At 34.5% G+C, this 72,089-nt stretch overlaps 2 protein-coding genes across 2 annotated transcripts; one reads left to right on the plus strand and one right to left on the minus strand.

Moving 5' to 3' along the window:
* Window positions 1–24,128: 24,128 nt before the first annotated feature.
* LOC115713536 (calcium-transporting ATPase 1) lies at window positions 24,129–37,119 on the minus strand. The gene is made up of 7 exons (XM_030642019.2): window positions 36,630–37,119; window positions 28,255–28,309; window positions 26,195–28,146; window positions 25,935–26,093; window positions 25,529–25,700; window positions 25,131–25,429; window positions 24,129–24,738 (listed from the first exon to the last, which is right to left on the minus strand). Exons 1-7 carry the CDS (start codon window positions 36,804–36,806, stop codon window positions 24,490–24,492), a joined length of 3,063 nt encoding a protein of 1,020 aa, XP_030497879.1. The 5' UTR covers window positions 36,807–37,119; the 3' UTR covers window positions 24,129–24,489.
* Window positions 37,120–54,489: 17,370 nt separating this feature from the next.
* On the plus strand, window positions 54,490–55,299 carry LOC133032316 (uncharacterized mitochondrial protein AtMg00310-like). Its single transcript, XM_061106221.1, has one exon. The coding sequence runs from the start codon at window positions 54,490–54,492 to the stop codon at window positions 55,297–55,299; it is 810 nt and encodes a 269-aa protein (XP_060962204.1).
* The last annotated feature ends 16,790 nt before the right edge of the window (window positions 55,300–72,089 follow it).

Genomic DNA, 72,089 nt, shown 5'->3' on the forward strand with positions numbered 1-72,089 from the left:
GGATATGCAGCAGAAATATCCGGAGTTGTTCAGGTAAATTTCGGGACGAAATTTCTATAAGGAGGGGGTAATTGTAATACCCAGAATTAAGAAAAGGATTAGCAAAACCCTAATTAGATAATTGTGAGTTAATTGAGGAATTATATTATTATATAGTTCAATATATGTGAAATTATATGAAATTTAACATGTTAAAGACCCCGTTGGTGAGCCAGGGGCATTTTGGTAATTATGACCCGAGAAGGGTAAATTGTTGAGATTAATTTAATTACGTGCTTAATAGAACTATATTATTATATAGTATGCCTGTGTTGTCTTTTCAGGTGTGTTCTGACAAGTTGGCGCGATATAGTCACACCCGGGAATTTCGGGCCGAACCGGGTTCGGGCCCGAAATGTAAATTAAATTGATTAGTTGGCATTTTATTTGGCATGTGATAATCTGAAATTTATTTGGCAATATTTGAATGTGAAATGGCATTTATGCCCTTGAAAGTGAATAGGTATGTTTTATAGCCCTAGGGGCAAAATAGTCATTTGACCATATTTGGATTATATTTGATTAAAAGTGATTTTTGGAAGAAAAAGGATTGATTTTCTGGTTTGTTCATCCTCTCACCCGAACCCTCTCACCCTCTCTTACCCTTTTGATGTTTTCAACTTGATTTGTCAAGTTAAAGCTTAAATTGTTGAGGGAAAAAGCTTGCTTTTGGCTTGAGTTTGGAGGAAAGACCATTGCTCTTGCTTTATTGTGGATCAAGGTAGCTTTTTATGATTTTTAATCTTGTTTAGTTGCTGAAACTTATGTTGGAAAAAGCTTAGAAAAGGATGATTTGGGCTTTTAATTGCATGTTGTGTTCTTGAGATTAATTTGAGTATGTTCTTGAATAAACCTTTGTATGTTTGATGCTTAATATTGTAATTGAACTTTGGCTGAGATTTTATGGTATGTTTTTAGTTTGGATTCATGTGTTTCTAGGGTGTTTAATTGCTGGAAAATAATTTGAGTAGTTGAAGATGATGCTCTTGTTCAAAGAGCTTGATGTGCCGTGTTTATGCATGATTTTGAGATGGCCTTTGCAATCTGAATTCTGGGATTGTAATGCATGTAATATGTTAAATTGAGTATCTATTATGTGTTAATAATTCTATAGGTTAATTTGTGAATTGGTTGAGAATTTGGAGTGAAAAGATTGGGTTTTGGGCTGAAAATTCGAAGGTTTGCTGCTGGTTTTCTGGGTTCTGCACTCAGATGCCGCGGCATGCTCTGGAGCATGCTGCGGCCCGCTCCTACGAGTGGACTCCGGGAATTGGTCCTGTGTGCCGCAGATGGTCCAGGGCATGCCACGGCCCGCCCTCGTGTTTTTGGGCAGTTTGTGTTGAATTTTCAAAAATGCATAACTTTGTGATCCGAACTCCGATTCGGGAGTTCTTTATATCGTTGGAAAGCTCATTCCGAGCTCTGTATGATTATCTGAGTTATAAATGCCATGTTTGAATTTTATGAGTTGAAAATTAGGGGTTAACCCTAAGTGTGAATTATCCCGGATTTGTGTGACTAGGATTACCGGCACCTGATCAGGAGCACCCGGGGATTCGGAATCTCCTTTTATAGCTGGACAACAGGTAAGACAGTAGTTTGCACGTAGAGTATGCGCAGTGGCGCTTATGTGAATATGATATGCATGAATGTTTAGTAACCGGGATTAGGGTTATTACCCTAATAGGAACGGTCTGTTAGCCTAGGGTTATTACTCTAGTGGAATATGTGTATAATGCCATGCCATGTTAAATGAAATGAAATGTAAGGATTATGCGCTCAAGGCATAATCAGGTTGGACTCGGTACTCATAACCGAGATGAACCACTTCTAAGGCCTTAATGTAATTAGACGTGTGAGAGCAACACGTGGGTCTACGTCACGTAAATTTAATTAGATGTGTGAGCGCAACACATAGGTCTACGCCACGTAGACATAAATGGGCATGTTGATATAGTGATCAGGTCTGTGCCATACAGACATATATGTGAATAACCATAATATATGTGTTATGATTTATACTGTCTTGCTGGGCTTGGCTCACGGGTGCTCTACTGTGCAGGAAAGGGTAAGGCAATAGCTGATCAACCATGAGTTTCTGGAGCAGACGAAGAATGTACATGTTCACGCCACTTCAGACCAAGCGGGTTATGGGTCTAGCAGTGTTGACTTTTGTATTCTGTTTTGCCGCTTAGGTCGGCTAGTAAGAAAGAGCTTGGAATAATTTTGTAAATATTTTTGGGATCCCAACTATGTTTGAAAAGTTTAAATATATTACAAGTTTATTTTCAGTCTGTTTAATATAAAAGTTTAAATTCTGCGCTATTTTTAATTACTAATCCCGGTTAGGGGATTAGGGTTTCATAATCATTTTGGGTAGCGTGCCTAATTATTTAGGGCGTTACAGGTTGGAGCGGAGTGTGAGGGAGCTTGGCCATTTATCCCTGAGGGATTTCCAAAATGGGATGATGCGGGTGCCAAGGCCTGGCCCTAACTATATCCGGGAGTAGCAGAGAACTGTATGCCGCTCATTGGTGGAGCCGCGGTCAAGACAGTACCCGAGGGCGGTGCTCCGGGCATGTACCCTGCTATCCCGGTGGGATAGTATCCTCCATAGGCCACTATTTGGGCCTCTTCAAGGTTGATATACTTTTGGACTCTCTTCTGGAAGTCCTGAAGGCTTGCAGCTCCTTCCTGTTGCAGTTCGTTCCAGAAGGGAGTCCCTGTACGGATGCCTGCCTGGAGAAGGGCAAGTTGTTGTCTGTCATCAACTTTCTTGGTCTTCGAGGCTTCCTCTCGGAACCTCTTTATGTAGTTTTTCAAGGTCTCGGTGGGCAGTTGCTTGATGTTAGTCAAGGCACTGACCTCCAGGTTGACCTTTCGTGCGGCGACAAACTGTCTCCGGAAGTTGGTCTGCAACTTGTTCCAACAGCCCACGGATCCTGGTTCCAGCTTCTTGAACCATTCCTCCGCGGACCCGCTTAGAGTAAGTGGGAAGCACAGACATTTTGCGTCATTGCTGACTCTCATGACTGTCATGACACGGTTAAACCGCAACAAGTGGTCGCTTGGATCGGAGTTCCCGGTATACGCTGCCATTTCGGGCATCTTAAAGTTCTTGGGGAGCTCTAATTCCAGGATGTGCTTAGCACATGGCTTCCGGTCCTCACATCTGAGTCAGAGTCGTCCCCTTTTTGTCTCCGGGAGACTCGGGCGATATCTTTTCGGAGTATGGCGAGTTCCGCCATGATTCCTTAATTTAACGTTCCCGTGGAGACCGCGGGCCCGTATTTCTTTTGGTCAAGGTGATCCCGAAGGTCACCTTGATTCCCATTGATTTGATTTCTCAAATCAACGGGAGGACATCTCTGTCCTCTTCTTCCTCTACCTCCGGGCTCCTGGTGCACGGAAATGCTTTTTCGGTCCTCTCGATCCTGAGGGCCAAGACTCCCTTTTTGGAGCTTGCCCCTCTGCGGACCTTTCCCTTTCGGGAAATCTGAGCGGACCTTTCGCAGATCCTACACCTTTTTCTTTCGCCCAGGGATAGAGGTAGGGTTTTTCTTTTGGTTCCCTTCAGTGGGATACCTTATAGGGCTAGGTTCCCTAGACTTTTGCTGTTGGATGCTAGGCGAGGATTCCTCTGGTTCCTTGCCAAGTCCAGCAATCATTGCCTTGGGATGCACGTGGATGCCAGCCGCCTCCATGGCTTTTTGCATGGCTAGCATCACCTCTTGCATTTTTTGGTTTTGTGCTTTTTGGGCTTCGATCTCAGCTTCGTGATCGATAGCTTTTTGCCTTAGAAGCACCAACTCTGAGTAGCTACCTTCATTGTAGGCATACTCATCGAGGTTTCCCTCGTAGTCATCATCAGGAATTCCTTCTTCTTCCTCAGAGCCATCAGCTGCTCTTGAGGCTACGTCTTCCTCATTTGGATCTTGAGCATCCTCTAGAGGGTGAGGTTGACGAGTGCTTCTAGTCTCCACCATTTTTGTAACGTGAAGTGTATTTTGCAGAAGCTTTCTTCAGCTCTCAATGAAAGCACCAAAATGTTGACTGAGGTTTTCGGCAACCAATAAAATATTATAAGATTAGAGAACTGTAAGAAAATTAGAGAAGGATTTTTACGTGGTTGGGGCGTTGATGAGCCTTAGTCCACGAGTCTGTGTATTTATGAATGTATTAAATACAGAGAATGTTCTTGGTGAGTATTTACTCTTCGTGAACTTATGCAACACTAGATTTTTCGACCCCATTTAATGAGCTTTGATGGGGTATTTATAGTGTTTTTGGTGGGGTAATCCCCAGGATTATTGTACATGTGTATCTGTAAAATCCATAAAGATGGGTATTCCCAATGAATATACCATGAGTAATGCATGGTCAAATCCCTAGGTGCAGCTGTCAATAGACTTAAATGATCATTACTTCGCAGCTGCAGATTGGGGGTTGTGCCGTCAGACTTTATTGCGTGTAGCAGTCCCAACACGTTTCCTCCCATGCGGCATTAAATGCGAATTGACTGCTCAGGGGAAGCCTGACACCTCGCGGAGATGCTTTAATATTACTTGGGCTTTTAGGAGCATATGGGGCTCCGCATGCCTTCTCCGGGAAGCATGTCCTGGATGCTGCCTTATATCACAAAGACTTAACAAATAATTCAAGCATTAAGATGTTTTGATCCACGTGTCCCTGTCCGGTTGGTCCACGTATATTGGGCAAAATCAGGGGCAACATTAATTAAATAGGAAAATTATATTTTTTGTTCAACATAAATTAGAATAATTTTTCCAGGATTTATTTTTATTTTTATTTTAAAGAGCAATTTCGAAAATTGTATTCTTATATACTTTAATTTTTCGAAATGCAATATATATTTATAGAAAATTAAATTTGAGTTTTAAATTACTTTAAATTAATTTTTATACAACTTAAATTGAATAATTTTCTAAATATTTATTGGAAATTATTACTAAGATGGAAATAATTCATTTTATTTTCATATCCATCTAAGTATAATTTATAAATATTAAATTAAAATTTATATTTAGAATTTTTCATTCTAAATTAGAAATTTTAATTAAATAAATATATATATTTAAAATAAATATTAGAAGAAAATACATTTTTTTAAATAATGAGCTTTATTATTATTACGATATTCGATCTCCATTGTTGGTTTTACATATCTATTGTTTTAGTGAGTAATCCTCCCTAATGGAAGAACGTTCATTAGCAAGTTAGCGCCGTAGAATCTCGAAAGATAAGTACTCTTTGTAAGCGTTTTATTTTAGTATGGATCACCCTAATGGTGGCGACTTTAATACCACTTACAAAAGTATGAAACAATGGTGTAAGCTCATAAGATAGAATAGCCTTGACTCTCGCCTAAACGGGACAATGCTGGATTCACATCTTGATCGAATTAAAGGTTGCTAGAATGTTTATCATTTTAGATGAGCTGACAACTCTATTCAATGGATGGTATCTTTGACTCTCGCCTAAACGGGACACTGATATCAGTTTGTTGGAGACCTTGGAAATTATTTAGGATTGTATGTTTTAGTATTTTCGCTTGTCATTCCTATTTGCTATATGTTTAATAATTTCTAAATTGTGTGTGAATTTATATTGAACCATGTTATTTTCTGTTATTAATTGTAGTTTAATTTCGAATCTTCATTGTTGGTCTAACTTGGCTTGTTGTTTTAATGGGACAAATCCCTAATGGATTGTCATCCATTAAACAAACATAATAATGTTAGATCTCGATAGATAAATATTGTAAATGCAACATCTAGTTGTTCATCAATTGATGACACCTTAGGCTAGTATTTACAACATGAAACAAGAAGATTATATAAAGTAAGAATAAATTTGCGCTCGCTAATTGGGACATCGTTGGATTCTTATTTTAAATTCGAAATTATCTTTATTCCTCTTAGCTTATTATATTTCGAATTAGCTTAAATCCTCAATCTTAGAAATCTCCTACTTGTATATTCTTGCTTTAGGCAAACTTAGAGTTAAATTAGTAGTGGTGGTCCAAGAAAGCAGAATTACTCATTATATTTGGTATAAATTTAAGTCTTTGACTTTAAATTTTAGATTCCTAATAGAGCTTTTATATTTCTATTTCCAGAATACAATACAGTTACACTTCCACAAGTGTTTAATAACCATTTTTCTATCAATGGATTGAAACTGTATGTTAGTATGGAATATGAGTTTAGTATTCTGTGACTAGGATCCATTTGCACTATTCTAAAGAACTCTTTGATGTAACTAAACTTAAGTCATCAAAAGACACAACCACATATTTTATAAATCTATGGCATTTGAATCTTGTTCATAGTGTTTTGACAAGATCAATCTCCGCAAAGAGTCATTATGCCTATATCCACTGAAAGTATAATCATCTCATTCGCAGATGGATGTACATTCAGGGGTGGATATGAGTTTTTCATTATATTCTTTAGACGATCACTCTAGATTTTACCTTAAGCACAAAAATTTGAAATGTTTGAAAAATTTCATGAATTTCTAGCAATGGTGAAAACCATTAAGGTAAGTGGTTAAAGATCTTGCGAACTGATAGGGGTGGAAAAATATTTGGTACATATGCAGTTCAAAGATCATTAAGTTGATTTTTGAATTATATCCAAACTTACTTTCCCAGAAATTCGATTTGCATACTGATGATTAGTTACTAGTCATTGCCTAAATCCTTCTAGGGATATACCCTTGTGATAGGAAAATTTCAGAATGATGGAATGGTTGTCTACTTAGTATTAACCATTACTAGATTCATGGATGACCTAATCGAAATCTTAAGAAAAGTTAGAACTGCTAACCATGGTTTGCATGTTTGTTAGCTATTCTAAGTGATTAGGGGTGGACCATCCCATAGTCATTAAATAAGAAAGTGTTTGTTTAAACAAATACTACTTTTCTAAGAAAATGACTAAGTCTTAAAATAAAGTAGCAAATAAAGGAGATATTTTTCTTGATTCCAAAAGTGTTCTATCATCTTATTCTACATATGATGATCCCACTGCCTCTATTGTCTTAACACAACCGAAGAGGCCAATACCATTTAGTTTTCTTAGACATAATTCACGGTACCTTGTCGTAGTGGGAGAGTTTCAAGGAACTCACCCTATTATGACTTGGAAGACACTAGTCATTAAAATCCATTGTGAGTTTAAACAAGTAATGGATTGTCAAAATAAGAAACTAAGAAGTAAAGGCAAGAGAACTATGGTTAAAACCATTCATGTGGATTAACCAAAAGTCTTCTATTACAAGGACAAGAAAGGAAATTTTCGTTTGTAGGTATATTCAATGGACTTAACAAAACTTCCTGTTCCTAGTATTATAGGTTTAAGTTTATCTAAACCTATGGCTTGTGGTTCACCTGGTAATTTACTTACTCTAGTGCAAGCAACTTACTTTAGTAAGATGCTGAAGTATTTTTTTTCTAATGGCAATCTATAGAAGCTTCTCGACTTCTAGACATAGATTTTATTTATCTAAGGAAAAGTCTCAACTATTCCAGAAAAGATAAAGCCATGAAAGAATTCCTTAAATCAACAGTGAGAGGTCTCAAATATGCTTTAGTATGCCTTAGACCAAACACCTGTTGTTGAGTGGGAGTAATGAGTAGGTATCAGATTAATCCAGGAAATGAACATTGGAAGATAATCAAGTAAATCTTAAGATTAAGAATAGGAACTATATGTTAGTCGATAAGGGTCTATTTAATACTCTTAGACTATACCACATTAAATTTCTAGACTTGCCTTAGTGCTAGAACGTCTGCTGATGAGATGGTGATTACTCTGGGGGGTGGAGTAGTGATTTTGGAGAAGTGTAAAAACCTATCTGAAGTCTCTAAGTCTACCAGAGAGAGACTGAATGTTAAAGTTGCAGGAAAGGTACTTATTCAGTCTAAGAAAAGTTCTATACATTTTTTGGCACTGTTCCAACATGTCTTAATTACTAGTGTTATTGCCTGACTAACACAAAAGTAGTTGCCAATAGTAAAGAATCTAGTATCCCAAGAGAGTAGACATATACAGAGGAATTTCACAATATCAAATATTTTGTGATTAAGGAAATGTAATGGTGGAGAAAAGGTTGTATTGAATACAACCTGTCAGATCCCATTACGGACAGTATACTACATACTACACTTGATTTGCATATCAAGGTGTTGAGATTATTTGAAATGCACTTTTTGTTTTATATTAGTGCATGTGGGAGTTTGTTGGGTTTTGTGCCCTAAATAAAACTCATTTCAATATAATCAGTTACTAATAAAGAACAGAAATAACATTTTATGTTGCATGATTCACATGATTTATTTCATGATTATTTAATGTATAAATTCTATGAAGTCCAGAACATATGTATTTGTTAATGATTATAGTGTTGTCAGCACAGTGGAATATAATCTTGATTATATGTTTGAAAGTTTAATTCCCTGATTTGTCAGTTCACTGGATTTAGACTGGCATGATAATCAGCGATAGGTATGCTTACACCTTGGATAAGTGTTATGTCCTTTCCAGGGCATTGGCAAAATTTACCAGTATCGGATGTATGGAGTATACATTGGAAGGGACAGGTATTGAACTTTGATATGTTAAATTTACCGTAATATTTATTCAATTCAATATCACCTAGTTGATCCTAGATCAAATGATCTTAATCCTGATATGATTAGGTTTGATCTCGAGAGTGTTATTCGTGTTCTTTGATTTGTTAGTTAAGCCTACTTTTGGGTCAGGGTGATACGTACATTTTAGGAACACGGTAGTAACAATTGAGTGGGAGCGCTAAACATAGATATGGAATCTATAACTTCTATAGGTATTTAGAAGTGAAACGATGATTTCTTTCGAGCTTCGCTAAACAGAGATAAATGGTTGAGTACTCATTTCACTTCGCTGAAATATCATTTATACGGAGCTAAGTGTTTTAAGGATAAAATACATGAAGGGTGTAACGGTAATTTAGTCCGTATACAATGTAGATCATCTATTAGAGGATCATTGATCAAATTAGGACTATAACAATAGATAATTAATAACATATCTATATTGTGGAACATATAGAGCGTTCTATATGACTGAGAGTGCAATTCGAAGTTCTATGCGTGGATTCAATAAGGAATTAATAAGTTAGTGGATTTACTTGGTAAATTCTTGATCTGCTTATTGGAAGCTCGGTTGTATAGGCCCATGGTCCCCATACTAGTTGAGACCATACTGCTTGTAAGACTCAGTTAATTGATTTTAATTAATCAATTATAATTCTAAAGTTAGACTATGTCTAGTTTATGAATTTTCACTAAGCAAGGGCAAAATTGTGAAGAAAAGAGATTCTAGGTTTTATTTGTTAATTAAGAGACTTTATATGTCTAATTAATAAATATATTAAATGAAAATATTATTTAATAATTAATTTTTAGTTATTAAATAATTAGAATTGGCATTTAAGTGGTTAAAATTGGAAAATTAGCGTTTTTGAGAAAATGGGATGGAAAAATGACAAAATTGCAAAATTGCAAAGTGGGCCCAATCCACAATCCATGGCCGGCCACACTTAGTGGATTTTACCATTTATTTTTCTATTATTTTAATGCCAAATAATTCCAACCTAAACTTAGGTGGTTACCTATAAATAGGTAGTGATGGCTTCAGGAAAAAGATGATGCATCCCATTCCTTCAGAGAAAAATTCTAAGCCTTCTACCTATACCCTAGCCGCCACTCTCTACCACTCTTTTCTTCATCAATTTTCGAACCTTGAGTGAATGAGTGAGTGGCCACACACATCAAGTGGTATCTCAAACATAATGTGGAAGATTATGAAGAATCCAATCAACAAGAAGGAGAATCAGCATCAAGGAAGGAGAGAAAGAGATCCAGGTTCAGATCTTGATAATGCTCTGCTACAGAAAGGAATCAAGGGCTAGAGATCTGAACGGAAGGAGTCATTATATTCCGCTGCACCCAATGTAAGGTTTCCTAAACTTTATATGTATTTATTTCATTGTTTTAGAATTCATATTAGGATGTTAATGAAACATACTTGTTAGTAAATCTAGATCCTGGTAAAATATTTCCAACAGAGAATTGCATAATGATGCTTCTATGGCATCCGTTATTTGGAAATAACCAACGTCACACTTAGTGTTTTATGTCGTCATTTATTTGCAAATAACTAACGTTGTCAGGACATTCTAGATTTATAAATATTTTCATTTTATTTAAATTAAATATTTTTATTGTATTTTTAAAATATTTTGTTTATTTTTATTAATTAATTTATTTATATTAAATATTAATTTCATATAATTAAAAATTAAATTAATCATATAACGAAATGTATATGCATATACATGTACATTATTATAAATAATCTATTACATAAATATTTTAAAACTAGTCCAAGTGTTTACAAGTTATGTAACACCCTAACTAACTTAGGCGTATTACGTGATTTTTAACATACTGTGCAGCTCGTTGCTAATCAACGAGGTTTATGGAAAAAACGTGATTAATTAAAATTTTGCTTTTTAATTAAACTTATAAAAACAATATTACAAAAGACTCGGGATCCCGATTATAAAATTATTTACAAAAAGTTTTAATTGTTTAACTGTTACATAAAATAAAGGTCGTCTAACGACCAGTTACAAAAATCGACCTTGCGTCAGGATCGTACGCTCGTGCCTAACCGCCCCGACATGTACAATCTCATAAGCTCGCTCACGGTCCATCAGCTATAGCCTTGCCTTTACCTACACATAAACATAAACTGTGAGTCGACAGACTCAGTAAGAAAAGCATAATAATACTCATACATAATTCTAACTGTCGTGTCCAACACGATACTGAGTCCGCCATCGCCATGTCCAACATGGTACCGAGCCACTTCTTGCCATGTCCAACATGGTACTGAGTTTTGAACGTTCACAGGGACGGTACTATTGACAAGTATCCTCCTGATCGGTCGAACCGGTCATACTCCGCCGCTGGTCATACTCCAAATTTCGTACCGACGGGATAGGTCAATAGCACGGAACTACCAACCAAATGTCGGCTGATCGGTCGAACTTCATACTCCGGCCTGCTGGTCATACTCCAGCACTGCACCGACGTGACGGGGTTGGATGGTTCGAAGCCTATATACATAACTAATGTAATCTAACAGGCTTCCTACATGCACGCTAAACATGTAATCTACATATGCATACCGTTATACTAATCTTACTCCGGATTCCGAATTCGGGTGTGCCGGTCAACCCGACCGGAATCGAGCCGAGCTACGGATTACTGGCTCCTAAACCATAAAAATCACAACACTATAAGTGACACGCTAAATCACTTCCCGGGGACTTAAACTAGGAACTAAAAGTTTCCCTATCGATAAAAAGCATGGCAATACCCCTAAAAACATAAAAACGAGGAAAAACACGGGTTCTGAAAAATCCCCAACCGGTAGACCGGTTGCCCAACCGGAATTCCGGTTCCTCGCAGGCAGCAACATCAAATTTTCATAACTTGCACAATTCAACCCCAAATCACCTCAAACTTTCCAGACCTGTTCTATACCTTCCCTAGAACATATCCAAGGCATCAAAACAACCAAGAAACCTCAAACACGAAAAATGCCATTGGAGCTCAAGCTTTGAGTTCTAAACTCAAACTTGAGCAAAACCACCTAATCATGCATTCCACTAGCTTAATTCTACTTAAACTAGCATAAAATCACCTCTGAAAACTATTAAAAACAACAGCAACTTCACAGAAACAGATTACACAATTTTCATGTTGAAAATCAAACTTTTGCATAATAAAATTCTAGCATGCTCAACCTAGGAATCATACTTCACAAGTAGCTTAATTACCAACTAAAAATCATGCTTTAATCCTTAGAAATCAACAACAAAACACAGCAGCAACAACCTCAATTTATCATGCATGCATCACCATTTTCATCATTTTTTTCCAACAAATTAAAGAGAAAAAGTTAGAGATCACATACCACAAACAAGAGTTCACAAGTATAGGTTGAATCAAGCTTGAAAAACCCAGCCTTTGAATCCCAAATACCCAGCCGAAATGGAGAGGAAAAGAGAGAGTTTTTTGGAAAATTCTATTTTTCTAACTTAGTAATTTTTTGTGAAAAATGAATAAATTAAAACAAGTCACATATATTACTTCATTTCAGCCATAAATAATCCATAAAATAAATATTTATTTTCCATTTCATAAAATCACAAAAGACAAAATACTAATGGGGCAAAAAGACCATTTTGCCCCTCCACCATGAAACCACATAATTCATACTAAAGGGGTATTTTTGGGACATTCTAAATTCCCGGCCATTCCCGACATTCCCAATGTCTAAAACCCGTCCCCAAACTGCTAACATACTAAGTTGTGATTTCTACTGAGCCAAACGCCGAGTTCCAACATACCGGGCACCGGAAATGCAAAATATGCAAGCTACTGAATAACATAAATAACAGTATAATAAATTATTTAAATAGCTATAAATAATTTCATAATTAATCATAAACAACTGCTAATTTCCAAATTAACTAAGCGGGCTTTACAAGTTATTATCTAACTAAACATAGAAAAATAAAAGAAAAAACAAATTACAAGTTATCTAATTAAACTGTAAAGTCCTTTTTTGGCAAGTTAGATGCCAAAATATTTTTTATTTATGGTGAGATTGCTTTGTGTTCTGATCCGATTTTCTCACCTTGATTTTTCGGTTTTTATTGCTCTTTTCAATGTTAGGAAAGATTGTATTTTCAGCTGGACTTTTCTTGTATGGAAACTTCTTGTAAGAGAAGCAATTCTCTTATGGAAAGTTGATTTTTAAAAGAAACTTTGACTATTTCCTTTTTCCTTATTAAATTCGATTGTGTCATGATAGAATCAGATTATACACACTGTTTATGGCAGGTATCAAGACCCAATACAAGATCGGACTTGTTTATGGCAAGTTTCCTTTTCTGGTCTAATTTGCTGCATCAGAATCTGTTTCTGATGCAGCAGATCAAGTTTTTCTTAGAAAAGTTTTGTATAGCTGTAGATTCGACTTTGTGACTGTCTCTAGGATTTCTATGTTCTATAAATAGAACCTAGAGAGCAGCCATTCGAATCAACTCTTCTAGTTTTCATTTTTTGCATTTTTTCTCATTTGTGAGAAGAGCGTTCTTTTAGGAGAACCTAGTTGTTCATCTAGGTTCTAGTGTTTTTTATATCTGTTCTTACTCTGTCTTAGAGTTAGTTAGAATGACTTGACTGAACAAGAGAGTGGTCTTCGAGAGAAGACTTGTTCAAGCCTTAATTCGGGAGGAAGTAAGCACGCACACTTCAAAGAGGAAGGAAGTTCGCTGTTTAGAGGTGTTTCAGAAGTCAGATTCATAAAGTGCATTACAAAGGATTGCGACAATAATTTAGATGGAGTCTAAACTTGTTTAAGTCAATTGTCTTTAACATTGTTGATACTTTATTAATTGATTTCATTCGCTAGGCGTGGCCCCGTGGACTAGGAGTGTTCGAAAGAACACTGATACCATGTACAAATCTCTTGTGTCAAGTGATTTAATTTTTTGTAATTATTTTTTATATTACGTCTGTTCTGTTTTGTCGCTGCAAAATTGGTCTCTACAGTAATAGAATTACATTTTGCTTCTGCAGACGTACACAGTTTTATATTTTCGTATATATTATTGACATTTGCAAAAATTCAGTTTTTCAATTGGTATCAGAACGGGACACTAAACTCTTAGTGTGGTCCTTTTAATGATTTTGTGTGATTTTGTGTAAAATGTCATTTTTTGCAGAAGGAAGTTTGATTTCTAGACCACCTTTGCTTAATGATTCTAATTATCCTTATTGAAAAGTTAGAATGAGGGCCTTCATCAAATCTCAAGATGAGAAAGCTTAGAGGATGGCTCTATCAGGTTGGTCTTCTCTAGTTGAGACAGATTTCAAAGGTAATTCTAAAATAAAATCTAAACTGGAATGGTCTATTGAAGATGATAAACTTTCTGCCTACAATAGTAAAGCATTGCATGCTATTTTTAATGGTCTAGGTGAAGGTTATATTAAACTTATATCATCTTGTGAATATGCTAAAGAAGCTTGGCAGATCCTTCAAACTCAGTTTGAAGGAACATCTGATGTTAAGCACTCTATATTTATTATGCTTCAAACTAATTTTGATGAGCTTAGGATGTCTGATAATGAAACCCTAACTGAATTCTATGAAAGGCTATCTGATATAGCTAATGAATATTTTTCTCTTGGTGAAAAGCTTGATGATTCTATTCTTGTGAGAAAAATTGTTAGAGTTCTTCCAGAGAGGTTCGATACTAAACTTTTGGCAATGGAGGAAGCTAAAGACTTTAGCACAATGAAGGTGGAAGAATTAATGGGTTCCTTGCGTACTTTTGAATTGAATCAACAAATTAAACAAAAGGACGAACCCAAATCCATTGCTGATAAAGGTAAAAGTATCGCTTTAAAAGTTGCTTACAATGAAAATTCTGATAGTGAATGTGATGATGACATTGCTTTATTAACCAAGAATTTTCAAAAATATATGAAAAAGATGGGTAATAAAAAGAGTAACTCGAAATTTTCAAAAGGAAATGCTTCTTTTAAACCTTCTGTGTCTAACAAAAAGGGAATTCAGTGCAGGGAGTGTGAAGGATTTGGGCATCTTCAATCCGAGTGTGCAAACACTTTGAAAAAGAATAAGAAAAGTTTCAATGTCACGTGGAGTGATGATGAAACCGAGAGTGATGAAGAAAATTCTGAGAATGTTGCCCTAACTTCTGTTTTGACTAATGTCTTGTGTGATTCACAGGTGAAAGCCAGATTGGTATGTTTGAATAATACCACTAAACAAGAAGAATCAAATTCTCATAATGCTGAAATCTGTGAAGAGTCTCTTGCTGAATCATACAAAGTCATGTATAAAAAGTGGATTCAGGTTACTTCTGAAAATAGAGTGTTGATTAAAATGAATAAAAAATTGTCTCATCAAATTAAAATTTTTGAGTTAAAAATAAAAGAATATGAGACAGATTTTTGTGTTAAAGATGAAAAAATCACTCTTTTAAAGAAGGAACTTGAAAATTTTAAGAAAAATGTTCAAATGCTTAATCCCAGATCTTCTATTTTTGAAAAAGCTCAGAATGCAGGCAAAAGAGGTTTAGCTGGCATCAGATCAAATGGGATGGAAATTTCTGGAATCACAAAATTTGTAAAATCAAGTGTTTCAAAGAATCTTCCTGACGCTGCAAATTTGAAGTCTGTTGTAATAGATTCAAAACCTATCGTTACAGAAGTTGTTTCTGCTGACACAAAATCTCACGGATTTGCAAAAAGAGTAAGATCTAAGGTAAAAAGATTTGTTCCTACTTGTCATTTTTGTGGTAGAAAAGGACATATCAGACCTAAATGTTTCACTTTGCAAAATATATTTAAAACAAATTATTTTGGTAATTTGGAAAAATCTCAAAAGAAACATAAAGGTTTGAAACAAAAATGGATTAAGAAAAAGTGTCTAGCTTGTTTTTCTGATAAAAGCACTGCATCTCAAATGTGGTATTTTGATAGTGGTTGCTTTAGACATATGACAGGTGACAAGGAATTTTTGATTAAAATTCAGCCTATGTAGTGCGGGGAAGTCACTTTTGACAATGGCTTAGATGGAAAAGTCGTTGGTATAGGAACTCTCAATTTTGAAGGGTTACCTAGATTGAAAAATGTAATGTTAGTTGAAGGGCTAAGGGCTAATTTACTTAGCATTAGTCAAATTTATGACCAAGGGTATACTGTCTCATTTGACAGTGATCATTGTTATGTACTTAATGATGATAATCAATGTATTTTGCAAGGATTTCGATCCAATGATAATTGTAATACCCTAACCCCCGTATTCACTTGTCATTCAGCCATCAACAACGCCACGGATTTGTGGCATGCCAAACTCAAACATATTAATTATAAAAATCTAAAAAAAATTGTCAAATACAAGTATTGTTCGAGGTCTACCCAAGCTTGGTAAAGAAAGTGTTGGTAAGTGTGAACCATGTCAACTTGGTAAACAATTAAAAATCACTCACAAACATGTGTCTGATATCAATACCTCAAAAGTATTGGAATTGCTTCACATGGATCTTATGGGTCCAATTCAAGTTGAAAGTCTAAATGGTAAGCGATATATTTTTGTGTGTGTTGATGATTTCTCTCGTTTTACTTGGGTAAATTTTTTAAGAGAAAAGTCTGACACTTTTGATGCTTTTAAAACTCTTTGTTTGAGATTAAGAGTTGAAAAATGATGTAATATTGGGAAAATTGTTCGAATTCGGAGTAATCATGGTAAGGAGTTTGAGAACTCAGTTTATGATGACTTTTGTAAGTCTACAGGTATAACTCATGAATTCTCTGCTCCCAAAACTCCTCAACAAAATGGAGTTGTTGAGAGGAAGAATCAAACATTGCAGGAGATGGCAAGAGTGATGTTAAATAGCAGGAAGCTGACAAAGCGATTATGGGCAGAAGCTATTAACACGACTTGTTATATAATAAACAAAGTGTTTATTCGTTCAGGTACCTCAAAAACATCCTATAAAATTTGGAAAGGTAGGAGGTTGTTTGGCTTTACAATTTAAAAACTGTTTTCTGCTTTTTAAAACTGAAAATAGTTTTTGAAAACTAATAGGGGTCGTTTGGCAAAATTTTTTAGAAACAGTTTTTTAAAACAGAAAAACATCAAAATGTTGTTTTCAATTTTCAAAAATAATTTTTTTTGTCTAGCATATTATATTTTATATTTTGCTCACAGACTCGGATCCTAGACCCGAAACCATTGGACCCAGATGAGTTAATGTCATGGTATGGTGTTAAAATATTTATTTTTTTTCCTAAGAAAAAATCTAAAAATAGTTTTTAAAAATTTGTGCCAAACACCATTAAATTTTTAAAATGACAAAAAACTGTTTTCTATTCTCACTTTTAAAAACACAATTTTAAAAACTGAAAACTGAAAACACAACCAAACAAGCTCTAAGCGTCCCAATGTAAGTCATTTTCATGTTTTTGGATGTGTTTGTTATGTTTCTAGAGATTGTGAGCATATTGGTAAATTTGATGCTAAAAGTGATGTTGGTGTTTTCATTGGATATTCCTTAAACAGTAGAGTTTATCGTGTTTACAACATGAGAACTCAAACTGTTTTGGAATCAGCTAATGTGGTTGTTGATGATTTTAAAGATTTTTTAGAATTTTCCACAGAAAGTCGAGATAGATAGCTTTATGGATACTCCACCAGAAGCAGCAAAAGTAGATTCTGATGCAGTAGAACTCAATTCTAACGAAGAAAATGATGAATCTGTCGCTGCAACTGATACAGAAGAACCAGAACAGCCTATCTCGACTCATCCAAACATCACTGATTCAATCCAGAAGGAACCAAGCATCAGAGTTAAACTGAACCATCCCAAAAATCTTATTCTTGGAAATCTTGAAGAAATCATAGTAACCCAAAGAAGGTATGTTAATTTGATTAGCTTTCTTTATTTTGTCTCACAATTTGAACCGAAAAATGTGAAGGAAGCCATAACTTTTGAAGAATGGCTCAATGCAATGCAAGAAGAACTCAATCAATTTGTTCGCAACAAGGTTTGGATTTTGGTTCGAAGACCAAAAGGTATCAATGTGATTGGAACAAAATAGACTTTTAAAAATAAAAGTGATGAATTCGGTACAATTGTGAGGAACAAGGCTCGATTGGTGGCACAAGGGTACACACAAGTAGAAGGTATTGATTTTGATGAAACTTTTGCTCCTGTAGCAAGATTAGAATCTATTCGTTTACTCTTGTGCATTGCTTGTATTCTTGATATTAAACTATTCCAAATAAAGGGTCGGTCCACTGTATTTTAGTAATATAATTGCTTTTTTAGACCTTAAAAAACCATGTAACTAATTGGAGATAACTAAAATTATTTTATTAACATAAACATTAATTTTTTTAAAAAAAAAAATTCAAGGACTAAAATGAGAATAATAGAGAAATTTTAAATAAAATAATTTTTAACAATTTTAGAAATATTAGTTATAATTATAATATTAACCATTGGATATTTACTTATTAATAACTTGCTATATTAAGTAATTAAAAAATTGCCACATCATTAGAAAAATTTCAGTTTTTATGCTTAAGTTTTCTATCTAATTAAGAAAATATTTTATTTTTACGTTATATGGGTTGAGGCTGTACTATCAGCAAAAAAAAATTCAACAAAAAAAAAAAAAAATTTAAGTTTGACTTAAATATTTTTCATACAAATATATATTTTTTTGAATGAATATATATATATATATATATATTGATATAGTGTAAATAAGATATTTTTTTATATATTTATTTTAATTAAGTATAAAAATTCAAATTTCTCTTTTATTATTCGCAATTGGATCAAAATCTAATATTTTAATATTTTTAAAATTAATATTCACAGTAAAAATTTTAGTAACTATTAATGTGTAATCCATATATATTCAATGGTTATATTTTTATTGTAACCATAATGGTTATATCTTTTTTACTTGCAATAGTAGGTTATTAATAGATAAAAATTTCTTTTTTCAAAATTAAATGAATTATAATTAACTATTGGCTTAAAATAATTAATTTTTAATTTAAATATCAAATAAGACCCTTTTTAGCAATTCATATTTATAAATAATTTTATTTTTATATTTAAGTTCCTATAATAATTTTTTTAACAGTTAAATCATTTAACTATAATATTTATAATAAATTTTTTTACAACATTTAGACTTCCACCCATTTCAAAATAAATTTTTGAATACTTAATTATTTTATAAAAATGACATCTAATTATTTTTTTTTGCAACAACCGCTTGACCCATCTTCCTCCTTTATAAAAAAAAGTTCTTAATTTCAAAAATTCAGATTTCAGTTTGTCCCAACCTAACATCATGAGAATTTATCACTTCAATGTAATCTTCTACATCTCTGCCACAAACTCATTCCTCCAATCCACCGGCTACAGTTAGATTTCTCTTTAATTTTTAGTGATTTGCTTGCTATTGTCCTAGTGATATGCTTATTTGTGAAAAAGAAGCAACAATCTCAGTTAATTGATAATCTACTTTGGTGATTTCTTTTTACAATCTCTAGATTGATGAAGATGATTTCAACGAGGAGCACTAAAAAGTTAACTAATCTTAAATTTTATAATTGTTATTACCTTTTAAATTATTTTCTTATTTAATTTTTAATTTTTTTTGAAAAAAAAAACCTAAATGCCTTGAACCAATCTAGGAATGACACACTGATTTGGCATTTAATGGTATTGAAAAACAACGATTTAGTATAAAATTACCTCTAATTAGAAGTCATTTTTACTATTTTTTATTAGTTAACTAGTGAACAAAGCCGCACTTCGTGCGGCATGTATAATAATTTTAATTTTTTTTTTTTGAAAGAATAATAATTTTAAAATTTTTATTCACACTAAAAATATATTTTTTTGTTAGGACAGCAAAATATAACTTTTTTTTATTACACATAAAAATAATAGAATTACAACTTAATACTAAAAATATTTTGAATATTAAAAGTACATAAATATAACAAAAAAATCACTAACTTTTCATATATATTATTTCCTTATTAAAGGAGCACCACAATTAAATGAATCTCTATGTGTATTTTTATAGCAGACCTTCAAATAAAATGAAAATCTATTTAAAAAATATATAAGAGAGAATTGTTTATATATATAAATTATATATATATAACAAATAAAAAATAGTGATCAAGAATATTTACTTTGATTTGTGTTGTTCTTTATTTATATACATACTACTTTGCATGATTAAAAGTTGAAAAGTATTTATTAGAAAATAAATAATTGAAAAAAAGAAAAAATTGTAGGAATTTAATGGACAAAGAAATATAAATAGTAGTTAATAAATTTCTCATTGATTTCAGTGGAAGTGCAATATGCAAGGGTGATATTGATTTATTTAATTGTATAAATGAAGAAGTAGTAAGATCTGAGTATATATTTAATCGGGTTGTTATATACTTTTTTATAATATTATTAAATGAAAAAAATTATAAAAAAAACCGCAAATTAAGTAAAGTAGAAAATTAGAAGGAGATGAAGTCACCACACTTATTTTTCTTTCAGATTTATATGTAGATATAAAAAATATATAGATAAATAGATCGATTAGAAGATAACTTAAAATTAAATATTAATAATTCAAAATTAAGTTTATCAATAACAAAAAAAAATTTCTTAAATTAATAATTTTTTAGAAAGTTAAATAATTAAAAAATATATAGTACATATATCATTTTCAATATATTAATTATATGGTGTAAATTATAAAAAAATTAATATAAATGTATTGTGATGTTTTTTTTTATAAAGTTAAATGATTCAAATTAATAAAAAAATACTAAAATATTATCTTCAATACACTAATTATATAGTGTAAATTATTAAAAAAATCAAAAGACATCACTAAAATTAATATAAATGTATGTAATTTATTACAAAATAGTTAACATAATAAAAATTTAAAGCTCATGATTGAAGGAGAGAAATACAATAAAATTTTAATTATTCATTATGAAAATTTATAAAAAATAAAATTAAAAAAAAAATCATATTAGCTCTTATATAATCTTTTTTTAGGGTTTCTTAGAGATACGTATATATATATATGTCTATTATAATACATATAAATTTTATGGAGAGAGATAAAAATTTATCATTTTAATATACTTTGTAATTAAAACTTAAATCAAAATAAAATTAATATAGAATTTTAAAGTAGAAAAAGTTATTAATAACTTTGTTGCAAAAGAATTTATTAGAGAAGAACTTGATACTTATATATATATATATATATATATATATATCAAAGTAATATAATTTTTCAAAGAAAGAGAAAAAATTGTCTAATAGTTTTATTACAAAATATTTATTGGGGAATAATATATGAATGAATAGTCTTTTTCAAGTAATCTGAAAATATAAAACATCAAAAAATAAGAAAAAACATAATAAAAACTTAAAAAATGAACATACATTACTAAGTAGAGAAAATAATCAACATCAAGAATTAAAAAGAAATAAAATTAATATAACAAAAACTTCAAAACTATGAGTGGACTTTGTTACCAAAAAATCTATTAGAGAAAAACTTAATACTTAATTTGTAATTAAATACTTTGACAAAAAATTTTGTAATTAAAAACCAAATAAAAATAAAAGTAATATAATCTTTCATAGCAAGAGAAAAAATTACCTAATAATTTTGCTGCAAAGTATCCATTGGAGAAGAATTTTTCGATGATTGATCTTTTTCGAAATCTGAAAATATAGAACATCAAGAATTAAAAAAAAACATAACAAAAACTTCAAAAAATAAATATATATTGCTAAGTAATAAAAATAGATCAACATAAAAAATTAGAAGAAAAAATAATTAACATAACAAAAATTCTATAAAGTTTAACTTGATCTTGGACATTATATAGGTTTTTTGTAGTGGAAGAATACAATAGTTTTTTTTTCAATTAAAGAATACAAATAGTTTTAATATGATAATAGAATATTAATATACACATAAATAATAAGAGTTACATAAGAATACAAATAGACTTTTTTTAATTAAAGAATACAAATAGTTTTATCATAACAATAGGACATTAATATAAATATAAATGATAAGAGCCATACATAAATATAAATATTTTTTTTAGTTTAAAGAATACAAATAGTTTTTATATAATAATAGAAATAAAAAAAAAATTGAGAAAATAAAAAAAGTAAAAGAAAACTATGTGTGATGACACATGGCCAATTTTTTTTCTTTTTGTAATTATTTTGTATATTATTATGTATGTTTATAATAATAAAATAGGTAGTAATTATAATTTTAGAATACTATAAGTTCTTAGTTTGATTTTTTTAATGATTTCTTTTAATTTAGTATACATGCTAATATTTATATATATATATTTTTTATTGATATATAGATATAGATATATTTCTTGAAATATGCTATCTATTAGTTTTGATATTTTACACTAATTTATTGTTATTTATAAAGAAAAAAAATGTTATGATAAAGGCTCTTGGTTGCTTGTAGGTTAATGATAATTATTAGAGATTGCCACTTAATTATTTTTAAGGACTCAATCTTGATAAAAGATGAAAGGTTTATATATAAATATATATATATATATATATATATATATATTGATATATAGATATAGATATATTTTTTGAAATATGCTATCTATTAGTTTTGATATTTTACACTAATTTATTGTTATTTATAAAGAAAAAAAATGTTATGATGAAGGCTCTTGGTTGCTTGACTTACTCATCTTTCTTGTAGGTTAATGATAATTATTAGAGATTGCCACTTAATTATTTTTAAGGACTCAATCTTGATAAAAGATGAAAGGTTGGTTAATCTTAGATTTATTAATCTAATTTAATCTAAAAATTAGAATAAAACACTAATTAAATCTAATTAAGTCTAAAAATTGAGAGATGAGAATTAAAGAAAGAAGATAATAAAACTTGCCATGTGGCAATTTTTGTGCTTTCCTTTAATGTTTAATTTAGTATACATATTAATTTTGTTAGAATACTATAAGTCTTTGGTTTAATTTTTTTAATTAGTATGTATTAATTTAGTGTTAGTTATTAGTTATATACTAATTTTTTTAAAATAAATTAGAAAAATAGAAAAATAGGCATTAGACAAAATAAGAAGATTAAGAGTGCCACATCAACTCTTTCAAACCTTCCTTTATATATATATCTTTATATATATATATTGAATATTGATGATTGATGATTGATATTATATAAGTAATTAAGTAGAGTTGAATATAATAATAAAAATCAGAAAAATTACAAAACAAAAAAATACATACAATGCTGAAAAGATCTTAATTTAGAATTGCTAGAGTTGAGTTACATGATTTTATTTTTCTTTCTTTTCTTTTTTTAATTATTTTTTTTTAAAATGGGAGTTAAATAGAATAAAAAAAGTATAATACATTACCCAATTTTTTTTTTGCTTGTTCTTTTTTTCACTTTGCATATATAAGAGTACATTTTGTAGATTTAGTCAAAACACGATCAAAAAGTATTTAGTTTTAAAAATGTAGTATACTACATACCCGATTTATAATAATACTTTTCAATTTAGATAATACTCTGCATATATAATGTACATTTTTTAGATAATGTAAATAATATTTTCCAATTTATAATAATTACTTTCATATATATCATAAAGTAATAAATTATTTTTATATTAACATATCATAGATTAGTAATTAAATGTAGTTATAAGTTACACTATTATTAATTAATAATAATAGATGTGAATGTGAGTTACTATTGATAATAATAATAGATATTTAGCTAAAATTATTATTGAAAAAATAAATAAATGATAAAAATTAAGAAAACAAAGAATAGGATAGAAAACACATTTAGATTGCCACCTCAACTCCTCAATGCTTTCCTTTATATATATATATTGATGTTATGTGCATAATAATTTTAAATTATAAGAAGTTTTATTACAAATATTTCATATATTTCAATCCAAAAAAAATTAATTGCTAAAAAAGTTTTTACTTAATAGCAAATTGCATAAAATTAATAAATATTTATTTGTAATTTAATTTTAAAAATAATTACTTTTGATTGAGTTTTTATAAAAAATAAAAAATAATAAAGTACCAAGTTACAAATTATTTGTTATTATTTTTTTAAATTTTTTAAATTAATCACAATCATTCAATAGTAGCCTAAAGACTAAAAATAATAATTACATATTTAATGTAACTATAAAAACTTTCTCTATATATAAGATGTGCTTCGGGAGAGTTTTTATCATATAGAGCTATTTCTGCTAGAAAAAGAAAATATTTATATGCTTTTTTGGAAATATTTGTAAAAGACAGATGGAATCTGAAAAATCATTTGAAGGTCTTTTAAAATTGCTCATCTCATCAACGCTTCTGGACTAGCATCTCCAAAAAGCTGTTAAGTAGATTTGTATTTTTGTTAATACTGCCAAGTGCCTCAAAAGTCTGTACACAGTTTCTATTTCAAGTTGCCTAACGCAAACTTTTGCAGGAGGGCTCAAATCTAAGTTAGTCAAAGTTTGAAAATACCCTCAAATGATCGTCTAAACCAACAAACAGCTTTGTATTACCTGCAGCTTTTTCTTTTCTTTTTTGTGAGGGTGTGGCAGCTGAAAGTTATCAAGTAGTCCTCCTTCAACAGCTATGCCAGATGAACCTTTGTACTTGGTTTGCCACAGATTCATTTAGATCCTACAGGAATCATCTTTAATGCTGCTGCAACTGGCATTCCAAGGAATCCAAGGATAACGCTAACGACCCATTGTTGTAAACTGAGAGGAGATGTGCTGGCAAATGTACCTAGAAACTCAACGATTATGATTTGGAAGATGATGGTGCAACTGAGCACAGACACAAACACATAATTTTGCATTATGCCTTTGAACACATTTATCTTCTCCATCTCCCTAGAGCTGATCTCATTGAAAGCCTGTATATACAAAGAATAAATCAGCATAAATTGCAAGTTCATAATCTTAGCAAATACAGAATTGAACTAATTGCAAAGAACTGATGGACTGAGATCAGAGAATTAAAGTTTTAAAATTCCTCAGCAAGTTCACGTAGTCATGCTTCCAGCAGGGATTCTAATCCATACTACAATATGAAGCTTTTTCACATTGATTTAAAGCTCAAAAGACCATTTGAGCCATGGATTACTTAGTCTCACACAGCTCTTATATAGACTCCCTCAGTTTAAAGAGTCAACCCTTCAGTTTATTGGGCTTTTAGTTTAGTTTAGGGTGGGGACAGAGTAGACTTGTCACTTTAGGACTAATACATTAGCAGGTAGTCAAATCCGATGACAGAATAAATAGTTACCTGACAAAATACGAAAGAGTTGAAAATAATCGTGTTTAATATCAAATCACAATCTGGACCATTGAGCTGAAAAGTTACTTTTCCACTTGTTTGCAGATACCATATTATTAAGAACTGATACAAAGACTGCCCAAGGATATTTCTCCACATCACATTACTGATGAAGTTTCCTTTCCTGCCAACGGGCATTCTCTTCATCAAGTCATCGGTAGGAGGTTCTGTGGCCAATGCAAGTGCTCCAAGCGTGTCCATGATCATATTGACCCAGAGAAGTTGGACAGCAGTAAGGGGAGCACTTCCTGAGTATAAGTGTCAAAGTAAATGCATAAGCGAACCATAGGTGGTTCGGTTACAGTTACATAATAAAAGGTCAGAAAGCAAAGAGAATGGAATCTCACCTGTCAAACAGGCTGAAGAAAAGTTAACAATAAGGGCAACCACGTTTACTGTTAGTTGGAACTGAACAAACTTTTGAATGTTTATGTAAACTGAACGGCCCCACTTCCCCACAGTCACTATTGTGGAGAAGTTATCGTCCAGAATTATTACATCTGCACTTTCTTTGGCCACCTGAAAAGTGAACGTGCTTTATCAAATTATAGAGTCATGAATTGAGACCTGACTTCTAGAGAGAGAAGAAAATACGAGGACACGATTAATTTGAGTATAAGCTGACAATAGTAACGGGATAAAATTATTTCAAAGTGGAATTTCTGTAGTGTAAGCTCTAGAAAAGTTTTCCTTGGAAAGCCCAAAGACGTTTAAATTTTAAAATAAAATAAGGATCACAACACAAGTGCTCACCTCAGTTCCAGCAATTCCCATTGCAAGTCCAATGTCAGCTTCATGTAGTGCTGGAGCATCATTTGTACCATCGCCAGTTACAGCAACAACTTCTTGAAAAGTAGTCCGCAGGTGTTTCACCAGAGTATGTTTATCTAATGGTGAAGAACGGGCCATAACCTGCATATAAAATAATCTCTCATATTGTTGTATTCAAAATACTCATATCTATCCCAATTGACCATAAACCTCCATTTTTGTATCTTATCCATAAATCATACCTGAATTTTTGGAATTATTTCAAATAATTTCTCTTCACTAAGCTCACGAAATTCTGGCCCTTCGATAGCGAAACCATTCTCAGTTAAAATCCCACATTCTCTTGCTATTGCTTTTGCAGTGTTTATATTATCTCCGGTAACCATTCTAACAGTTATACCAGCTGCCCTACAGATAGCAACGGATTCCTTGACCCCAGGACGGACCGGATCTTTGATACCTACAATTCCTATGCATGTGTATCCACTGGAGGGTATAGGAGTATCAGCAGAGAATTCACTTCCAACTTCCATGTAACAAAGACATAAAGTTCGAAGAGCTTCATTAGCAAATTGTTCAATTGTGTTGGTCAGAATATTTTGGTATGCTTCGTCAAGGGGAACAACGTCGCCTTTTAAATCTACAACTTTGTCACATGCAGCTAAAACTATCTCAGAAGCACCTTTACAGTGAGCTCGGAAACCACCATCAGGAAGTTCTAGCACTACCCCCATTCTCTTCTTTGTAGAATTAAACGGCTCAACTTTCACGATAGTTGAAGCTTGCCTTTCTGCTTGGAAATCACCACCCAGCGTCAAACCAAATTCCAAAAGGGCAGTCTCAGTGGGTGATCCCAGAAGTTCAGTCTTACCATCTTTGTTTGTTACCACTTCTCCTCCAGTGTTGTTAAATATTGATTGTATAAAGATTTTCAAAGCAGAATCTGGAATTTCAGAGCCCAAATCAGAAGCTTCTTTAGAGCTACCAACATCCCTGATCCTTCCACAAATGCAAGCTTTAACAACGGTCATGTGGTTAGTAGTTAGTGTACCGGTCTTGTCACTACAGATAGTAGTGGCGGATCCCATAGTCTCACAAGCTGCCAAATGTCGCACAAGTGCCTTATCATTCATCATCTTTTTCATGGCAAAAGCAAGACTCAATGTCACAGCCAAAGGAAGCCCTTCAGGGACAGCAACCACAACAATTGTGACAGCGATAGCAAAGAATTCCAAAATCTCCATAGCATCATCTCCAGACCAGCTCCAGTGGGACCCTTCTTGCAGCTTCCGACTAAACAGTCCTTGCACCAAAACAGCAAAAGTTACAAGAGCAAAAAATAGACCTATTTTCCCAATAATGGTTGCCACACCATTAAGTTTCACCTGCAGCGGTGTTTCATCATCTCCTCCTTCACTGAGAGTGGCCATTAATTTTCCCCACTGGGTTCTCATCCCAACAGTAGTCACAAGCATTTTGCATGACCCATCCTGTACTTTAGTTCCAGACAGAAGAAAAGGATTTTGAGAATTAGCATTAACTGGCTCACTCTCACCTGTTAAACTAGATTCATTGATAACCACAGAAAACCCTGATAAAAATAGCCCATCAGCTGGGACTTGATCTCCAATACTTAGATGAACGATATCACCAGGAAGTAGATCATAAATTGATATTTTCTGCCTACACCCATCTCTAGTAACCTGAACCACAATTTTTTTCTTCTCTCTGTCCAAATCCTTGAACTGCAAAGATTGTCTATAATCACTTGTAGCTGTAACAAACACAACAAGCAAAATACTGGCAACAATTCCAAGTCCATCATGGGCACCCTTTGGCCATCCTTCCATTACTATGCCCACAATTAGAGAGACAAAGGCACATACACCAAGTATCATGAGGGTCATATCTTGTAATGCTTCCCACACGAAAGTCAAAAAACCCTTGACAGGGCTTTCTGTGAATTTATTAATACCATAAATCTCTTTCCTTTTACACAGCAGTTGTTCAGAAGTAGGGATCCCACTACTTGGTGATGTTGAAAGCTTGCCTGCAATTCCTTCAACTCCACCATGAATTGTCAGCTTTTTCACGTCACGGCCTTCAACTATTGTTCCTAACTCATCAGCACAGATTTCAAAACCTGCATCTTTGACTTCCTCAGGTACAGAGTATTCACTAATCAAATTCAGACCTGTAAACATTGAAGATGGAACGAAATTAAATGGAGGTTTTTTTTCTTTATCCTATTTGCATTTCTTTCTTAGCAGAGTCTGAGTGCGTTATATCAATATGTTCTTACCATGGATAAATTGTAGTGCTGCTTGTGAAACCAAAACCGCAACTCTAAACTTCTCCTATATTTTCAAGACAGGAACAAAGAAGAAATAAGTCACAACCAACACCAAATGTACATTGTTGTTAGCTTCTTCAGATAATTAACATACAAACGCCGCATTGGGTCCAGCAAGGAATAGCATTTTTCATCGTTTGAGTAGTCCTCGTACCAAATCAAATACGAAAAGCCACTTAAGTTCTATTCTACAAAATGACCAAAACAACATCTTACAAATTCTACTTGAAGGGAAAGTTTTACTGGTTCACTATGGATCCAACAAAGGGTTTGGATCAGAACCTTGATGAGTTTAATTCTTGATCTAGTTAACGTAGGTGGAAAAAGTAAAGGAAGAGGACCAAGTTATCATACTTCTTCATGGCTTAATAGAATTGTGTCTAAAAAACCTTAAGGGGTGGTTCTGATCCAAAACAACATCTTACAAAATCTACTTGAAGGGAATGTTTTACTGGTTCACTATGGATCCAACAAAGGGTTTGGATCAGAACCTTGATGGGAACCAAGTTAACGTAGGTGGAAAAAGTAAAGGTCTAGTGGTAAAAGGAGGTGTTGAAAGTGTTGGTAGGCATATGTTCCAAGGTTCATATCCCCCAGAGACTCAAAAACCTTGGCGCCACTGGCAGGTCTGCCAGTCGAACTGCCAGGGCTAAAAATTAAAAGAAAAAAAAAACCAATTGTGTCTAAAACATGTTCTTTCCATCTTGAAGACTAAAGAGTGAACTATATGTTGAGGAAACCAAGACAAACGAATCTTTTCTAACGAGAGAAAGACCAATAAGAAGATTCAGTAAGGGGAGAGAATACTGAAATTGAAAGTCACCTACTTGACCAAATTGTGAGGTAAAGAGACTAGAAAATGCCCTAATAAAGGATGCTATGGTATGACAGTCTTTTGTGGCATTTTTTTTCATTCCAATGGTAAGCATCAATTAAAAAATGGTAAAAATATATCCATGTCATCAAGCATCCTTCATAAAATCTTCATTTTTTGTTGGGATCTGAAGAAGAAAATGAAACAAGAAGATCAAACTAGTGACCATAAAGGACGGTAGAACTGTAGAGTATCCATTGGAAGTGGTAGATGATTATAAATCGAGTTGTTTTGTTGAATATGTTACACTCGGATTCATGGACCAAATAGTGTTGCTACTCCAAGTGGAAATGAGGACTTCCTATCTGCCCATACATGATTAAGTATGGATCTATCTCCTTAACATAAAAGTGACTGCTTTGAAAATTTTAAAGAATGGAAAAATATGATAAGAAAAAGTAGTCAATAAGAGTCCAAACCATGTTCTTGGACTCAAGACTCCTGAAGAAAGATGGTTTGATCACCCATACATGTGTGTATTTTATGCACTCATTCTTGACCCTTATACTTTGATTGGGTGTGTTTTTATCTCAAGTTTTGAACTGGACTCAATGTGTTTATCTTTTTTCTTTCTTTCTTTCTTTCTTTTTTTCTTTCTGTTTTTTCATCTCAAGTTTTGAACTGGATTCAATGTGTTTATCTTTTTTCTTTCTTTCTCTGTTTCTTTTATTGGAGAGTTACTGAAAAAGGTTAAGACATAGGTGTGCAAGAATGAGCTTAATTGTTGATTTTGTGATGAATTTGGAGAATTAAAGATAAAAGAGAAGCGATATGTCGCAATTATGTAGGCAACATGTCAAAAAATTTGTTAAAATTGTGAAAATGATATCAGGTGACATATCACTTGTTAAGTGGCAACATGTCACAGTTCGTAGCTTCATATGACATATTGAAGCATGTCAACGACATGACGTCTGTTGCAGCGTTATTGTGCGACATGTCTAACTTGCAACATGTTGTCATAAGCGATATGTTGCAATTATGTAGGCAACATGTCAAAAATTTATTAAAATTGTGAAAATGATATAGGTGACATATCACTTGTTAAGTGGCAACATGTCACAATTCGTAGCTCCAAGTGACATATTGAAGCATGTTCAACGACATGAAGTCTGTTGCAGCGTTATTGTGCGACATGTCTAACTTGCAACATGTCGTCGTAAGCCTTTTTGATGCAATATAAACACGATTAGGAGAAAGAATTTTTATTAATTTTGTTTGTCTATTTACAGCCTAGAATTGATATTAAAATCAGGAAACTAAATTAATATAATCTGATTTCCTCTCTATCAACACTCCCCCTCAAGCTAAACTATAGATATTGATGAGTCCAAACTTATTTATAAAAAATCAAATACTCGTTTGGATAATCTCTTTGTGAGAATATCAGCTAGTTGTTGATCTGTATGTACATATCAATCTTTTCTTATCTACTTCTACATGCTTAGTTCGATCATGATGTATAACATTATGTACAATATTGATGGTAGACTAGATATCACAGTAAAGCTAAATAGGGGCCACATAGTTAATCTTCAACTCTTTAAGTAGGCGTTTGATCCATATTTCTTAACACACTTCATGGGTCATGGCTCTATATCCTGCTTGTTCGCTTTTTTATTTCTCCATGTTACTACATTACCCCATACAAGAGTACAATACCCAGACATACGCTTTCTATCATCAACAGACCCAACTCAATCTGCATCTATGAATACTTCAACCTACCTCTCGGTTGTCTTTTTGAAGAAAAAACATTTTCTTGGTATTTGCTTGAGATACCTTGGAATTTTATATACAACATTAAGATGTCCTTAACATGGATCATGCATATATATTGACTTACTAGACTTACCGCAAAGGCAATATCGGGTTTTGTATGTGAGAGGTAGATAAGCTTCCTTACTAGATGGTGGTACCTCTTTTTGTCAACTGAATTCCCCAAAACATTTTTCTCCTGTCTCCGAGCTTAATTGGAGTCTTGTTGGGTTTGCTACCGAACACTCTTGTCTCATTTAAGAGGTCAAGAGTGTATTTTCTCTGGGACACATCCCCTTTTTTCTTCTAGCAAATTCCATTCCCAAAAAATACATGAGTGCACCAAGACCCTTGATTTAAACTCTTTAGCCAAACATTCTTTGATCAAACTAATCTCTTCAGCATGGTTTCCACTAACAATTATGTCATTGACATACACGATTAGTACTGACATTTTTCCTTTCTTGAGTGTAACATAAAGAGAGTATGGTTCGTTTGACCTTGCATGCATCCAAGCCCCTTGACTACTTTTAGAAAATGATTGAACCATGCCTGAGGAGATTGTTTTAGACCGTAGAGATATTTGTTTACCTTGCAGACTTTACTTGTATTAGGAGATTCTTCAAAACCCAGAGGTTGGCTCATGTACACTTCTTCTAGCTCACCATTCAAGAATATATTTTTTACATCAAGTTGATACAACTCCCAATCCTAGTTGACTGCTAACGAGAGCAATACTCCGATAGTATTGAGTTTGTCAATCAAAGAAAATATTTCAGTGTAGTCAATTCCATAAGTTTGAGTAAGACCCTTGGCAACTAACCGAGCTTTGTACCTCTCAATAGATACATTTGTATTATATTTGAATGTAAACACCCATTTGCACCCTATTACCATCTTGTCTGATGGTAATTCCACTAATCTCCAAGTTCCATTTGTTCTAGTGCTTTTATATCTTTGAGAACATCTGTCTTCCCATGAGAAATACCAAGTGCTTTGTTAATGCTCTTGGGTATCACAACACCTGATAAACTAAAGGTAAAAGCTTTAAATGGAGGTGATAATTTTGAATAAGAAATTAATTTTGAAATAGGGTGTTGAATACAAGATCTAATTCCCTTTCTTAATGCAACAGGAATGTCTAGATCTGACTGACTGTTTGAGGGAACAACACCTAGATTAGGTTCTTGACTGTGTCTTGAGAACCTAGAATCAATATCATATAGGGTATATACAAAATCACACCCCTTAATTACAAAATAAAGAAAAGCCCTATAGGAAACTAAATTAATAGAATCTGATTTCCTCTCTGTCAACACGCAATTTGATATTTTGAACATGTTTTCAAGTCAAATTTGAAAAGGAAGTCATATTGTCCAAAACTAGAGCAACGAATAGAAAAAAGAAACTACAATATGGAGAAGAACATATTGGAGGCAACTAACGATAGAAGATTCAAGAGTTTGTTAGGAACCCATATTGAGTAGGCGTTGGATTGGCTGGTAGTTTATAACTACTTCCGCAACCTCCTCTCTTAGGCTAGTCTTTTAGAAGTGAAATCCACTTAAGGGGTTATAACAAATGGCATCAAAGCCATGCAACCTCAAGTAGGACTAGCATTGCAGAAGGGACGACAGATACAAGAGGCGACTTGTGGAAAAGCCCAAAGTGGGCCACAGTAGAGTAGATCATCGTGGACATCGTCTAAGGGGAGGGGGTATTGTTAGGATCCCATCGACTAAGTATGGGATTAGTTGGTGATTTACATCTTTTGGAAGTGAGTTCTACCTAAGTGGTTATAGGAGTAAATGGATCTATATTTATGATACTTAATTTTAGGATTAAATGGGAAGTTTATTTTGATTAATATTGCTCTTGTGTTCTACTTTGGTTTAATGTTGCTAATTGTGATTTATATTTGTGATGTATTATATTATTATACCGAGGGCTTTATTTAGATTGTGAGAATTATTACTCAAAGGGAAAGATTAAATAATCCGACACCAAGTAAAACAATGTGAGGTCTTTTGGTCAAGAGATAAGCATTTATCTAGGTAGTGAAATGGTCCTAGATTGTGAAATCAAGAGGTGGAATATAAAATTTAACTTAATGAAGGTATGAAAAAAAAACCTAATGAAGGTAAGGTTTAATAGTCACATAGAAATATAGGAGTGTGATCATTTACACGTTCGCTATGCAACACAAGATAGAAGGTATACCAATAAAATATTGTTTATGATTCTTAAGAATATTGGATTTACTTAGTCACATAAACGGATGAGACTAGAATTATTTAAGAGTGAAGTTGAAACCATAACGATTGTCAATATCTTGAGTTTTTCTATTTAATTCGTATATTGTTTTGCAATTAATATTTTGTCGTTAATCATTCGAAACCAGCTGCTTATTTAAAATTAAGATTGATTATTCACCCTACTTAATTATTTATTTATTCTTAATCTATGTGGGTCGATATTGGTTTTCTGAGCACTTTATGACTTGTTTAACTTGTACACTTGCATGCATACCTATAATTTTTTACAACATTTAGCATCTTTGAGCCATTTGAAAATATTAGGTTGTACGCACACACCATGTTAATGATAAACTTGGTTCAAAATCTGTCAAATGCATAAACTTGGTGCAAAAAGATATAGACTTTGTTCAGTAGAGAAACCTGGTTATAACATTATCAATACAATTTAATGAGAAAGAATTTCCTCACTTGATCGAGACGGTAGTGTTTCTTGTGATATAAGTAAAACAGGTGAAAGTTCATCAACAGTAGAGCTTGAAATTGAGCCAGTTTTACAACATCAAGGAGAAAGGATAGTAGATGAAACATAGCAAAAATTGAACACCAGTCAGTAATGGAATAACCATCATTGTCAACATATCAGCTAGATCTAGATCGAACTACAATGGCTATTCAACCTCCTAGGAGAAGCAGATGTGATTTCCTATGCCTTGACAGTAGCAAACCAGCTTGAAAAAATGAGCCACTCAATCACAAAGAGGCAATTCAAAGCAAGAAGTTGATTTGTTGATAAAAGATAAGGATGAATAAATTGACTACTTAAAGAAAAACAGTACCTAAAAGTTAGTCCCAAGAGGAAGGATCACTCTCAGGGAAACCAAAGAGGCAGAAGGCTAGATCAGTAACAAAGGGATTCACACAAGGGGTCGAATACGCTGAAATTTTCTTATTTGTGGTCAAGTTTAAAACTGTGGGGATCACTTTTGTATTGGCTGTTCAGCTGGTGTTTGAAATAGAACAAACGGATGTTAAGAAAAATTGTTCTGTTACTATATGTATACGTTATGCTACTTATGGGGAAAGAAAAATTGAAGAATGATCGGCTCAAGAAGCAACTTAGCCAAGAGTTTGAAATGAAGGATCTTGGGCAGAGCAAAGAAGATTCTTGTAATGGATATTTCAAGAGATGAGAAATGTGGAGCATCGGTCATTTCTCAAACCAAGTAATCCATTGAAATGTTGGATAGATTTAACATGGTTGTATCAGAAGTTGCAAGTGTTCTCTTAGCTGCTCGCTTCATTTTCCCTGCAGAGCAGTGCCCTTAAACTGAAGATGAAAAACTAATGGAAAAGGTTCCATACTCAACTACCGTTGGTTGCTTAATGTCCTCAATGGTGAGTACAAGACTTAACACACTTCTAAGTAGGTATATGGCCAATCCAGGAAGTCAACAATGAGAAGGTAAAATTGGTTTAAGGTAAATCAAAGGTTCACTTTTAATATGGCTTGCATTTGAAGAATAATAAAGGAGGGCCAAGGATATTGGAAGTTATGTGGATGCAAAATATGCATCCTACAAGGATAATCATAAGTCTCTAACCTCACTTGTGTTTTACTAAATGACTGTTGCATCTACCGGAAAACTCAGTTGCAACCTATACTAGCTTTGTCTACCACCGCCGACGCAGAGTTTATGGTTGTTACTGAAGCAATATTGGTACAAGGGTTGCTGAAGGAAATTGAGATGTTGGAAAAGAAAGTTACTGTCTATTAAGACAGTCAATCGTCATACACCTCAATAAGAATCACTATATATCACGAAAGATCCAAACATACTGATATAAGAATGTTTTGGATAGGGGAAAGATATGAGAAAGATCTTGATAAGGTGCCTACTGAAGAGAATGCTGCTGATCTTGGCAGCAAAGTTCTACCTTTAAGCTTAAGCTTTAATTGATCTGGTTGACAAGTAAAGACCAAAATTCGAGTTATATTTTCTCTTTGAGTTCCTTGGTTTTCTATAAGGATTAAAAGGTGGACATTGTTGAGGTAATCCTCAAACCGGACCACATATGACAAATCACTTAAGTTCTACTCTAGAAAACGACATTAGCTACACTTATTCCTTAAAAGACATGTGCATGCCTCTCTAAACAGTTTTAACTGTATTTTTAAAATACATTGGCACCAAGACATCTCTACACACGCATATATAAATAACTGGAAGAGTTGTCATTTGGGTATCACAAATCAATAAAGAAGTTTTTAAAGCAAGATTCAGAGAGATATTTGAAGAGCGTTGTAATCTGGAATTTGTCGTTCCTACAGTAGAGATGGCCAGGACTAGATGTAGGCTCACATTGAGCTGAACCAGTGTAAAATCTCTGGTCCATTCTTGACTTTATTTTTATCTGTTTTCAGATCTGTTTGAAGATGTGCAAAGATTGAGTGCTTGCTCTTGTGTGTATTCCGTATTTCAGGACTGTGATCAAGCCTTGGTGTTTTGACGACAACATGCATAAATCGAAAGACATTCATCATAGACTTAATGCAATTTGGACGACAACTGTCAGCACTGTACGTTTTTTTCTAAAAAGAAAATATATCTCAATCAAGAAGGGAGCAAAAAGAGTAGGTGGGTCTAATTTTAAGTCTTTTTCTCTCAGGTGAATCAGGTTTTGATACGTTGACTTAAATTAGAAACAGTCGACAAAAAAAAAATCTCCTTTTTTACAAATCATCATGCATCTTAATTCTTACAAAATTGTAAATGACTTCGAATTTTCTAAATCTTTTGACAACATAAATAGTTTGTCTTGGCCAAAAATAAAAAATACTTCAAGCTGTATTGGTTTTATGTTTCTAACTAACTGCAATTAACATATTTTTAACATTTATCTGCTAAACAATAATCTCCTACACAAGTGAGTCCACCTTCCCTCAAATAAAAATGGACTAGCCAACAATCAAGGATTCACTCCAAAATACACATTTTTACTTCACCAGAATAACCAGAGTGTTATCAATCATCGGATCACCCAAATTTAGATTCGGCTAATACAAAATAGACAAAAAATGAAAAAGGTTTCTTTTAGGACAATTACAAATTTAATCAGATCTGCCAAAATCTTAATTCTAGATTGCGTTATTTAATTATGTACATCCGCAATATTTTTACAAGCACCAATTGAATTTGGAAAGGATGAACCAAATAATTATACGTTTTAATTCAAACAGAGCAAGTTTTAAAGATCAGTCTCAGTTTGTCAATGGGGCATATATGATTTATTTATTTTAAATTAATACCATTATTTATTGCATCGGATATTAGAAAGAAGAAAAAAAAAACAATTAGAAATTATCTTCTTCACCAAGGTCCACGCCAACTAACAGCTATCGTTTATAATAATATAGAAGAAGAAGAAATGAAAACCTGATTAGATCTTCGAATAGCGTCAGCTTCATTCCGCTTGGAGAGATTCGCAGTAAATCGGAATCTCCTTTTGGGATTCTTAACAACCCAACAAAGCTTCCTCCATCGCTGAAGTGCTTCCTCCGATGAGTTCTTGGGCTTTACATCCCCAAAATCCTCAAGGAAATAACTCTCCATCTTCACCAAAGCCAAGCTACTCTGATACTAATACCAAAAACCTCGATTCAGGTCTGGAATTCAAAAGATAAGAGTTCAGGTGAATTAAATTCCACTGATCTGATTGATTTCAATTAGAAATGAAGAAAAAACACACACTTAAATCTTTACACCGTGGTACTATCAACTTAAAACTTAAAAATTTGGGTTCACTGTTCTCTGTATTCAAACACTACTAGTTGGGTGTTGAAAGAGAGAGAGAAAGAGTTGACTAATAAGTTCATAAATCTGACCTATGAGTTTTTTTGGTGGTAGAGATTAATTAATTAAACATATAATAACAAAACAATAATAATATTTAAAATAAATATCTTCTTAGGTTTCAACGGGATTGGTTGGAAAAACGTGCTGTGCCTTTCTTGACCATGTGACTCACTAATAGATGACTGACACAGTCCATAGTTAGGGTCATTACCATTAACGTGCTCCATTATTTGGTTCTCTTCTCTTCTTATTTTAAAACAATTTCTAACATCATTTTTATTTATTTTAATTCACTCAAAAATATATATAAATATTTAATTTAAAATGAATATGCTTCACATACAAATAAAAAATAAAACACTACTAGTGTTTGTTTGTTAGCTTTCCTTTCTCCGAAATGACAGATTTTTTTTTTTAAAACCAATTAATTTTAGAAGGAAAAGTCATAGCATCGTTAATGGTAATAGTTTTTAAAGATACTAAAAATTTACACATTATTTAAAAATATAATATTTTATTTTATCTTTCTTTTATATTATTTTTGTCATTCTTACTTTTGAAAATACTCTAATATATAACACTCTTTAAAAATGCTATAATTATGATCTCAGACATTATTATTCAATATATCTTAATTTTTAGTTACAATAACTTTTTATCTTCAATTTTTTATTATAAAAATGAATAGCATCAATGCTACAACATAGTATCTATGCAAATTTCTAAAATGACATCTTTTTCTCTTTAATGGTATAACATCTTAATATTTTGCCACATAATATGTCAACTTCACCAAGCATCTTCTAAAATTTTACCATTATAGAGCATCTCTAATCGTAGCATCCTTTAAGGATGTTATGCTATTGGGCACTAGTGGTGCCTAGCACCTTCTAGACGTGTCACCTTGCAATTAGTTATCGATACTCTATAAAAATTATTATATTAAACTATATGGGACCCGATACTTAATTGCACCAATAGCGATATTAAAACATAGGAGGATTTTTTTGGCTCCGATATCAAATAGTGGGGATGAGGAGATTGACCAAAGCAAGAAGGCGAGACTAATCACTCAAACCATGCGTTCAGTTGAGAGTTCCTTTGGCTCCGATAATGATTCGGAGGCCTTAGACCGAGGGGTGATGGAGGTAGAAGGCCATGTTTCTGGGGCCGCTGGTGGAGAGGGTCAGATTGTCATGACGGAATCGGCACCTGCACGCCTTGGGGGATTGGCGAGAGTGGAGTCTTCGGCGATGTCAGATGCTAGAACTCTGATATTTTTGGGTAAATTGGAAGCTATCGAAAGGAGGCAGGTGCGGGATTTTTCTATGGCCGTGGAGGCGGGCCGAACCATGCCCCCCAAAGCCCCATGAAGATCCTTTCTTGGAATTGTCGCGGGCTTGGCAGTCCGTCGGCAAAGAAAGCTCTTCGAGCTTTGGTACACAGAGAAGATCCGGATGTTCTGTATCTTATGGAAACAAAAGTTAATAGTTCGCGTATGAATGGAATTTGGCGTGGTTTGGGTTTTGGGGGAGCCTCCGTCTCGGATTCCCTAGGTACGACTGGGGGTGTGTGTCTTTGTTGGAAGGTTGGTGTGGATATTCAGGTTATTTCGGTTAAACCTGGGGTTACTATGGTCTTGTTTTCCAACGTCCTTCACGGCCCGAACTGGTATGGCCTCTTTGTTTACGGCCCACCTATTCGTTATGCGAGAAATGAGTTTTGGGAAGAAAGAACGCTTGAGATCCTTGCCCTGAGTCACCCTTAGCTTCTGGTGGGGGATCTCAACTCGATTCTTTGTCAGGAAGAGAAGTTCGGAGGTCGGGTTGTGGAGGAAAATGACGGTCAGGACCTGAATGATTTTGTTGGTTGTTACGGGTGGAGTGGACTTGGGTTGTGCTGTGAATTTCTTCACTTGGTCAAACGGGCGTCGTTTTAATGAGCTGATTAGAGAAAGGTTGGACCGGGCATTGTGTGACCCACAGTGGCTGGTGAGTTTCCCGAAGGTGGGGGTTCGTTCTCTTGCTATCAAAGATTCTAACCATGCACCGTTGGTTCTGGACTTGTTATTGGATCGGGAAAGATATCGTACGCTGTTCCAGTATCTTGATGCGTGGTCTAGAGACAAAACATGTAAAGAAGTAATCAAACAAGCCTGGGCCATCGAAGTCTGTGGATCCAGAAGTTGGCAATTAGTTGCCCGCTTGGACAATACCCGAAGATGCTTGTCGAAGTGGTATAAAACTCATTTTGGCATGTGTGAAGAGAAGTTGAGGATTCTCAATAATCTTCTGATTGAGATTCAAGGTCGTATTCCGTCTAAAGCGAATCTGAAGTTGGAAGCAGATATCATTCTTGAAATAGATGAGGTTAAGGGAAGGCAAGCAGATATTTGGAAGCAAAAATCTCGTGAGCTTGTGTACCGCCATGGAGACCGAAACTCGAAGTTCTTCCATGGTACCACAGTGATCAAGAGGAAGCGCAATTTCATTGCTGTAGTGTGTGTGGATGGTAACTCCTGGCTCGAAGGAAGGCAACATATTAGGGATTATTTTCGTTCTAATTTCATGTCTGTGCTTTCTTCGACATCCCCAGCTGCCCCTAATCTTACTGGCCTAATATTTTCGGGTGTTTCGGCGAAGGCTAATCAGGCGTTGATCAGGAAACCTATGGAGAAAGAGATCAAGGAGGTGGTCTGGGCAATGCCTCCCCTTAAAGCCCCGGGTCCTGATGGGATGCCTGGCAAGTTTTTTAAAGATCACTGGGATATAGTGGGAAAAGGTGTTGTGGCCGCGGTGACTCTTTTCTTCGAGACTGGAGAGTTTGCCAAAGAGATTAATCATACTTTTTTCGTCTTGATCTCGAAGAAAACAAGTGCCAATTGTTTTGATGATTTCTGACCCATAAGTTTGTGCAATTTTACTTATAAGATCATCTCTAAGTTGTTGGCGAATCGATTGCGCACCCTCCTTAAGGATTTAATCTCTCCGTTCCAATCCGCTTTTGTGCCGGGAAGATGGATTGCTGAGAATAGTATTATGGCGCATGAAGTTTTGGACTCCTTCAAAAAACTCAAGGGTCGCGAGGGGTATGTTGGATTGAAGTTGGATATTTCAAAAGCTTATGATCATGTAGAATGGAGTTTTTTGGAGCGTACTTTGGAGACCTATGGCTTCGATGCCAGATTCATTAGAATGGTTATGCACTGTGTTAGATCGGTCTCTCTCTCGATTTTGCTGAATGGAGGCCCTTTGAAATAATTTCAGCCGTACTGTGGCCTCCGACAAGGAGACCCCATCTCGCCTTACTTGTTCATTTTATGCAGCAAGGTGTTCTCTCGGATGCTCCTTGAGAAGGAAGTCGAGGGTCTGATTACTGGCTTTAAGGTGAGCCATTGGAGCCCTTCAATCACTCATCTTATGTATGCTGACGATACTTTTATTTTTTGCAAGGCTAATATTAAGGAAGCGGAAGCCGTTCTCGAGTGTATCAATGAATATGGGTCGTGGTCGGGGCAACAGTTGAATGTGTAGAAATTAGCCTATACTTTCTTTGGAAACACTGCCCGTGACACTCAATTGGAGATTGTGGATCGACTTGAATTTCACAAGTTGGGGATTGAGGATAAATTTTTGGGTAACCCGATTATTTGGTCAAAGAGTACGGTGAAGGATTTTAAGTTTTTAAAGGCGAAGATCTTATCTAAGATTGAAGGGTGGCGATGCAAACTTTTGTCTCAAGCGGGGAGAGCCACCCTTATTAGAACTGTGGCCCAGAGCGTTCCTATTTACTCGATGTCTTCTTTTCTTCTCCCTAAGGTTCTTTGTAGAGAACTTGATCAAGTGATTCGTAAATTCTGGTGGATAGGAGGAGGAGATAAAGATCGTTATCTGGCCCTTGTGGAGTGGGATGCATTGTGTCTTCCGGTGGACCGAGGGGGTCTTAATTTCAAGAAATTTGAAGACATCAATTTGGCTCTCCTGACGAAACTCGGGTGGAAACTCGCGTCGGGAGAGTCCTCTCTTTGGTGTAAGATTTTCAAGGAGAAATATTGGGGCAGGAGTTTCCATTCTTTTTGGTCCTCTATGCTGCCTAGAAACGCCTCTTTCGGAGCTCGGGGTATCTTGGCAACAAGAGATCTGATCAGGAAGGAGACTTGTTTCATTATTGCTGATGGAAATTCGGTGGATTTGTGGAATTCCCCATGGATTCCTTAGTTAGATTGGAACTCTTTCAGAACTGCCTTTAATCCAATGATAGGGCCAACCTCATTGAAAGTGTCTTCTCTGTTGAATGCGGAGGGGGAATGGGATTCTCAGGGCCCCTATAGGTGGTTGGTTCCTAGTGTGGCAAGCTCTTTACATTTAGTTAAGAGGCTCCCAAGTTCACAGCAAGATCTTCTTGTGTGGAAGGATGCGACTGATGGGGTTTTTTCTCCTAAGGTGCCATACCAGTCCATTATTAAACTTCGGGGTAATAACTCTGATGAGATTTGAAATCGCATTTGGAAGCTTAAAATTACTGAGCGGCTGAAGTTGTTTTTATGGAAATTGGGCAGGGATGTTCTTCCATTTGGTAATCGGCTTCAAAGGATCTTTGGTAATCCTGTAAATTGTGTGTTGTATGGTGACAATGTGGATTCTTGGCTGCATTTGTTCTGTCATTGCCCGTTGGCCAAGGCCACCTGGTTTGGTAGTCAATGGGCGATTCGTGGTGAGAATTTGAACTTTTCCTGTCCTAGAGATTTTGTTTTGTGGCTGCTTGATCCAGGTTTCTTAGGGGGAGCAAGCAAGGAGGATAGAGAGGCATTTTCCAGGTTTGGTATCTGCTTGTGTGATGAACTTTGGAATGCTAGGAACCGTGCCTTCCATGATCAGGTGTTTTCGACGTGTATGGGAGTTATAGCAAGGGTAAATTCTGCTTGTTCGACAATGGTGGGGGCCTGGGAAGCTCCGGCTCTGCCCCATTCTCAGTTCTGTTGGGAGAATGGTATAGATCAGATCAATGGTAGAAGGGCTGTGTTTGTGGATGCTGCTTGTAAGGATTTGCGTTCCACAGCGGGTATTGTGGTTACGGAGGCAGATGGGAGTATTACTAGGGCTCTCTCTGTTTAGATGGCAACGTCTTTTCCGCTAGAGGTGGAAACTTTAGCCTTATATCATGTTGTGTTGTGGTGTCTCTCGAAGGGTTGGAGCCAGGTTGTTTTTGCAACGAATTGTTAATCGCTGGAGAAAGGAATTCATGGTCGTTCTGCTCCAAATTGGCAATTGGCGAAGTTGTTTTGGCACCTGCTAGAGGTCGTGGATCAGGTCTCAGAGGCTGAGTTTGTTTGGCTCCCACATTAGAACCAGGTGGCTCACAACTTGTCTCAGTGGGCTTTTAATTTCTCTTTTCCTAGTGTGTTTACTATAGAGGACTTGGCCCCTCTTGTGGCCATGTAGACTGTTTGTTTGGCTCTGTTTTAGAGCTTTCTTCTTAATATATGATGTTTCTTCAAAAAAAAAAAATAAATAAAAGTATGTTCTATTATTATTTTTATTTTTTAATTTTAAAAATAAAAAAACATAAATTTTGATTTTTTTTTTATTTTTTTAATATAAAAAATTATGAATATCATTTATTTATTTTTAAATAAATATATAAAATTATAATGAAAAATCAAATAAAAAATACTCCAAAGTAAGACTAATGAGAGAGAAGCAAAAGTGAAAAAAAAAAGTGTTTTTAAGATTTATTTTTAAAATTTATTCTCTTTTGTTTTTTAATTTTAAAAACAAAAAATAAAATCAGTCACCAAACACAATTTCTATTTATATTTTCAATTTTTTTTTTTTTTTTTGAAAATTACTCTTTGCTTTGGCTTACTAGGAGATTAAAAAACACATATTATAATTATTAATTCAATGCACATGACTGTATCTGTTATTTATTTATTTTGTAGGGAACATGCATATAGCCGTTAATCTTGGTATGATTATCAATAGTGGCCTACCTCCATTGCATTGCATGGTTAGTGTTCTTATTATTTAATATAATAAAAGTAAAATTAATTTATGAAGAGCTAAAGTCTATCTGTTATTTTTTTTTCCTGCACATTGAAATGCTTCACCAAATAAAGCTAAAGTAATAATGACAAATGACCCATACCCATACTTTATATTATTCGATTTCATTGAATGACTAAAACTACTTTATATTGCATAAAATTAAACTATTAAACAAGTAACCTTTTCCGCATAATTTTTCATAAAAATTTTAAATTATATAAATATATAGAATGAGAGCACTATTTTTGCTCTTACCCATAAAAGCATTTTATTTCAGTTTTAATTAATTTAAAATAAAGGTGTATAGAATTAAAATGAAATGTAAACATGTAATTAATTATTTTATTATTAATTTATTTTTATTTTTAATTAGCTTTTAAAACTGTTATTTTTTTTTATAAATTAAAACAATTATTCACAAATCAAAATAGGATCATTTTGCCAAAGTAATTATTATTATTTTCCTCCTCTTCTTTCTTCATTTTATCATTTCTTTAAATTTAGATATTGTGTATGTATAAAATAGTTTTTTAGATTATCTTTAGAGCATGTTGGCATGACTCAAAAAACTAACCAAATCAAAGGATATGTATACTAATCATCTAATAATTTTTTTCATATTCATTTCTATATTTTTTTTAATAAAAATAAAGAATTTGATTAAAAAAATAAAGAACAAACAAACAACAAAGTAAGAAGTAAACAGTTACAGAGTGTTCTTTTCTTATTATTTTTTTTTTTGAAAACTTAATTTATTATTATTGTAACATAATATATGCCAATTGAAAAAAAAAAAAAAACTCTTTGTACATGGGAAGGTTGGTTATATTTTTCATATATATTTTTATAAATAAAATAAATAAAAATTATTAATCCTATATGAGATACCCTATTATAACTAAATCAATTACTACCATCAGATTATAAATCAAAGGCTATAAAAATATTCTCACAAATGAGAGCAAAAGTGATGCTCTGACCTAAGGAGTTCCCTAAATATATATATAACAAGACTGCTACTACTCGTAAACGGTAGAATCAAATCGACAGGTTGAGAAATAGCCAAGGGAGTTGGGTTGATTGGGACAATAGCTTGCTGTCACTGAGTATTTTAACTCTTTGTTTCAGTCATCTGGAGTTAATTGTCAAGTAGTCATAGACTGTGTTGATAATTCAATCCTTGACATTGCCCCCATGTCGAGTTCCGCCAGTTGGTTATAGGAGAAGAAAAAAGAAAGACAATCTTCTAAATGCACCCTGATAAAAGTTCGGGGCTAGACGACATGATATCGGTATTTTATCAAAATATTAATCAATTATGGACAGTGATGTTGTGAATGTAGTTCAAAAGTTCTTCTCCATAGGGGATTTTGAAGCATGTTGTGGTGATGCTAATATTGTTTTAATCCCAAAGAATAAAAACCCAGAGGACATGACTCAGCTTCGACCGATTGCTTTATGCAATGTCGTGTACAAAATAATTATGAAAGTCTCGGTGAATCGTATGAAGTCTTTTATGGATTGCATTGTTCCTGACACCCAAAGTGCTTCTATTCCAGGACATCTCATCTCCGATAATGTTCTTATTTCTTTTGAAGTGCTTCATTATTTGAAGATGAAGAGGAAAGGAAAAGAGGGTTTTATGGCATTAAAGTTGGACATGAGTAAAGCATACGACAGAATAGAGTGGAATTTCTTAGAGGCTTTGCTCTGTAAGTTGGGATTTGAGCCTGGTGGATCCATTTACTGTTGAAGTGTGTGTCTTCTGCCCATTATAAGGTGGTTCGGGGACGAAATCCTTTTAAGGGGGGGATAGTTGTAAAGCCCGCTTAGTTAATTTGGAAATTAGCAGTTAATCTTGATTAATTATGAAATTATTTATAGCTATTTAAATAATTTATTATACTGTTATTTATGGAATTCAGAAATGCATGGTTATGTCATTCAGTAGTTTTCATATTTTGCATTTCCGGTGCCCGGTATTTTGGAACTCGGTGTTTGGCTCAGTAGAAATCACAACTTAGCATGTTATTAGTTTGGGGCGGTTTATTAGACATTGGGAATGTCGGGAATGGCCGGGAATTTAGAATTTCCCAAAAATACCCCTTTAGTGTGTTTTATGTGGTTTTAGTGTGGAGGGGCAAAATGGTCTTTTTGCCCCATTAATATTTTGTCTTTTAGTGAGTTTAATAATTGAAATTAATTGTTTATTTTATTTATTTGTTGGCTGAAATGAAATGTTTATTAAGTGGCTTTTATTTCATTATTCCATTTTACAAAAAATTACACTTAGAAAAAAATAGAATTTTCAAAGCTTTTCTCTCAAACTCTCTCATTCTCTCTCTATTTTCGGCCAAGCTTGGGAGCTGCTAGGGCTGGGTTTTCTTGGTGAATTCAAGTGATTTTTAGCAAGATCTAAGTAATCCTAGTTAAGGTAAACCTTGCTCTAGCTCCTTTTCATGTTCTTGGAAATTTTGGATAAATTTTAATGTGATGCATGCATGATTATTTGAGTTTGTTGCTGCTGTGATGTTGTTGTTGAATTTTGTGATTTAAGCATGTTTAATTGAAGTTAAATGAGCTGTTTATATAGCATGATTCTTAGGTTGAGCAAGTTATGGTTTTTTCTATGCAAAAGTATGATTTTCAAAGAGAAATGTCTTGATTTTGTTGCTGTGATGTTGTTGAGGTTTGTTATTGTTTTCAGAGGCTATTCTAAGCACATTTAAGTAGATTTAATCAGGTTTGAATGCATGTTTGAGGGGTTTGCTCAAGTTTGAGTTTAGAACTCAAAGCTTGAGCTTTAATGGTGTTTTTTCGTATCTGTGATTTCTGGGTTGTTTTGATGCTTTAGAAATGTTATTTGGGATATATGGAATAGGTCTGGAAGGTTTGAATCAATTTGGAGTTGAATTGGTTGAGATATGAATTTTTGAAATTCTGTCTGCGAGGAACCGGAATTCCGGTTGTGCATCCGGAATTCCGGATGGGCTTCAAAAATTCCCAGAACCAGAATTCCGGTTGGGCAACCGGTCTGCCGGTTGGGGAAATTTCAGAAACCCGTGTTTTCCTCGTTTTTATGTTTTAGGGGGTATTGCCATGCTTTTTATCGATAGGGAAACTTTTAGTTCCTAGTTTAAGTCCCCGGGAAGTGATTTAGCGTGTCACTTATAGCGTTGTGATTTTTATGGTTTAGGAGCCTGTAATCCGCCGCTCAGCTAAAGTTCCAGTCAGGTTGACCGGCACACCTGAATTCGGAATCCAGGTAAGATTAGTATAACAGTATGCATATGTAGATTACATGTTTAGCGTGCATGTAGGAAGCCTGTTAGATTACATTAGTTATGTATGTTGGCTTCGAACCACCCAACCCTGTCACGTCGGTACAGGCTGGAGTATGACCAGCAGCCGGAGTATGACCGGTTCGACCGATCAGGCTGACACTTGGTTGGTGGTTCCGTACTATTGACCTATCTCGTCGGTACAGGCTGGAGTATGACCAGCAGCCGGAGTATGACCAGTTCGGCCGATCGGGAGGATACTTGTCAATAGTACCGTCCCCGTGAACGTTCAAAACTCGGTACCATGTTGGACATGGCGGTAGTGGCTCGATGCAGGTGTTGGACACGGCAGTAGCGGGACTCAGTATCGTGTTGGACACGGCAGTTAGGGTTATGATCAGGGGTATGGGCGTCTGATCATAACTGGGATTATGTATTATTATTATGCTTTTCTTACTGAGTCTGTCGACTCACAGTTCTACGTTTATGTGTAGGTAAAGGCAAGGCTAAAGCTGATGGACCGTGAGCGAGCTTGTGAAGATTGTACATGTCGGGGCGGTTAGGCCTGGAGCGTACGATCATCGGGACAGCCAGGCTGATTTAGTAATTGGTCGCTAGGCGACTTTTATTTTGTATATCAGTTAAACAGTTAAATCTTTTTGTAAATGATTTTATAATCGGGATCCCGAGTCTTTTGTAATATTATTTTATAAGTTTAATTAAAAAGCAAAATTTTTAATTAATCACGTTTTTCCATAAACCTCGTTGATTAGCAACGAGCTGCACAACATGTTTAAAAATCACGTAATACGCCTATGTTAGTTAGGGTGTTACAATTTGGTATCGAGCGCGGGTTGTCTTCCGAAGATCGTCACGACATGTACAATCATCATCAGCAGTTAGCTCGTTTCACGGTTCAGTAAGCCTTTATTGCTTTAGTAGTTTATTTTATTCAGTTATGAAAAAGAAAAGCCTGTTAGGAAGCATGTTAGTAGCCTGATAGTAGAATAGGCGCATGTTTCGTTTTTAAATTTCTAAATTAAGCGGCATTAGTAAGCTCTCCTTGAATACGACCTGATATGCCAACTCTTGGTTTAGCAGGCGGTTCTAATCAGATGGACGCCAGGCGGACTACCAGGAGTCAGGGCAACTCCGTAGGGTCGAACCAAGGACAGGGAGCTCAGTTTCCCCCACCTGTTAGGGGCCGAGGTAGAGGTCCCCGAGGCAGGGCTCGTGGTCGGGGTGATGAGAACCCACCACAGGCTGCCCAGGCTCCCCCAGCCGATCAGGGAGCCCAGAATTGGGAGTTGCGGTTTGCGGAAATGCAAGCCCGAATCGAAGAGCAAGACCTCGAGATTCAGAGGTTGAGACAGCAGGGTGCTCCTGCAGTTCCAGTGCCCATAGTTCCAGTGGCACCTGCCCCTGCTGCCCAGGCCGAGATAGTGGTGGCGGCCAATAGATTGGAACCCCTGTACGAACGGTTCCGGAAGTAAGCACCTCCGGTTTTCCTGAGAGGTCCGGACGTGATGAAAGCCGAGCAGTGGCTGACGGTGATTACCAAGATCCTGAACTTCATGGGTGTCACCGGTAACGACAGAGTGGTGTGTGCCACTTTCCAGTTCCAGGAGGACGCTCTGGTCTGGTGGGACATGGTGTCTCAGATCCATGACGTCACCACCATGACCTGGGAAAGGTTCCAGGAACTCTTCAACGCAAAGTACTACAACGAGGCGGTCAGAAGCGCCAAGAGGAAAGAGTTCGCTCACCTGACCCAGCGTGAGAATATGAGCGTCACTGAGTATACTACTCAGTTTGATCAGTTGGCGAGGTTAGCCTCGGGAATTGTGCCGACCGACTTCAGCAAGAAGGAGAAGTATCTGGACGGGTTGAATGCCAAGATCAGCCATGACTTGATGATCACCACGGACGACAGCACCACCTATGCTCAGATGGTGGAGAAGGCACTGCGAGCTGAGGGCGCAGTTGGGTGTATGTCGGAGTCAGCTAGTACTCCGGTGAGTGGCGGGGCTCCTACCCCTCCTGCATCAGGCTTTAGCAGGGGGAGTAGTGGTTTAGCCATTGATCAGAGGAAGAGAGCACCCACTGCTTCCGGTGGCTCGAGTCAGAACAAGAGGTTCTGGGGGAACCAGAACAGAGGGAGTCGTCCTGGTGGTACTGAGACCCGATTCTCCTATCCCGAGTGCCCTAGCTGCAAGAGGCACCATCGGGGTGAGTGCAAAGGTCAGGGATGCTTTCACTGTGGCATGCCCGGACACTTCAAGAGGGATCGTCCCCGGCTCCGATCGGAGGCACCGAGAGCTCCAGCGATACCCACTCCAGCCAGGGTGTTCGCTATCACTCAGGCTGATGCAGATGCCAGCCCATCAGTTGTCACAGGTCAGCTTTCTATTAATAACTCGCTATATTCAGTGCTGTTTGATTCTAGGGCTACACATTCTTATGTGGCGGCCAGAGTCTTTAGTAAATTGGGTAGACCATACGATAGATATGAATCAGGGTTTGGAACCCTATTACCTGGCAGAGAATTGGTTATCTCCAATAGGTGGATTAGGTCTATGCCGATCAGGATAGATGGTAGAGAGTTAAGTGCTGATCTGATAGAGATGAGTTTAGTCGAATTCGATATTATTTTAGGAATGGATTTCCTATCTAAATATTCGGCGAGCATAGATTGTAAAAGGAAGATGGTGATCTTCCAACCGAAAAGTGAAGAACCATTTGTGTTTGTTGGTTCAGTTCAGGGATCTAGGATCCCGGTGATCTCGGCTATGTCAGCTAGAGAATTGTTGCACGGCGGTTGTTTAGGGTTTCTGGCCGTGGTGATGGACACCACTCGGCCAGATACCATTCGGCCAGAGGACATCAAGGTGGTTCGGGAATTTTCGGATGTTTTTCCCGAAGAACTTCCAGGGTTACCACCTCAGCGGGAGATTGACTTCGTGATAGACTTGGCACCAGGGGTGGAACCGGTTTCCAAAGCCCCGTATAGAATGGCTCCAGCTGAACTTAAGGAATTAAAGATTCAGCTCCAAGGGTTGCTTGACATAGGGTTTATTCGGCCCAGTGTGTCACCTTGGGGAGCCCCGGTTTTGTTCGTCAAGAAGAAGGATGGATCTATGAGGATGTGCATCGACTACAGAGAATTGAACAAGCTGACGGTGAAGAATAAATATCCATTACCTAGGATCGATGATTTGTTCGATCAGCTTCAGGGGAAGACGGTCTTTTCTAAGATTGATCTCCGTTCGGGTTATCATCAGTTGAGAATCCGAGAGGAGGACATTCCGAAGACGCCTTTCCGCACTAGGTATGGACATTACGAATTTCTGGTTATGTCATTCGGACTAACCAATGCTTCTGCAACATTCATGGACTTGATGAATAGAGTATTCAAGGATTTCCTCGATATCTGTGTGATTATGTTTATCGACGACATCCTCGTGTACTCTCAATCAGAAGAGGAGCATGAGTTACATCTTCAGATGGTACTGCAACGGCTTCGAGAACATAAGCTTTATGCCAAGTTCAAGAAATGTGAGTTCTGGCTATCTCAGGTGTCCTTCCTAGGGCACATTGTGAGCAAAGATGGGATCAAGGTGGATCCCGGGAAGATCGAATCCGTCAGGGATTGGCCGAGACCGAAGACAGTGACAGAGATCAGAAGCTTCTTAGGTTTAGCTGGGTACTACCGTAGGTTCGTGGAAGGGTTTTCTAAAATTTCAATGCCCCTAACCGAGCTTACAAAGAAGAATCAGCGGTTTATCTGGTCAGACCAGTGCGAAGCTAGTTTCCAGGAGCTTAAGCAGAGGTTGATTACCGCTCCAGTGCTAGCTTTGCCTTCAGACAAGGAGAAGTTCGTAGTTTACTGTGACGCATCCAAACAAGGTTTGGGGTGTGTATTGATGCAAGCCGATCGGGTCATCGCTTATGCCTCCCGTCAGTTAAAGGATTATGAACAGCGATACCCGACTCATGATCTAGAGTTGGCCGCAGTGGTTTTTGCATTGAAGATTTGGCGGCATTACCTTTACGGGGAAAAGTGTGAGATCTATACCGACCATAAAAGTCTCAAGTATTTCTTTACTCAGAAGGATTTGAATATGAGACAAAGGCGTTGGTTGGAATTAGTGAAAGATTACGATTGTGAGATCCTCTATCACCCCGGAAAAGCCAATGTAGTGGCCGATGCCCTGAGCAGAAAGGGTCCCGGGCAAGTAGCTAATATGGTTCAGATCTCACCTCAGCTAGCAGAGGATATGGTTAGATCCAGCATTGAGTTTGTGGTAGGTCAGCTTCACAACTTAACGCTGTAATATGATCTGTTGGAAAGAATAAAAGTCGCTCAGATGACGGATCCAGAGTTAGTGAAGATCCGAGATGAGGTGTTGGCTGGTCAAGCCAAGGACTTTTCAGTGTCAGACAGTGGGATGCTTTTGTATAAAGCCAGGGTTTGTGTTCCGAATAGTGTGGAACTTAGGAATGAGATCTTTGAGGAGGCTCATTCTACCCCGTATTCTCTGCATCCCGGAACCACTAAGATGTACCAAGATTTGAAACCGTACTTCTGGTGGAGCGGTATGAAGAAGAATTTGGTAGAATTCGTATCGAGATGCCTCACTTGTCAGCAGATTAAGGCTGAACATCAGAGACCAGCAGGGTTGTTGCAGCCTTTAACCCTACCAGAATGGAAATGGGAAGATATCACGATGGATTTTGTGGTCGGGTTACCTAGGACCACGGGTTTATTTAATTCCATCTGGGTAGTGGTGGATCGATTTACGAAATCTGCTCATTTTCTGCCGGTTAGAACAACATTTACAGTGGATCAGTTGGCAGAGTTGTACGTCAGAGAGATAGTAAGACTTCACGGGGTACCGAAGTGTATAGTTTCGGACAGGGATCCAAAGTTCACCTCCAAATTTTGGCAAAGTTTGCAACGAGCAATGGGTACAAAGCTGAAATTTAGTACAGCATTCCATCCTCAGACAGATGGTCAGTCCGAAAGGACAATTCAGATATTGGAGGACATGTTGAGAGCCTGCGTTATGGACTTTGAAGGCTCATGGAATAAGTATCTACCGTTGATAGAATTTTCTTACAACAACAGTTATCAGAGTACGATAGGGATGGCTCCCTATGAACTGTTATACGGTAGGAAGTGTAGATCTCCCATCCACTGGGATGAGACAGGGGAGAGGAAATACTTAGGTCCAGAGTCAGTGCAACGGACCAATGAGGCAATAGAGAAGATAAAAGCTAGAATGCTTGCCTCACAGAGCAGACAGAAGAGTTTCGCAGATCCGAAACGCAGAGATGTTGAGTTCCAAGTAGGGGACCATGTGTTTTTACAGGTATCTCCGATGAAGGGGATTAAACGTTTCGGGAAAAGAGGCAAGTTATGCCCTAGATTTACAGGACCTTTCGAGATTCTCGAGAAGATAGGTCAAGTGGCATATCTGTTAGCATTGCCTCCAGCTTTATCAGCAGTTCACAACGTATTCCATGTCTCAATGTTGAGAAAATACGTTTCAGATCCCTCTCATATACTCAGTTATGAGAGTCTTGAGCTACAGCCAGACATGACTTATGAGGAACAACCAGTGCAGATCCTGGATAGAAACGATAAAGTCCTTCGGAATAAGACCATCGCATTGGTCAAGGTTCTCTAGAGAAACAGCAAGGTGGAGGAAGCCACCTGGGAGCTAGAGTCAGATATGAGAGCTCAATATCCAGAGTTATTCAGGTTAGATTTCGGGGACGAAATCCTTTTAAGGGGGGGATAGTTGTAAAGCCCGCTTAGTTAATTTGGAAATTAGCAGTTAATCTTGATTAATTATGAAATTATTTATAGCTATTTAAATAATTTATTATACTGTTATTTATGGAATTCAGAAATGCATGGTTATGTCATTCAGTAGTTTTCATATTTTGCATTTCCGGTGCCCGGTATTTTGGAACTCGGTGTTTGGCTCAGTAGAAATCACAACTTAGCATGTTATTAGTTTGGGGCGGTTTATTAGACATTGGGAATGTCGGGAATGGCCGGGAATTTAGAATTTCCCAAAAATACCCCTTTAGTGTGTTTTATGTGGTTTTAGTGTGGAGGGGCAAAATGGTCTTTTTGCCCCATTAATATTTTGTCTTTTAGTGAGTTTAATAATTGAAATTAATTGTTTATTTTATTTATTTGTTGGCTGAAATGAAATGTTTATTAAGTGGCTTTTATTTCATTATTCCATTTTACAAAAAATTACACTTAGAAAAAAATAGAATTTTCAAAGCTTTTCTCTCAAACTCTCTCATTCTCTCTCTATTTTCGGCCAAGCTTGGGAGCTGCTAGGGCTGGGTTTTCTTGGTGAATTCAAGTGATTTTTAGCAAGATCTAAGTAATCCTAGTTAAGGTAAACCTTGCTCTAGCTCCTTTTCATGTTCTTGGAAATTTTGGATAAATTTTAATGTGATGCATGCATGATTATTTGAGTTTGTTGCTGCTGTGATGTTGTTGTTGAATTTTGTGATTTAAGCATGTTTAATTGAAGTTAAATGAGCTGTTTATATAGCATGATTCTTAGGTTGAGCAAGTTATGGTTTTTTCTATGCAAAAGTATGATTTTCAAAGAGAAATGTCTTGATTTTGTTGATGTGATGTTGTTGAGGTTTGTTATTGTTTTCAGAGGCTATTCTAAGCACATTTAAGTAGATTTAATCAGGTTTGAATGCATGTTTGAGGGGTTTGCTCAAGTTTGAGTTTAGAACTCAAAGCTTGAGCTTTAATGGTGTTTTTTCGTATCTGTGATTTCTGGGTTGTTTTGATGCTTTAGAAATGTTATTTGGGATATATGGAATAGGTCTGGAAGGTTTGAATCAATTTGGAGTTGAATTGGTTGAGATATGAATTTTTGAAATTCTGTCTGCGAGGAACCGGAATTCCGGTTGTGCATCCGAATTCGGATGGGCTTCAAAAATTCCCGAACCGGAATTCGGTTGGGCAAGCCGTCGGTTGGGGAAATTTCAGAAACCCGTGTTTTCCTCGTTTTGATGTTTTAGGGGGTATTGCCATGCTTTTTATCGATAGGGAAACTTTTAGTTCCTAGTTTAAGTCCCCGGGAAGTGATTTAGCGTGTCACTTATAGCGTTGTGATTTTTATGGTTTAGGAGCACATGTCCGCCGCTCGGCTAAAGTTCCGATCGAGTTGGCCAAGCACACTGAATTCGGAATCCAGGTAATATTAGTATAACAGTATGCATATGTAGATTACATGTTTAGCGTGCATGTAGGAAGCCTGTTAGATTACATTAGTTATGTATGTTGGCTTCGAACCACCCAACCCTGTCACGTCGGTACGAGTGGAGTATGACCGACGGCGGAGTATGACCGATTCGACCGATCAGTGACACTTGGTTGGTGGTTCCGTACTATTGACCTATCCCGTCGGTACGAGTGGAGTATGACCGACGGCGGAGTATGACCGGTTCAACCGATCAGGAGGATACTTGTCAATAGTACCGTCCCTGTGAACGTTCAAAACTCAGTACCATGTTGGACATGGCAGTAGTTGCTCAGTACCGTGTTGGACACGGCAGTAGCGGGACTCAGTATCATGTTGGACACGGCAGTTAGGGTTATGATCAGGGGTATGGGCGTCTGATCATAACCGGGATTATGTATTATTATTATGCTTTTCTTACTGAGTCTGTCGACTCACAGTTCTACGTTTATGTGTAGGTAAAGGCAAGGCTAAAGCTGATGGACCGTGAGCGAGCTTGTGAAGATTGTACATGTCGGGGCGGTTAGGCCTGGAGCGTACGATCATCGGGACAGCGAGGCTGATTTAGTAATTGGTCGCTAGGCGACTTTTATTTTGTGTATCAGTTAAACAGTTAAATCTTTTTGTAAATGATTTTATAATCGGGATCCCGAGTCTTTTGTAATATTATTTTATAAGTTTAATTAAAAAGCAAAAATTTTAATTAATCACTTTTTTCCATAAACCTCGTTGATTAGCAACGAGCTGCACAACATGTTTAAAAATCACGTAATACGCCTATGTTAGTTAGGGTGTTACACTCTAAGTCTTCCATTTTTTCAATATGAACACGGCCTTGGCGACTCGTAACAACATCAGTAATTTGCTTGGCATGACCATTGCGGGAGAAAACAGTTTGTACTTAGGCTTGCCAAGTACTATGTCTAGAAACAAGTTGGCAGTGTTGGGATTTCTAAAGGAAAGAGTTCAAAAACGTATTCAAGGGTGGGAATCAAAGTTTCTACGTCGAGCGGGGAAGGAAGTTCTCATCAAGACAGTCGCTCAATCCCTCCCAATTTATGCGATGAGTGTGTTTTTACTTCCTTTAGACATTACTCATGATATGGAGAGGCTAATGTCTAAGTTTTGGTGGCAATCCTTTGGTAATACTTGGAAAGGAATTCACTGGGAATCTTGGAGTCAACTTTTTGTTCATAAAGCGAAGGGTGGAATGGGTTTTCGTCATCTTCGGGATTTTAATTTGTCTTTATTAGGAAAACAAGGATGGCGCTTGATTTCTCGACCCGACTCTTTGGTGGCAAAAGTGTTGAAGGCAAGGTACTTTCCCAATGGTTCTTACCTCAATTCTTCACTAGGAAACAATTCTAGTTTTGTGTGGTGCAGTGTTTGGGAAGCACAACAACTGGTTTGTAAGGGCGTTCGTTGGTGTGTGGAGAATGGTCGTGATATCAAAGTTGCTCATGACCCGTGGGTGCCTTGTAATGATAACCCTTTTATCATTTCCTCCCACCCAAATCTGTTGAACGCTATTGTACACAATCTGATGAGAATGGATGGTGAGGGTTGGGATGTGGAGCTTTTGGAGGATATGTTTGAAGCCAGGGATATAGAGCTGATCAGAAGCATACCTTAGCTTCCTTCTTTGGACAAAGATAGTTTGACTTGGTGTTATGAAACTTCATGCTTATACTCGGTAAAAAGCGCCTACAAACTAGTCCAAAATATTCATGGCAGGTGAGAAAATACAGTAACTGATGCTTTTAAATTTTGGACTTTATTTTGGCATTTAAAATTACCTCCCAAGGTTAAGAACAATGTTTGACGTGAAGGAAGTAATTGTCTTCCAACTTTATGTCGCTTGCAAACGAAAAGAGTCAATATTAGCTCTATTTTCCCTGTTTGTAGGTTGGAAGAAGAGATCAGTTTGCATGCTTTAGTCACCTATCTGAGTGTTAAATAGGTTTGGAATTGGGTGGGTATTGGTACATCAATTCCAACAACGGGTTATTCTTTTTTGGACTAGTGCATTCTGGTTTTTTTTGGTGTGGATACGGACAACAAGCTCTTGTTGTCAACACTTTGCTGGGCAATTTGGAGTGTCAAAAATGACTTTGTTTGGCATAAGAAGGTGGTGGGTGGATGGTATTGTAGTATTAGCAAAAGGTTATCTTGATCAATGGACAAGTGCTTAAAGCTCTCTTATTGAGTCGTCATGGTCTGGTTTGTAGACGGGTGATGGTGTTTAGCAATGGTCCGCTCCAAATGAAAATAGTATCAAGATCAATGTGGATGCTGCTCTATTTGAAGGTGGTAACAATTATGGTATTGGTTTAGTAGCACGAAACCACCATGGATTTCTTGTGGAAGGCCAAACCGATTACTTTTTGAGGGCTGCAACTATTGAACTGGCTGAAGCGATTGGTGTCCGTAAAGTTGGTCCAAAGAACACATCTGGAAATAAGTCATCATTGAAACTGACTGCTTAATGGTGATTCAAGCTCTTCATAGTGCAGTTCAAATGATTTCTTTGTTGGGTCAAATTATTTCTCATTGTAAACAACTCATTATTGAGTTGCAAAATGTTTATGTCCTTTTTATGAAACGATCAGCTAATGTGGTAGCTAATGTGCCCAACTGAAATATATAATATGGGTAACTATTAGAGGCATCCATTTAATTGATTCAGAGGACAAAATCTTTTTCTTAGAGGTGATATAACATTAGTGAAGGTGGGACAACTTATGAGTATTGTCCAGAATCCTAGGTGAATTGAAGGTGACGATTATGAGAGTTGATCTACTCACTACTAGGGGAAATGAGATCGAGTGGCATGAGTTAAACCCTAGTAATTGAGATATAATCGGGGCTAGAAGCGTATAACAGAATGTTAGGTAGAGCAGTGGTGTCGTTAAGATAGAGAAGATTATCCGAATTGCCCATAATAATACGGTGATGGTGGAAAATGCTTTTAAATTTGATCGAATGGTCAATCTACTATACGAGATAACCATTGAAATCTTGAGAAAATATTATCTTATTAGACAATGATAAAAATATTGTTTTATTAGACAATGATAAAAAGGTTGTATCATTAGACAATGATGAAAAAGGTCATCTTATTGGGTAGTAAGTGGGCATGCATTCAAGTTGTCAGTGAATGTCGGTTATCTTATTAGATAACAGAGATAATTATTTTATTAAACAATAAATTGTATAATCAAATGTTGTTTGAGATCGAGAGTAAATGACTAGGTATAAAGGTAGTGTTGACTGCGAAAGAGTAGAAGTAAATTGAAACCATACAGTGAACTTATAGTGGTAATTATGTGAAAAGAATACAAGAATCCCAGGTTTTGATTGGTTAGCACTGGTATTGGGAGACTCATTATAAGTTAGTATGGTAGCTTATACCAAGTGATTATCAGTGGAACAAAGAATGTACATGAGATACATTTTAGATGAATTCAGAAGATTATCAAAATCACTACCAAAAGCAAGAAAGAGACTTCAAGATCAAGGAACAATCTCTGATTAATTGTTATTACTTAAGGAGTCGAGAAATGAATACTCTCAATTTAGCTATGGGTACTTAGTATGAGTAATATTACCTCTATCGTATACGTTGAATCAATTAACTTTATAACAGTTGTGACATGAAAATGATTGCAAAATTTAAAAGTTACATCAGTTTAAGAGGAATTGATACAAGTTGAAATAAGTTGAGATGAACAAGATTCAAGTTGACATCCAGATAGGAACTCCTCAAGGTTAAGTAAACAATATAGACAAGGAATTGTAAAAGGTCAATGAAGGGAATGATTGAAATTAGATTTTAATTAATGAAGGGATAAAAGTAGGAAATACAATTAGGAACGACAAGGGCGCACCTTCTTTTCGATAACCCACTATGAGCTTACTTTAGAGTTAAGCGCACTTAATTTGGAGTAATCTCAATATAGGAAATCTTCTAAGAAGTTATCTCAGAAAGCATATAAGTGAGGACAAAGTATACTAGAAAGATTCATATTGGAATGCAAGACCAGTTACCGTTCCAGGAATTATCAAGAGGAAAATGTATTAAAGAGTAAAGATCAACAAGGCATCGAGATGAGTATATTAGTGGCTAGACATAAGGACTGCTAATTGGATATGTATCAGAGGCAAATATTCAACTTGTCAATAAGACGAATCAATATATCAACAACTAGCAAGATCATATTAACTTAAAAGATTCCATAAGAAGAATAAAAAGAAATAATTATGGGATTTTATGATTTTGACCAAGTAATAGCGGTTGGGCATACCAAACTATTATGCTGTCTACTAGTGCAAACAATTTATATAGTAAAGTGTTGAAAATTATTTTACCAGGATCTTAGATCTACTCACAAGTATGTTGATTAACATCCTAAATATGAACTTTCTAAAACGATGAAATAAACACATATAAAGTTTAGGAAACCTTACATTGGGTGCAGCGGAATATAATGACTCCTTCCGTTCAAACATCTAGCCCTTGATTCCTTTCTGTAGCAGAGCATTATCAATATCTGAACCTGGATCTCTTTCTCTGATTCTTTAGTGCTGAAACTCCTTCTTGCTGAAAGTCTTTCTTCACGATCTTCCTCACTATGATTGAGGTATCACTTGCTGTGTGTGGGCACTACTCTAACACTAAGAATTTCGAAATCTTTAGGAAGAAGAGAGAGAGGGAGTGGTCGGCCAAAGATAGGGAGAGAGAGAGAGGCTCAGTTTTTTCTGAATGAAAAGTCAGAAGAAAAGTTAAGTGTAAATTTCCTGAAGCCTTCACTATCTATTTTTAGCATTCCACTAGGGTAAGGTTTGAATTATTTGGCATTAAAATAATGAAAATATCAGAGGTAAAACCCTACAAAAGTGGCCGGCCCTATAGAGTAATGGGCCTTACTTGGATTTTGCAGTTTTCTCAATTCTGCATTTGATTTTCTCAAAAACGCCAATTTTCTAATTCAACCATTTAAATGCCAATTCTAACTATTTAATAACTATAAATAATTATTAAATAATATTGTCATTTATCATATTTATTAATTGAACCATACAAAGTATCATAATTAACAAATATGCCCCTAAAACTCTTTCTTTTACAATTTTGCCCTTACTTAGTGTAAAATTCACAAATAGACATAGTCTAATTTGAGAATTATAATTGATTAATCAAAACCAATTATATGAGTCTTACAAGCAATATTGTAACGCCCTAATGCTAAGGCACGCTACAGTGCTTTTTTAATAATTGTGCAATCTTTGCTAATCAAAGAAATTTCTCGAAAAACGTGTCAAATTAAAACTTTTGCTTTAGATATTAAACTTTGTAATATAATATAATATTTACAAATCCCGGGATCCTGATTTCAAACTTTTAAAAATTTACTGTTTAAACTTTACATTCAAAATACACAAGTTCTGGGTCGCACATCGACTTTCAAAATACAACTCCCAGATGTCCCGAGACCGAACACTCCAGGTCGCGCCGCTTGACATGTACAATCTCACCCGAGCTAAGGTTCATTCCTGTTCAGCCTTCGCCTTTCCTTTACCTACACATGGAAGCAGAAACTGTGAGTCAACAGACTCAGTAAGAAATGCATATAACATACCATATAATTTCCGACCTGTAAATAGGCGCCCATACACCTATTTACAGAGCTTAACAGAAGAGTATGAACGTTCATTACCAGGGTACAACCACTATACCACATACACATCATACCTCACTGTACAAGTGTTGGTAGGGTTTATCCCGATCACTGAGTAACACTTAGTGATGTACCACACACCTTAGCATTTTACTATGCTTGTGTTGGTATCACTGTATCGTACTCACATTGACAACAATCACTGTACCAATACACTCTATAACTTATTCATACAAGTGTTGGTAGTGTTTAACATAATTCAAGCATGCATATATAAACACATATACACACATTCAGATAATCACATCATACATTATACAAATTTCTTACCTGTTTTCCGAATTCAAGTGTCTTTGGCCGACTCGAACGAATTCACGTGCTAGATGGATGCCCTAATCACAATAATAGTAATACAGATGAGTGACTCGCTAAATCACTTTTCGGGACTTAAAACTTGAAACTAAAAGTTCCCCTATCGATAAACCTCATGGCAATACCCTAAATATCTCAAAATTGGCCAAAACTAGGGTTCTGAAAATTCCCCCAACAGGTAGACCGGTTCCCAACCGGCATCCCGATTCTGGGTCACCAACCGGTCGACCGGTTGGTACAGACCACCCAGAACCGGAATTCCGGTTCTACTGCTGGGAACCAAAAATCATCCCCCTTGATTCAATTCAATCCCAAACTTTACCAAACTCTCCAGTATACCTATACAATGTATAAACATCCAATTCCAATCAACAAATCACAGAACAAACCAATAATTCAATTTATGCCATTAAAGCTCAAAGCTTGAGTTTCAAAACTCAAGCTTGCTTAAAACCATACTCAAGCAATAGAATCAGCTGCTAGGAACTTCAATCAACTCAAACTAACCCTAGAATTCGAATCCTAAACACATCAAACCTTAACAGCCCCTAAATTACAAAATCACCAATTCAACCTAACTTTAAAACTTGGAAATTAAGAAAGGTTTCTTTAGGGCTTACCTCAACTTGAATCTTCCAAGCTTCCTTTGCTGGAAACTCCAAGAATTAACAGCCCTTCCCCCCTTGATCAAGCCCCAGCCGAAAGAGAAAAGAGAGAAAGAGAGAGAGTTCTCTAGATTTTGGTTTTCTTTGATTTTTTCCTCAAATGAATTGATTTTTTTCTTAATTAATTCATGGCTGAAAAGTCAAGTGCTAGGTGTCAATTACATGGGCAGCCACCTCACTCATCCATAAATAAAAGACCAAAATGCCCTTAGACTTAAAACTAGGGTATTTCTAAAGCTAGGGGTAAAATGGTCAAAATCCATAACCCCGCTCAATCCCGATAATTAATTTTCTCTAAAACATTCCCCACTATAAAATAGGGTTCTAAACTTACTCATGTGATTATCTAGCCATCCATCGCATTTTCCGTTGTCGCCGAGCAAAAATTACAAAATTAACATATTTCACATATAAGCTAAACAATACCCCTAGAGTTTAATAAAATCTCCGGAATTGAGAAATTATAACTCTAATATTTATTTCTAAATATTGGGGTCCACAAATAAATTAATTCACAAATAATAATAACATAATAAAAATTAGTGCTAATTGCCTTTACTAATCCACATTACTAGAGCAGTCATTACAAATATTATCTCAACTAGTGGGGGGACCATGGGTCTATATAACCGAGCTTCCAATAAGCAGATCAAGAATTTATAACCTAAATTCACTAACTTATTAATTCTTCGTTGAATCCACTCATAGAACTTAGAATTGCACTCTCAGTATATAGAATGCTCTATATGTTCCACCATATAGACACATCATTAGTTATCCATTGTTATAATCCTAATTTGATCAATGATCCTCTATATGAATGATCTACACTGTAAAGGGATTAGATTACCGTTACACCCTACAATGTATTTAATCCTTAAAAGACTTAACCCTGTATAAATGATATTTCAGCTTATGTGAAATGAGATCTCCACCATTTATTTTCGTTTGGTCAAGCTCGAAGGAGATCATCCTTTACTTACTATTCGCCAGATAGAAGCTATAGATTCCATGTTTATGTTAGCGCTCCCACTCAATTGCACTACCGTGTTTCCAAAATGTACGTATCACCCTGACCTAAAAGTAGGCTTAACTAACAAATCAAAGAACACGAATAGCCTCCTGAGATTGAGCCTAATCATAACAGGATTAAGATCATTTGATCTAGGATCAACTAGGCGATATTGACTTGAATAGATATTACGGTAAGTTTAAGAAATCTAAGTCAAAGTTCAATATCGGTCCCTTCCGATGCATACTCCATGCATCCAACCTGAGCTTTACTTTAACCAATGTTCTGGAAAGAACATAGCATTTCTCCAAATGCAAGTAAACTCTTGTTGTAGATTATCATATCAGTAAAATCCTGCGTCTGATAAATCTAGGAAACTTTATTCACATAGTCATGTTTACTTTCCAATGTGTTGACAGCACAATAAACAGGATCAAGTATGTGAAAAGGGTTTCAGATGAATTTATACATTATGTACATATAATCATGAAATAAACCATGTGAACCATGCAACATTAAATGTTATTTCTGATCTATATTAATAAGCAAATCTGATTATATTGAAATGAGTTTTATTTAGGGCATAAAACCCAACATAAAGATGGTTATTGGGAACCATGGATATTAAAGCAAAAACAACACAACTTTTCATTCTCAAATAGATGGACAGTCTGAGGGGATTCATATGATATTAGAAAACATGACATGAGCACATATGATAAAGGTTAGAGTATCTTGGAATAATCCAACTGAGTTAAGACTCTGATACCGAATTATAATGCCCCACTAGATTAGGCACGTTATCGTGATTTTAATTTACTGTGCACTCCATTACTAATCATATCAGCCTATACTCAGTACTCTAATCATACTGATGTGATAACATCAATTCGTACTCTATCAAACATATATTCGTCGGTATTCAGTGCAACTCTATGTGCACTAATACCACCCTTACTGATATGTTATCTATTAGGCATTCATAGACATGCGCGCCAAACATGTAAGCACATATGCAATTATTATACTAGTCTTACCTTGATTCCGAATTCACATGTACAGTTCAACCTGAGTAGAAACTACTGATCGACGATTTACAGGCCCCTAAGTCACAACATACATAAAATTGATAAGTGATACACTAAATCACTTTTTGGGGACTTAAACTCAAAACTAAAAGTTTTCCTATCGATGGATAGCATAGAAATACCCTAAATATTGATAAAACGTGAAAAACTACGGTCTAAAATCTAAAAAATCTAGTTAACCGAAAAGACTAGATTTTGAAAAATAGGTTAAATTCACCCCAAATTGCACAAAAACTTCCAGAACACCTTCTAAGGTCATAAAGAACAAAACCCAACCAATTAAAGCAAGAAGACCACCTAAAACACAATTCACCATTAAAGTGTTAAGTTTGAGCTTTGAAAGCTCAAACTTGGTTCAAACAACCCTAATTGAACTCAAACAACTCAGTTCTAACCAAATCAAAAATCAACAGAAGCTAGAATTCTAAATTACATATTGAAACCTTAACTTTTCTTGAAAAATAAAAAAACAAAAGCATAAGAACCTACCTTGAGCTGATTCTAACCCTTAGCTACTAGAAATTCTGCTGAAATCCTTTACTTTTGATCCGAAAATGGTGGAAAAATAGCCTGGTTCTCTTGGTGTTCCTTGTGGTCGAACCAAAGAGAGAGAAAGGGCAAGGGTTTTATTTTTGTAACTTTGTAAAATGGATATTCCAACTAATATTCAGCCTATAACCAAGACATAAAAGACAAAACATGGATTTCACTAGAAATTCATCTTAATTTTCATTTAATAAATAAAACCAAAATGACGTAAATATCCTTTACTTCATTAGGAAGTAACCTCACCAACTAAGGGTATAGTGGTCCAAAACTATTATCACAAATAATCATAACTCTCTAAAATTCTAACTATATTGCCTCGCTAATTCTAATATACAAAACTATATCTAAGTGACTATAGTTACCAGGCATGAAATTTCATATATATCATAATTAATACAACTAGAATTCAAATATATCTCCATAATTGTAAAAATAATAATTAAAAACCTACTTTTGATAATAAGCCCTAATTATTTGCTAATTCTCAAAATAAAGCTAACCGGTCATTATACTATTGGGCAATCAACAACCACAAAGGTGCTCTACTTGAAAGAGGATACTACATTGCTTCCACCATTTATCGTCATTAGAAGTTGTATTTTTCTCATTGGAATCTATGTGTCTCCATTGAAGCCTTGTAGTATTAACCATTTGACCACTTACCTTAATGGTATTAACCATTGCTAGAAATTAATGAAATTTAAACATTTCAAATTTCTTTGCATAAGGTATAATCTAGAGTTATCGTTTTAAGAATACAACGAAAAAACTCATATCCACCCCTGAATGTACATCCATCTGCGAATGAGACGAACTACTTTCAGTGGATATAGGCATATTAACTCTTTGCAGAGATTGATCTTGTGAAAAATACTATGAACAAGATACAAATGCCATAGATTAATAAAAATATGGTTGTGTCTTTTTGATGACTTAGGTTTAGTTACATCAAAGAGTTCTTATAATAGTGCAAGTGGATCCTGGTCACAGAATACTAAACTCATATTCCATACAGTATGAAACCAATGATAGAAAATGGTTATTAAACCCTTGTAAAAGTGTAACTGTATTGTATTCTGGAATTAGAAATATAAGAAAATTTCTGTTTGGAATCTAAAATTAAAGTCAAAGACTTAAATTTATACCAAATATAATGAGTAATTCTATCTTGGACCACCACTACTAATTTAACTCTAAGTCTGATCTGCCCATACAAGTAGGAGATTTCTAAGATTGAGGATTTATATCAATTGAGAATAGAATTTCGGGATTATAATCATATGCGTCATTTAATTTCTTAAGAGAAAATATAGAATGACATGATATGATATATAGACCATTCATCCAATGATATGTTATTGAGCTAATTCGAAATGAATAAGCAAAGAGAAATTAGGATAATTTCGTTTATAAATAAGAATCCAACGATGCTTCGATTAGCGAGAGTCAAAGTAATCTTATTTATATATATAATCTTCTTGTTTCATATCGTAAAAATACTAGTCTAAGGTGTCATCAATTGATGAACAGCTAGATGTTGCATATACAATATTTATCTTTCGAGATCTAATACTATTATGTATGTCTAATGGTGAAAATCCATTAGGGATTTATCTCATTAGATAAACAAACCAAGTTAGACCAACAATGAAGATTCGAAATTAAACTACAACTTAATAACAGAAAATAACATGGTTCAATATAAATTCATACACAATTCAGAAATTATTAAACATATAGCAAGTAAGAATGACAAGTGAAAATACTAAAACATACAATCCTAAATAATTTCCAAGGTTTTCAACAAACTGATATCAGTGTCCCGTTTAGGCGAGAGTCAAAGCTACCATCCATTAAATAGAGTTGTCAGCTCATCTAAAATGTTAAACATTCTAGCAACCTTTTATTCGATCAAGATTGGAATTCAGCGTTGTCCCGTTTAGGCGAGAGTCAAGGCAATTCTATCTTATGAGCTTCCACCATTGTTTCAGAATTTGCAAGTCAAATATGGTCGCCACCATTAGGGTGATCCATACCATATAAAACACTTACAAACTACTTATCTTTCGAGATTAAACGGTGCGAAATTGCTAATGAACGTTCTGTTGGGTTTTATGCCCTAAATAAAACTCATTTCAATATAATCAGATTTACTTATTAATATAGATCAGAAATAACATTTAATGTTGCATGGTTCATATGATTTATTTCATGATTATATGTACATAATTTATAAATTCATCTGAAACCCTTTTCACATACTTGATCCTGTTTATTGTGCTGTCAACACATTGGAAAGTAAACATGACTATGTGAATAAAGTTTCCTAGATTTATCAGACATATGGTTTTACTGATATGATAATCTACAACAGAATTTACTTGCATTTGGAGAAATGCTATGTTCTTTCCAGAGCATTGGTTAAAGTAAAGCTCAGGTTGGATGCATGGAGTATGCATCGGAAGGGACCGATATTGAACTTTGACTTAGATTTATTAAACTTACCGTAATATCTATTCAAGTCAATATCGCCTAGTTGATCCTAGATCAAATGATCTTAATCCTGTTATGATTAGGCTCAATCTCAGGAGGCTATTCGTGTTCTTTGATTTGTTAGTTAAGCCTACTTTTAGGTCAGGGTGATACGTACATTTTGGAAACACGGTAGTGCAATTGAGTGGGAGCGCTAACATAAACATGGAATCTATAGCTTCTATCTGGCGAATAGTAAGTAAAGGATGATCTCCTTCGAGCTTGACCAAACGAAAATAAATGGTGGAGATCTCATTTCACATAAGCTGAAATATCATTTATACGGGGTTAAGTGTTTTAAGGATTAAATACATTGTAGGGTGTAACGGTAATCTAATCCCTTTACAGTGTAGATCATTCATATAGAGGATCATTGATCAAATTAGGATTATAACAATGGATAGCTAATGATGTGTCTATATGGTGGAACATATAGAGCATTCTATATACTGAGAGTGCAATTCTAAGTTCTATGCGTGGATTCAATGAAGAATTAATAAGTTAGTGAATTTTTGTAATAAATTCTTGATCTACTTATTGGAAGCTCGGTTATATAGACCCATGGTCCCCGCACTAGTTGAGATAATATTGCTTGTAAGACTCATGTAATTGGTTTTGATTAATCAATTATAATTCTCAAATTAGACTATGTCTATTTGTGAATTTTTCACTAAGTAAGGGCAAAATTGTAAAGAAAGAGTTTTAGGGGCATATTTGTTAATTATGATACTTTGTATGGTTCAATTAATAAATATGATAAATGACAATATTATTTAATAATTATTTATAGTTATTAAATAGTTAGAATTGGCATTTAAATGGTTGAATTTGAAAATTGGCGTTTTTGAGAAAATCAAATGCAGAAAAGATAAAACTGCAAAATTGCAAAAAGTGAGGCCCAAATCCACTATGCATGGCCGACCACTTTTGTAGGGAATTTAAACTGATATTTTCATTATTTTAATGAAAAATAATTCAAACCTAACCCTAGTGGAATGCTATAAATAGATAGTGAAGGCTTCAAGAAATTTACACAAAATTTCTACACTTTTCTTCTGACTTTTCATTCAGAAAAAACTGAGGCTCTCTCTCTCCCTATCTTTAGCCGCCACCTTGCTCTCTTCCTTCTCTCTTCAATTTCAAAATTCTTAGTGTTAGAGTAGTGCCCACACACAGCAAGTGATACCTCAATCATAGTGAGGAAGATCGTGAAGAAAGACTTTCAGCAAGAAGGAGTTTCAGCACTAAAGATCAGAGAAAGAGATCCAGGTTCAGATATTGATAATGCTCTGCTACAGAAAGGAGTCATATTATTCCGCTGCACCTAATGTAAGGTTTACTAAACTTTATATGTGTTTATTTCATCGTTTTAGAAAGTTCATATTTAGGGTGTTAATCAACATACTTGTGAGTAGATCTAAGATCCTGGTAAAATAAATTCCAACAACTAGCCTCAGAGCCATGGTAATTGATTTGCTTGCAAGAAATTTGGACTTTAAAACGATTGTTTGATGTTTTGGATGGTATGATGTTGTATTGAGTGTTATTTGATGATTGATTGATGTTTGTGAATTTTCGTGAAAAATAATTGAATATCTGTTTCTAGAATTATTTTTATTAGATAGTATGGAAAAAATTAAGCAAGTTACATCTTTACAGAACTCAATTTCGATTTAATTTGAATTAGTTATGATTTTTTGAAGTTTCGAAAAAATCGGGGTTGAGCTGAAGGCCTCTTGCGCGCGCGGATTTCATGCAAATCCTGCTGCCGCCGAGTTTGCACGCCCAAACACCCCCCATGCGCGCGCGGACATGTATGCTCAGCATACTGTCCGTACAGCTCGCATTTTTTTCGTTTTTCTTCGATTTTGCTTTTTCATAGATTTAACTTCTGATTTTTTGTATAGTTCTGTATTTATACATTTACTATTCCTAGTTCAATTCTAATTATCATAATTAAATTAATTAATATTTTTTAAATTTAATTCATGCTATTAGTGTAACTTGAATTTGAAAATAGTAAATATCTATCTTTTTTGCTTAATTATCTATCTTATTTTTAAATTTGATTATATCTTATCTTATTTTTAAATTTAAGGTCAGATATTAAATTTTTTAAATTAATTTTTTTATATAATTTGACCTTATTTAAATTTATAATAAGATAACTATAATCGTGTAATTTTAAATAGATGTAAGATATTTTGCTAACTTTTAAATTTTGTTATTTTATTTATTTAAATTACATTTAAAATCTGAAAAAGATATTCATTTATCTTTTTTAATTTTTTATTTAATTTTTATTTATAAAATAACATTAAATTTTTGAAAGTAGTTAGAAAAATTTTGAAATGATATTTAGGTTGGTTGAAACCTAATTTTTCAAAATTGTAGGTTTAATTTTAAATATTTATTTTAAAATTTCGAAATGTTTTTTAATTTTCGAAAATAAATTTTTTATTTCATTAATTATTTTTCGAAATTAATTATTTAAAATTAAATAAATCCTACATCCAACTATCCAGCTAACCTTGTTGCAGGAGTATGTGTTTTAGTTTGTTTGTAAGTTTTCAAAACCTATTATTGCTTGATTGCAAACAACCATGGTTAACTTTTTGCCAGATCTAATGATCTGATGGCTCCCTTGGTCAAGTAAATAATTTGTAACAGGTATATTTACAATCTTCTTTCATCTGTGTATGACCTAGCAACATGATAGGACCCATCCAAAGTGTGCCCGTGTGAGCCTATGTGTTTAATTTCATTATAGTTGCATGTAGGTTGTTGCTAAATAAAATATCATAGTTCTTGATAGATTTTATTTAGGCCCATTTAGTTTTGGGCTTATTCAATTAATAACAGTTGTTCATTTTAAGGTTAAATTCCTCTCTTTTGGGCCTTGTGTGAGAGTTGGGACCCATAGTAGTGGGTACGACATACTGAACCCAGCCCCCCTCACATGAACTACCCCAATTGTGAAGACCCATTTGCCTGATTTGAATAACTGTACTAGGTTAATTAAATTAGTTTAACCTAATAAAATTGATTAGCAACATAATTAATTTCATTTATTTTGAAATTAATTTAAGAAAACCATAGTTTAAAGAATTTTATATTCTAAGCTAAACTATATGTATTTTCTTGTATTTAATTAAATATAGAATTATAACCATCTAGATTCTTTCTGAAGCTTAATTTAAATTTTTCATTAAATATTCATATTTAAGTTGATATTTAGTTATCTCTAACTAATCAACTTAATTCTGAATATCTTTTGGATTTAAAATTTCAAAATTAAGTTGAGGAATTTTAGGAATTGGTTATTAAGATTCCTTAGACATTTTTTAAGTTGATATCTTTTCGAATATTAACTTAAAATGGAATATTTTCAAATTAAGTGGTTACAACTTATTTTTTGATGTTTAATTAAAGTTAAATTTGAAAATATTTAAGTTCTAGATTTTTTTCTAATACAACTTAAATTAGATATTTTTTCAAATTTTGAATAAAAGATACTTAGTCAAATAAGATATTTTCTAGATAGTTATTTCTAGACTACTTATTATTTCTAATATTAAATAAGAAAATATTATACATTGTGAAATTAATTATTTAAATAATTAATTTTGGTACAATTTATTTTAAGTATATTTTTCCTAGTATTAAACTAGAGATTAATAATTAAGCCTTCTCTACACTTAATTATTTATATCTTGAATTTAATACATTTAATTAATTTGAAAATTAAATATCTAAGTTGATTTTCATCATGATACTTAAATATTTCTTTTTCATGACACTTAATTAAATAGAAAATTATTTTTAGTTGAAATTTATTTTTTCAACTAAATTTAAATAATTTTCAAAATATATTTTTTCTTTATTTTATTAATCAAATTTGGAAATTGCATTTCTTAAATGCTGGAATTTCGAATTTTATTTGAAAAATAGATTAAAGTTGTAAATTATTTATTTTAATTTTGGACCAACTTAAATCAATGATTTTTTCATTTAATGATTAATTAAAATAAATGAAGTAAAATATATTTAATTCGAAATTGAATTAATTAGTCAAAGGAAAATCTAGATAGATATTATCTGTATTTGCTTGAAGTATTTTTCTAGTGTATTTAATTAAATAGAAAATTAATATTTAAGTTGATTTTCATCATCATACTTAAATATTTGAAAATTTTCTTATATATATTTAATTAAATAGGAAAATTATATTTTTTGTTGTAAATTAATTTTATTAATTAATTTTGGGCCAACATTAAATTAGAATAATTTTTCCAGGATTTATTTTTTATTTTAACATGCATTTTCGAAAATTGTATTCTTAGATACTTTAATTTATCGAAATGCAATATATATTTATAGAAAATTAAATTTGAGTTGTAAATTAATTTAAATTAATTTTGCAACAACTTAAATTGAATATTTTTCTAAATATTTATTGGAAATTATTACTAAGATGGAAATAATTCATGTTATTTTCATATCCATCTAAGTAAAATTTATAAATATTAAATTAAAATTTATATTTAGAATTTTTCATTCTAAATTGGAAATTTTAATTAAATAAATATATATATTTAAAATAAATAGATTAAATAAAGAGAATCAAAGAAAATACAACTCTCTTTAAATAATGAGCTTTATTATTAAGATATTCGATCTCCATTGTTGGTTTTACATCGCGTTTGTTTTAGTGAGTAATCCTCCCTAATGGAGGAACGTTCATTAGCAATTTCGCACCGTTTAATCTCGAAAGATAAGTAGTTTTTAAGTGTTTTATATGGTATGGATCACCCTAATGGTGGCGACCATATTTGACTTGCAAATTATGAAACAATGGTGGAAGCTCATAAGATAGAATTGCTTTGACTCTCGCCTAAACGGGACAACGCTGAATTCCAATCTTGATCGAATAAAAGGTTGCTAGAATGTTAACATTTTAGATGAGCTGACAACTCTATTCAATGGATGGTAGCTTTGACTCTCGCCTAAACGGGACACTGATATCAGTTTGTTGAAAACCTTGGAAATTATTTAGGATTGTATGTTTTAGTATTTTCACTTGTCATTCCTACTTGCTATATGTTAAATAATTTCTGAATTGTGTATGAATTTATATTGAACCATGTTATTTTCTGTTAGTAAGTTGTAGCTTAATTTCGAATCTTCATTGTTGGTCTAACTTGGTTTGTTTATCTAATGAGATAAATGTCTAATGGATTTTCACCATTAGACATACATAATAGTGTTAGATCTCGAAAGATAAATATTGTATATGCGACATCTAGCTGTTCATCAATTGATGACACCTTAGACTAGTATTTTTACGATATGACACAAGAAGATTATATAAATAAGATTACTTTGACTTTCGCTAATCGAAGCATCGTTAGATTCTTATTTAAACAACGAAATTATCCTAATTCCTCTTAGCTTATTCATTTCGAATTAGCTCAATAACATATCATTGGATGAATGGTCTATAAATCATTTCATGTCATTATATTTTCTCTTAAGAAATTAAATGACGCATATGATTATAATCCCAAAATTCTATTCCAAATTGATATAAATCCTCAATCTTAGAAATCTCCTACTTGTATAGGCAAATCAGACTTAGAGTTGAATCAGTAGTGGTGGTCCAAGATAGAATTACTCATTATATTTGGTATAAATTTAAGTCTTTGACTTTAATTTTAGATTCCAAACAGAAATTTTCTTATATTTCTAATTCCAAGATGCAATACAGTTACACCTTCACAAGGGTTTAATATCCATCTTCTATTAATGGATTCAAACTGTATAGAATATGAGTTAGGTATTCTGTGACCAGGATCCACTTGCACTATTCTAAGAATTCTTTGATGTAACTAAACCTAAGTCATCAAACTACCACATTTTTTTTAATCTATGGCATTTGTATCTTATTCATAATGGATTTGACAAGATCATTCTCTGCAAAGAGTTAATATGCCTATATCCACTGAAAGTTATTCATCTGATTCGCAGATGGATGTACATTCAGGGGTGGATATGAGTTTTTCGTTGTATTCTTAAAACAATAACTCTAGATTATACCTTTTAGCAAGAAATTTGAAATGTTTGAAAAATTTCATTAATTTCTAACAATGGTTAAAACCATTAAGGTAATGGTTAAAGATCTTGCGAACTGATAGGGGTGGAGAAATAGTTAGTAGATATGCAGTTCAAAGATCATTAAATTGATTTTTGAATTATATCCAAACTTACCTCCCCAGAAATTTCGAGTTGCATGTTGATGATTAGTTACTAGTCGTTGCCTAATTCCTTCTATGGTAATACAATTTCAGAATGATGTAATGGTTGTATACTCAATGTAAATCATTACTAGATTCATGGATGACCTAATCAAAATCTTAAGAAAAGCTAGAACTGTTAACCATGGTTTGTTAGCTATTCTAAGTGATTAGGGGTGGACCATCCCATAGTCAATAGATAAGAAAGTATTTGTTTAAACAAATACTACTTTT

The sequence above is a fragment of the Cannabis sativa genome, chromosome X, assembly GCF_029168945.1.
Source record: "Cannabis sativa cultivar Pink pepper isolate KNU-18-1 chromosome X, ASM2916894v1, whole genome shotgun sequence".
Classification (NCBI taxonomy): domain Eukaryota; kingdom Viridiplantae; phylum Streptophyta; class Magnoliopsida; order Rosales; family Cannabaceae; genus Cannabis; species Cannabis sativa.

Bases quoted from the DNA above. Each gene is read 5' to 3' on its own strand.
- LOC133032316 (XM_061106221.1), top strand. From the start codon at position 54,490: ATGAACACGGCCTTGGCGACTCGTAACAACATCAGTAATTTGCTTGGC.
- LOC115713536 (XM_030642019.2), bottom strand. From the start codon at position 36,806: ATGGAGAGTTATTTCCTTGAGGATTTTGGGGATGTAAAGCCCAAGAAC. The intron at 25,701-25,934 runs GTGAGCACTTGT...TTCACTTTTCAG, and splicing joins TGGGAATTGCTGGAACTGAG to GTGGCCAAAGAAAGTGCAGA. The intron at 24,739-25,130 runs GTAACTATTTAT...TTGTATATACAG, and splicing joins ACTCTTTCGTATTTTGTCAG to GCTTTCAATGAGATCAGCTC.